At 38.2% G+C, this 72089-nt stretch overlaps 3 protein-coding genes across 5 annotated transcripts; 2 read left to right on the forward strand and 1 right to left on the reverse strand.

Moving 5' to 3' along the window:
• Positions 1-7205: 7205 nt before the first annotated feature.
• On the reverse strand, positions 7206-29145 carry LOC121857726 (2',5'-phosphodiesterase 12-like). 2 transcript variants are annotated; one of them, XM_042353834.1, is made up of 9 exons: positions 28141-29144; positions 25897-26036; positions 19467-19606; positions 18540-18702; positions 14463-14595; positions 13922-14077; positions 12913-13033; positions 9514-9665; positions 7206-7363 (listed from the first exon to the last, which is right to left on the reverse strand). In XM_042353834.1, exons 1-9 carry the CDS (start codon positions 28843-28845, stop codon positions 7235-7237), a joined length of 1839 nt encoding a protein of 612 aa, XP_042209768.1. In that variant the 5' UTR covers positions 28846-29144; the 3' UTR covers positions 7206-7234. The 2 variants fall into 2 exon arrangements, with proteins under 2 accessions (XP_042209768.1, XP_042209769.1); XM_042353835.1 differs by lacking the exons at positions 18540-18702; positions 19467-19606 and having other exon boundaries at positions 28141-29145.
• Positions 29146-29983: 838 nt separating this feature from the next.
• Positions 29984-53913, forward strand: LOC121857727 (DNA repair protein XRCC3-like). 2 transcript variants are annotated; one of them, XM_042353836.1, is made up of 6 exons: positions 30147-30446; positions 32463-32597; positions 38931-39134; positions 41570-41706; positions 48526-48732; positions 51224-53913. In XM_042353836.1, exons 1-6 carry the CDS (start codon positions 30383-30385, stop codon positions 51494-51496), a joined length of 1020 nt encoding a protein of 339 aa, XP_042209770.1. In that variant the 5' UTR covers positions 30147-30382; the 3' UTR covers positions 51497-53913. The 2 variants fall into 2 exon arrangements, with proteins under 2 accessions (XP_042209771.1, XP_042209770.1); XM_042353837.1 differs by lacking the exon at positions 48526-48732 and having other exon boundaries at positions 29984-30446.
• A 1744-nt stretch (positions 53914-55657) lies between these two features.
• On the forward strand, positions 55658-56329 carry LOC121857671. Its single transcript, XM_042353731.1, has one exon. The coding sequence runs from the start codon at positions 55658-55660 to the stop codon at positions 56327-56329; it is 672 nt and encodes a 223-aa protein (XP_042209665.1).
• The last annotated feature ends 15760 nt before the right edge of the window (positions 56330-72089 follow it).

The following is a 72089-nucleotide window of genomic DNA, read 5'->3' on the forward strand; positions in this document are numbered from 1 at the left end:
CTTCCCCACAACCATACCTACCCTCCTTCCTTCCCTCCCCCCCTTCCTCTCCCTCCTTCCCCCCCACAACCCATATCTCCCCTCCTTCCTTGCCCCAACCATATCTCCCCTCCTCTTCCTTCCCCCACAACCATATCTCCCCTCCTTCCCCCCATAACCATATCCCCTCCTTCCTTCCCCACAACCATATCTCCCCTCCTTCCTTCCTTCCCCCACAACCATATCTCCCCTCCTTCCTTCCTTCCTCCATAACCATATCTCCCCTCCCTCCCTGCCCCTCGACACTCACCCCAATACACCTGGCAACACTCCCTCGCTTCCTTCACAGAATCACTTTCAAAGCACCTCCTCGCTCTACGCCAGTCTCGTTGTTGTTGTTGTTGTTGGAGATGGGTTGGGTGTGACGTCAGAGAACATTACGTAAAATTGTCCCTTTAACTTTGTTCTTTAAAGTTGATTACGAAAATCAATTATAGATCTCAAGAGTTTATGAATTAAATAATGAATTCTGAACGCCTTATATTCTTACATATTTAGTTACGGATGTTATTTTGATCGGAGGTAGTAATAAGATCTCAATCATATATTATATTTTTGACGCTACCAAACTCCTTTATACTTTCATTATTTGTCCCATAAAAACTTTGATTATTACTGAGGGAGAATTTATACATGCCCGGGTAAGCCACGTCAGATATTGCTTACTAAATTCAGACATTCAAAGCTTTACACAAGTACATTCCTACATAATTCAACTAACTAAACTTATCTCTATATAATAAACTAACCTAGCTTATCTGGCTTATAAACCACTGCAGACTATTTTTTTTTAATTCCTAAGCGTAATAAAGTTGAATCTACTGCGTAAATAACAGCTTTAAAAATGTGATGAGAGAAAAAGCGCACTCCGCCTCACACAATGTAAACAAACCCGTTATTGTTTATCATATTACCGCCATTTGTCAGCTTATTAAAGGCTCGTGTGGTCCCTAATCTTTGATGCAGCCTTCATTGTCAAGTATTAGTACAAGAGGAAAACAAAAATAAGATATTTGGTAATTATCGTAATGTTACACTGAATTAAAAAAAAAAGGTATACTGTACCCTTCTCACATCTGACCCTGCTGGGATTTGAACCCGGGACATGGTTGCGAGAGGCATGATTGTGACCTTCACTTTAATCCCCTTGTGTGTGCAGCAAACTCGAATTATTATTATTATTATTATGAGTAGTAGTAGTAATAGTAGTATTGTTGTACTGATAAATGTAAAAAAAAAAATTTGAACTGACTCACACGCTCTCAACTAAAATTTTCATCCAATTGTGATATGCCACAAAAAACATCATCTACTTTTGATAATTTTCCCTTCCTAAAAGATAAAAAAAATAAATCCAAGGCACTTAATTTGAGACACTCAGAAGACGACACCCAGATACAGGAAAATGACTTACGGCACTCAGAAAACAATCAGATACGACAAATGACATCAGACATTCAGAAGAAAACAATCAGATAGAAAAAGTTACATCAGACACTCAGACAACACACAACACTCAATCACACTCATAAGTCAGCACATCCTTCCTTCACCCCTAGCCTCTGGACAGGTCAGATGCCCCCCACCCCCCTTCTATCTGTCTGTCCTGTCCGGGTCACTCAGAAGGTCCTCATAATGCTCACATGCTCATTTTAACCTTACTGTGTGTGTGTGTGTGTGTGTGTGTGCGCGCGCGCGCGCGCGTGTTTTCAGTATTTGTGCGTGTTTATTGTGGATGCGTGCACATGTTTGAGTTATTCTTCACCTGTGAGTATGTTGATGTATGTATGTATGTCTGTCAGTGTATGTGTTTAGTGTGCACATAATTTTATTTATGCTGATAAATTTATCTTATGTGTATATGCGTTTGTATGTGTGTGTGTGGTGTGTGTGCGTGTGGGAATGTGTGCCTATCTAGATCCACACATGTTTTGCTTAATGTGTACGAATATGTATACACAAATAAATGTTTGTGTATGTATGTGTGTATATAAATAGATCTCTAGGCGTATGTATTGTGTTCATGGTTAAAGTCACGAATGTATGTGTACGTATGTGCGTGTAATTATATATGTATATCTGTTTGTGTACGTTATATTGTTGTTTTCTACTTAATCACAATGTGTACATATCTGTGTAACCACGTGTACAAAATAACAATAAAAATAATAATCAGAAACAATGTATTTGTTGACCCTTCAGTACTGACAGTAAGATAATTTACTTTTACTACTACTACTACTTACCGCTATTCCTACTTCTATGTATGAAACAAGAAACAAATCGTTTAATACAGAAGAATCACTTAAGATTCTATCAAATGTTTTCTAATACACAGGAGAACATTATGTACACACAACTGCTGGTATTTGAGTTTTGCATCTCTCTCACTCGGGTCCTGTTATCAGCTGGGGACGGGCCGCCGCTTGAGCGAACATCACAACAACAATCTCACGCTGGAGCGGACACCAGCTGGCCCATCACGTGACCCCCTCCCCCCCCTGCCTGTATTTAGAGTACATTTCTACAGTTATCCAGGGAATATATTTACAATACATAAATAATTTTTCAAATAAACTGTTTATCAAGTGTTGGCTTTCACTGAAAAACGTGGTCTGATTATATCTTGGTAAGAATTGTCCTCTGAATCCGTCACTCAATGATAAATTTGGTATTAGTTAAAATCACTATTTTGGCCATTTCCGTTAATTTAAAACAATTTACCAATTTACCTTGGGTAAGTTAAACTGGAAATTATATATATATATATATATATATATATATATATATATATATATATATATATATATATATATATATATATATATATATATATGAATTGATTGAAACTCCCCATTATAATTATGAATACTATACAGCACTCGCACTGTAGCAATTTCAGTTCACCATTCTTAGCAACAGTTCACAATAATTTTTTCTCGAGCTGATTTTCCACTAAATTTCTTTCTCGTTCAACGAAGGAAGTTCCTTGTGCTCTTAAGAATGTAAGACCCTACACTGAAATAAGACTGTATCTCCCAGGGTCAAGGATACATTGTTTATTTATTATCTTTTTGTTTCTCATTTCAGTACTTACTAGCCCTTCGGGAGTCGGTCTATTTTGTATTTGTTATGTTCTTCAATGTTGTGTGTTACTGCAGGAAAAAACCGGAATACTTGAAGAAAACCTGTCAGGTTCAGTCGTGTCACACTGGATAACATCCTTCTCATCTCACTCAGGCTGGGGACTGAACCCAAGGACACATTAATGAGATTTACGCACGTTACCACTGCACCACTGACATTTAATGACGCCGTCCTCACACTTTACCTAACATTATATTTAAGTCTGATTCCCACGCTTCCTAGGGTCATGTTTACTTTATACATGATCACTTTTAACCAACTAGCAGCTTAGTTTTTAGATTTTTTTGGTAACAGTTTCTTAATACAGTATACCTCAAGGTATAAGTGTGCTTTTAATCAGGTCACAGTGAACTACTGTAATATGCTTGATTGATACTACATATTAATTCCTAAAGATGTTTCCATAGCTACTATCAATAATGTACTGTACTGTACCAGCAATAAACTCATCAGAGCCATTTTAAGCAGAACCTGATTAGTATAGCGTCATGAGGTTCTATTTCCACCAAGATAAAAAATAAATAAATAAAATATAGTTATACATGGAAGTACTGTTGTATTAGACGTATTTCATCATGCAGTCTCATCTCTTGGAGCACTTTCACACTGCACCCCACCTGGTAGTCTGACATTCAGTCACACCTTACGTTATCATTCTTCAAGCCCATACCGTACTGTAGTGTCATTCTCAAAACAAACACACACATACTACTACTACTACTTTTCTGTCAGTGAGTTCGAGGTGAATCAAGATCTGCAGGGTCGTCCACAGATGTTGCACGTGTGGAGGGCTACATCTAGTTCAGAAGGGACGGCGGCAGCGTCTTTCCGGCGCTGGTCTGCCTACGGTTTGCAGTCAGGCTAACTCGAAAGTACTGTATTGACACCTTCTCGTGTGATGTTCCTCCAAGTATTACGGCGTGGAGCGAATGTCTCCCAGGTGAGGGGATCGATTTGGCACTTTTTCAGGTTTGTCTATTCATTAAGTGACTTTAAAGTGGCTGCTTTGATAGTCTACTGTCATCCATGTGAGTAACATGGCCAGCCTAGCGAGAATACTGGCATTTGTTCTCTTGTCTTCCCAGTGAACTTGGTGGATGGAACGTAGACTAAGGTGGTGAAAGTTTTCAAGTGCCTTGAGATGCCTCCTGTATGTGGCCCATGTCTCGCTGCCATATAGCAGGGTGAGGAGAACCACTGTTCGATGTATGTGCAGCTTTATAGATAATTTCAGCTCCCTACAGCTGAAGACATGAGTAAGTAGTCTGCCAAAGGCTGGAGATACACATCTGATCCGATGTTGAATCTCTTCATCGATGTCTGTGATGCTGGACAGGTGGGAGCCGAGATACTGAAAGTGGGTAACATTAATGAGGGCAGTACCATTAACCTGAATAGATGTTGGAGGTGTGGCTGAACCAGGGGCAGGCTGAAAGAGAATCTGAGTCATACATACATTCACCTCAAGGATGGCATTCACATCTGCCCCAGATCTGGTCGATTCGTGGAGTAACAGAGGGGTCGTTTGCATACCGAAGTTCTATAATGAAAGCTGCCAACACCTTTCCTCCAGCCTGGAGTCGTCTTATGTTGAAAAGTCCCTTCATCCAGTATACTGGATGCTCACCCGGCCTGCTAAATTGACATTGGCACGAGTAAGGAAGGCTGCCAAGAAAATGGAAAAGAGTGTTGGTGTATTTCCCCCGTTTGGATGAGGAAGAACTCAGACTGGGTGCCATTGTGTAGGACACTGCTATTCATGCCATCGGGGAGTTGCCTCACAATGGCAATGAATTTTGGTGGGCAGCCACAACAACTGAGGATCCGCCAGAGGGCTTCCCAGTTGACCGAGTCGAAGGCCTTGGTAAGGTCGATGAAAGCCATGTACAGGTCACGAAGCTGTACTCTTCATTTTTCCTGTATCTGGCGGGCAGCAAGGATTCTGTCAGTGGTGCCACACAATGGTCTAAACTCTAGAGCCACATTGAGATTATGGGAGGAAGATGTCTGCCTCAGGTACAAGTCTGTTTAGGAAGACTCAAGGCTAGTTCGTCGAGAGGAAGTGAGATCCTGCAGAGCTAATGCCACAGTCTTACCATTCTTGTTTTAAAGGAGTTTCCACACATTCTCCAGGAGAGAGTGGAGATGGCTGGTGTTGAGTGTCCCCTGCTGCAGACAAGAGATCACAGGCTGGGAATTCATCAGGCCTGATGATGCCAAGGAATTTCACTGGGATGCAGGAGGTGATGCTGAGGTGGCCTACTTGGTGGAAGTGAGGGACTCTGTGTAGTCATGATCCAATAAAGCTGAAGGAGCAGAATGGCAGCGTTTCTTTCCACCAGCAGGCTCAATTAGGGAGTTAACAAGTATATGAGCCATAATGAAACCAGAGGATTGGCCCATAAAATATTTTAGCGGAATTGAAAAATTTGGGCATCTTGCATTGATCATTTCACATGCTTTATTTTTCAACCGTTCGTTCTTTAGATTTCAAAGTTCACACTGGGCCGCCGTTTTCTTCTTGTGGAAGGTACAGTTTCCCAGTCAGGTTGTTTTTTTAGGCAGGCTATGTTTAGGGCACCTTTTCTAGCCCCCTCCCCATGTGGGGTGAGCAGTGACTCCTCAAAAGGGCTGTTCAGTCACACAGACAGGACCAGATTGCACTGCTGCCTAGATCCCAGTGCATAAACGACCATCTTACTGTATCTATGCCATCCATGTGCAGAGTTGTGACTAGAGACTCCCAGCAGTCATCTCTGCCTGTTCCCATCACCATTTGTTCAATGCCATAGGACTTTTGGGGTACAGTATAAGGGTTATAAGGGTTTTGATGTTGGTCACCTCTTCCACCATTGAGGTCTTACTGGAGCTCTGTAAGCAAGTTTGCCTGATGCAGGGCTCCACTGCAGATTTTTTGTTTGGGGTTTACTCCCGTAGCCTTGTACCTACCAAGGCTAATCTGCAAGACAGCGTGGCATTAGTTGGTAGGCGCCAGGATGTGTCCAAATGCCAGTGGGCCTATGCGTCGTTCCTCTGGGGCCCACTGCTGCTCCAAGATCCCCCGTTGATCTAGCCTGGGCCCATGAGGTACCCAGTTACCGTGTGTTGCCACAAGGAGGCACAGAAGGAGTCTCACACACGCACGCATGCACACACATTATTATCATCCTCAAACCACACACTATTACTCTCAAACCATACATAATCATATTCAATCCCCATACTATTATTCTCAAACCTCACACTATCATTCTCAATCAACACACACAATCATTCTCAAACCCATACTATTATTATCAATCTCCAGGCTATCATTATCATTCTAAGAGCACACACACTGTCATTCTCAACCATATATGCATATTATCGTTCTCAAACCTCACTACAGTACTACTAATTATCTGAAACTCTACACGATCTATTTTCCAATTTCTACATTAAAAAAAGGATTAAAAAACCTGCACTTTCATTAGTCATTCATACCCAACAGTGTTATTCATTAAAAAATATATACTACAAAGTACGTACTGTAATTTCACTTTTCCATCTTCTATGCTTCTCTAACTTCTACTTACCTCAATTCATTTTTCAATATTCTACTTTTCTACTTGTGTATGGATGTAGATAATGATCGTTCTATCTTTTAATATTCTCCGTGTAAGTGTAATTCAACTATCTCAATTCCTAAATTCCCAAACCAACATTAGAAATTATTTTGCAAGTGCTTAAAATGTTACAATGGGTCTTAGGAATTTCTTAGATATGAAATTGATAAGCTGACAAATACTACATGATGACTTGGATTACCTGAAGAATCTCAATCCTAAGTTAATTTCACCTAAAGATTAACATCCCTAATGCTAACCTAACTTCACCTGATTCCCCAAAATAGCATTAGGGTGGTTAATCTTTAGGTGAAATAAGGTGGAGGGAGAGATTCTTCAGATGATCCAGTGACTTTACTCTACTCTACTCTACCTATACGAGAAAAGGACAAGACATGGGCAGAAAAAGATAAATTTCAGTAAATTAATATATCACACACGTTTTATTCTGTAGACTTTCCACTCTTTCTGAATTCAAGGTCAACAATAAGAGGTATGTGGTCTGATGGAAATGTGATGCTTGGCAGAGCACCATGCTGGGTCACCTCCTCAAGGGTTGGCATGGGTACCACCTGAAAAGAATGAAAGAGAATGTTTTAATGCTTCATAATACACAAAATTAGAATATGATACTATGGGATTATTTTTGTAAATATGACTACCGAAATAATAATGATGGAAGAAACCTACTCAGTACACCAGGAAAAGTGTTTGGTAAATATTACTGAGAAAACTGTAGTCAACACAAGGAGTGTATTAGCAGTGTGGGCTCAGAAAAGGAAGAGGATGTACGGTACATGTCACGAGTTTGCACCTTAGAACAAGAGTAAAACCTTCTAGAAAAAGGAAAGAGTAGAGTAGAGATAAAGGCAATGAAGGAAGTATTGCATCTATATGTAATACCGGTAAATGGGAAATTACAGAATACTGTCCAGAGATTTACAAGGAAAGTGCAATTTGAGTTATTCGACAGGGAGAGAGAAATTGGTTCCTCAGTGAAGGTAGGAACACCGTAAGGTTGTGTAATATTGTCCAGATTTTTCAATGTATTCATGAAAGGAGTACTAAGAGAGGTGAAAGCAAAGGTAATGAGAAATGGTACAAGTACAATATGCTGGGTGAACAGGGCATAAAGATTAAGATTTAAAGAGATATGGAGATGTGGAAGATAATTGCATGTTGTGTAGAAAATGGATGCTTAAGTGTTCTGGTCATATTGAGAGAATGGGAAGTGAAAGATTGATAAAAAATAGCACTGTATATAATTCAAAGGTGGATGGTGTGAAGGAGAGGGGAACACCAACAAAGATAAAGAAGGGTGGATTGAGGTGTGGGCTATAAGTGCAGGGGCTGGACATTCAGGAAGCATCACTGTGTGTGAATGAATCGTGTATGTCTGTAAGTGATGTTTGGGGAAGAACACACTGCTGAAGGCTGCTACTGGATTGCAAAAATAAACAGGGGAAACCAGATAGATTATTAGAACCTGGTCATGGAAAGAGAGAATCATAGCAGAACACCATTATCACAGCAGTAAGTGTGAATGAATTGTTTTGAATGACAGGAGAAAGTATTGTATGTACTTTTGTTTTTGATTACAGCCATCCTGCATTATAGCAGAAAAAGCATGAAAGAGTGGAAAATAAACTTTACTGTTAAGTTAACTTATTTTCACTACAAACAGTTGTCACTCAGTGATGTGGGAGGGAGACAGTTTACTGGTTCTGAGTCAGATTAAAGATTTACCCGGTACGGACTGCATCCATTCTAATGCCCAGAAATATTAAGTTTTCTCTTTACATTATTTCTTTTGAACCCAACCCTTGTCTACCTGGAGGAACTCATAAATGAGAGAGAATCAACTTCATTACTGCAACTTAAAATGTTCATAATTTTTTTGTTTTAATTCTGCACTGAAAGCTGACCATTTCATCCACATAATAATTAGTATTGTGATGATAAGTGATATTCTTCAGGAAATGCTTCAAGCATTATTATTTGGTCTCTGATAAAGTCATCTTCCATGGGTGGTGTCAAATATTTGCACAAGATTATACATGGATATCCTAGATTGGTTCTGTACGGTACTAGAAAATAACTAACGGCATTTGATAAGACAGGTAGGAAAGAGTTTGAATAAAATATATAAGAAAAAGCTGAAGGAACAGTTTGAGAGGGTAAATTTGAGGAGATATGAACTACTCAAATATAATACTGTATTCTTAAACAAGAGCCTTCATGCATCATCTTACTGTATATACAGAAAACAAAGTAAATATCATTTACCGGTATACTGTATACAGAAAACGAAGTACAGTTAACCAAAGATGCACTGACCCCACCCTGGGTCTTGTACTCACAATTTTACCTGGCAATACTTGGTAAGGTAAGGCAGTAATCCCCTGTATGTAATGGTGATAGTGATTGATGGATCTATTTTCGGTTTTATTGCCACGTAAAATTGCGAGTACGAGACCCAGGGTGGGGTCAGTGTACCTTTGGTTAACTGTACATACAGTATACAGAAATCAAAGTATCATATGTACTGCATAAGCACTTGTTATAAAACTTTTTGACATATACATTCTTTTAATAGAATTGTAAGTTAACATTCATGAGGTAGGTCAACAGAACAATTTACAGTGTGCATAATTTAGAAGTTACATAATACAAAAGATTATACAGTATTATATTTCAACCAAACTTTGAGACAGACACACACCTGTTTTACAGTGAACTCTTTTGTTTGATAAAATATATAATCTAAACAACCGTGGAAGGATGAGGTATAGGTGGTATACGGAGGACACCCGCAGGCACTGGCCAGCTCAAGCTCATGTCTTAAGCACATACCCTCAACACACTCTCCAAATTCTGAAAATAAAGCATACAGTACAATGTCGATTTAAAGCGACACCCACGATTAAGGACAATGTTTTAATTTAAAGCGAATCTTTCCTATTTTGTGCGAGTCAATCTGGCGCATCAAATTAAAAAATTAGCGCCTAATGTTTCTCTGGGCACGTTACACTGTCCTACGGGCAAAGCTGTACTGTACATGTACTCAAAATAATGTACTAAATGATTACTAAAATTTTTGTCGAGTGCAAACTGTAGCATGATTATATTCAAATTAATCACAATCTTAAAAGAATTCCAGCAATGTAAATTATATTCTCCCAGGGCACTTCTGTGACATTTTATAAACAAAAGACAAAAACTCAATCTAAAGGACATAAATAAACAAATAAATACTTCACTAGACCTTCACGGCCAACTGTAAAACATGTCACTGTCTCCTCCCCTTCCTCCTTCCTCCCTGCCCCCCTCCCAGCCAGGGTTTGATGACTTTTAAGCTTTTATCTATATAATATCAAAGATTAAAGTTAGGAGAATATAATTTGCATTGCTAGAATCTTTGCAAGACAGCAAATAATTTATATATAAACGTTATATATTTTGCACGAGATAAAAATTTTAGCCCTTTGTAGATAGAACTAAAATTTGTATGTCTAATGCGAACTATATCATATTTGTATTCAAATTAATCACTATCTTATAAGAATTCCAGCAATGTAAATTATATTCTTCCAGGTCAGTTTAGTGACATTTTATAAACAAAAAACAAAAACTCAATCTATAGGACATAAATAAACAAATAAATGTTTCACTCGACCTTTGGCCCCAACTGTCAAACATGTCACTGTCACCTCTATCTTTCCAGCCAAGGTTGGGTGGTTATAGGCTTACAGCTTTTATCTTATATATTATCACAGTCTAAAGTTAGGAGAATATAATTTGCATTGCTAGAATCCTTGCAAGACAGCGAATAATTTGAATATAAACGTCATATATTTTGCACAAGAGATAAAAATTTTAGCCCTTTGTAATAAAATTAGTTAGAACTAAAATTTCTATGTCTAATGTGAGCTATAGCATGTTTAAATTCAAACTAATCACTATCTTATAAGAATTCCAGCAATGCTAAATATATTCTTCCAGGTCAGTTTAGTGACATTTTATAAGAGAAAAACTTAGTCACCCCCCCCCCATCTAACAATCAGCTGATTGCTAGTAAACAGACCATTTCACGTCCCATAATTTTAGCTGTGTTGATTTATGAGCATTTCTTTTAACATAATACTACAAAAAACAATGTTTTGTTTATTCTAGGAGATGGGCTGAGGTGCATCTGGGTAGACTCTCAGTCAGTTTAGTATTTTGTGTTTCTCTCAAGTACCAAACTAAATTATTCCATTAAAACACTTTGATTTAGTGCGAATTCGGTTTAAAGCGACCTCTCTTGGAACGTATGTATCTCGTGTTATATCGACGTTCTACTGTATTAACCAATTCATTTTAATGGAGTCTTGTATAGGGGGTCCCCGACTTACGAACGTCCCGAACGTCCGACTTATGAACGCCCGCCAATACTAACGAGGTTAAACTTGAAATTTACCTGATGACTTATTTTTTACCATCATTTACTGTATTTTGTCATTCTATTTCTTCTTTTGTCTTAAATTAAGTGATTATATATATATATATATATACATATACATATACATATATATATATATACATATACATATATATATATATATACATATACATATATATATATATACATATACATATATATATATATATACATATACATATATATATATATACATATACATATATATATATACATATACATATATATATATACATATATACATATATATATATATATATATATATATATATATATATATATATATATATATATATATATATATATATATATATATATATATATATATATATATATATATACAGTATAAGGACTTAGGGTATGATATACAGGTAGTAGGATTTTAAACATTGTTTTGTAAATACGGTATACATATAGCATGTTTTCTGACCTACGTACAAATCCAACTTAAGAATGTCCTCAGGAACACCCGTCCGTAATCCAGGGACCCCCTGTACTTGAAAGATTTTGCTTAATGTGAAAAATCCTCTTGGTAAAAAGATATAGAAACGTAATACAGGCAGTCTACTGGGGACATTCTTAAGTAAAGAAAGGTCAAAACACTTACAGAACAATGTTTACTATATCATAGCCTACATCCTTATATACTGTACATCTAAAATCACTTAATTTAAGACAAAGGAAGAAATAAAATAACAAAATACAGTAAATGTAAGTAAAACATAAGTCATCAGGTAAATAAATACTGTAAATTTAAAGTTTAACTTCATGGGAACTCGTTCGTATCGGCAGATGTTCGTAAGTCAGACGTACGTAACCTGAGGACCTCCTTACAATACTCTGATGCAATGATACATAATTGTTCCTTATATTATTAGTACTGTACTTCACTATCAATTAATGGGAATAAATAAATACAGCTGCTCCCGACTTACGACGGGGGTTAGGAACCGACATCCAGGTCGTAAGTCGAAATGGTCGTAAGTCGGAAATGCTTAAATAATACATAGAAAATCTAAAATGGGGGTCTCTTTTCTTCTCAGCACCACAAAACACTCACTTTTAAGCTTGCCAGCCATTTTAAAGTGAATTACAGATGAAAATTTTGTCTGTGTACCGACTTTGGGACTCGAAAATGCGTAATTTGACCAAATTTTGGTACGACTGAGGCAGGTCGTAAGTGCGGGTGGTCGTAAGTCGAGTAGGTCATAAGTCGGGGAGGAGCTGTACTGTACTTAAAGCTAAACTTATGGAGTAATTTCATTTTACTAAAGTACAAATACATTTTTACACATTTTCTCCTCTAGAAAAGTGATGACACCATAAGTTTTGGAATGCAGTATCTAAGTCAATACGTAAAAATTTTCACTAAAAATTTTGATTGCTGTGCAGTATCCTGTATTTCAAGTAATGTTGTAGCCTTTACAAGTTACTGCAGTCTTCTAAGTATTGTTGCAGTCTGTAAGAATTACTGCATTCTTAATTATTTTCGTAGTCTTTAAGTGTTGCTCCACTCGTTAAAAGTGACCCAAGAGTTTTGACAATGCTCTATATGCAATGAATTCCTTGCCAAAAATGTGGGACATTGGATAATCAATAAAAAAATTTACTATTTCATATACTGCACTGAATAGTACTTACTACTCTTCCAGACAACATTACCACTATCAACATGTTGTGTGGTCATGAACTGGTAGAGAGCAGATTCTGGTGTGCTATTGAAGTCCCCACAAAAGAGTAGTGAAACCTCTTTGTCTGGATGCTGTAATAAAACAAGCATGTCACACAGCATATTTATCACAAAGAAAAAATGGCTAATTTCTACTTTTTTAAATCTAACTGCAGCAATCTAAAACTGACAAAAGCATTTTACACAATCTGTGTTTCTGTGTTTGTAAATATGTGCAAGTGTAAGCTAAAATGAGCAAATGTGTGTTTATATGCACAAAAAATGTACAGTCCTCCTTACTTATAGTAAGCCACACACACTAGCAGCTTCGAAATTCCTAACCATCAACTTCACTGAGTCCATCCCTCCTCCACCTCCCAAAACATACAAACTAGTCAATTAATTGGTGGTCAGCCAAGGTATGAAGTCAATGTTTACCCCTGAACACGTTAGTATTCTTAGGTTTTAGAAACAGAAAGAAAATTAATTTCTCTGATTAATTTTAGCTTTTGGGGGTTGAAAATTTGCTTTAAACTTCAATGTAGGCCGTCCTTGATGCACAGATTAAGAATCCACGTAAAGTCAATGCTTACCTCCGAACATGTTAGCCTGGATAAATAACTTTAAAAATGTATTATCTGTCTGTTCCTAAAACCTCTCCAAACAAAAGTGTTCAGAGGTAAGCATTGACTTTACACCTTGGCTGACCACTGATTAATTGCCTGATTTGTATGTTATGGGAGGTGGGGTGGGGGGATGGACTCAGTGAAGTTGATGGTTAGTTATTTCGGAGCTGCTAGTGTGTGTGGCTTATAAGTAAAGTGGACTGTACATACAGGTGCGTCATTTTGTATAAGTCTATAAAGCCAAAGAATTTTTCTAATTTTTGTTTTGAAAACTCTGAAATTATGGTACAGTAATGTGTTTCCATTACTGTATAAATTCAAGAACAAACAGAATGAAACCCTTTTCATCACCCACCTTCATCTGATACTGGGTAATGACATGCTGCAAGATCTTAAGGCACATCCCTGCCTGTAGTATACGAATGTGACTGGCATCTGGGTGAAAGTATAAGTGAGTGGCACCAACCACCAATAATCTGGAGGGGTCACAGACACTCTCAAACACATTCACCTGAAAGAAAAAAAAATTATAAATTAAAATAAATTAAAATTATTAATGCTCAATTTCAGATACTGTATTTATTATGTAACATTGAGCGTCAACATCAAGTGGACTGGACACAAAGATCAATACAGTCTATGGTATCAATGTAACAAAGTCTATACAATAAAAAATTTGATCCAAAAGAGCCCCAGATCTTGTTAGGATTATGTTCCTATACAATGCTGTGTTGTAGATAATAACATTGTGTAGACATTTTAGTACCTGTATATAGTAAAGGAATAAGTGACATATTTTTCTGATGACACTATCCTATGTTCCCCTCCAGATAAAATGAACATTCCTTTCTGTAATCATTTTAATTGACAAAACTAAAATATACAATGCCTTTTACCTGTAAGATTGTGCGTACATGCAGAAAATTTTTCAACAAGTCTGGACTCCTCTGTATATTTTGCCAGATATCAGCAAACAACACCTCGTTCTGTAGATCCTCGCTCAGGACTACACGTCTTCGCTCTAGCATTCTATCAAATTACAAAATGAAAATTGTATGTGAAAATTCATACAGAAAAGATTATTATAATTCTAATAGTACCAAGTAATCTTATATCCCTGAAAACTAAAGCTCTTACAAGTACAGTAAACCGTCATTTAACCGACCTATTGGGGGAGGAAGGGGAAGGGGGAGGGGGGGGGGACGAAAAAGCCGATAAGTTGGATAAACAAGGTACTGTACCAAAAATACATTACTGCACATAAGATAATCACTTGACTTAGGTAATAATTATATATGAGCATACAGGGTACCAATATATGTAAATACAGGTACAATATACAGTATAATTTAATACAGAAATAATAATACTTACAGTATGCTATGTTGCCACGTTTAACAACTGCTTACACAGTAAACAGCTGACCGGACTCGTCCCATGGGGGGTGGGTTGGTTATTGCAGAGGTCGGTTATACAAGGGTTTACTGTATGGACAAACACAATAAATATGCCATAACTGATTACTTAATCCCTTGTATTCAAAGTTCTCTTTGAGCTGAATAAAATTGTCTGGTCTTAACCACATAAAATACGAAAAGTGGCATCCCCATAGTGCAAGGGTTAACACAGGCATCCCCCGGGTGATGGAAGGGTTCCGTTCCTGAAAATCTTTCGGTAGTGCAAAATTCCGTAACACGAAACCATTTTCCCATTGATTCCCATTATATAAGTTGAGATGTGTTCCCAAGGAAAATACTTTCAGCCCAGAAATGCAATACTGTACAAGCACATACAATGATTCATTCATGATGTTCCATGACAATTAATGCACACACTTGAATTTAACTCACTAGAAATGATGTTGAGTGCTACATGAGGTGGTGAGGCGAGGTGGTGCAATCGGAGTTACTTGGAGTTACCTCCTTAAAACTTCATATTTAATGTCCAACGTAATTCCTTTGTGGAATCTTTTAGCACCACTGCTTTCACTTAAACTTGATGGCCTTTTTCCACTCATCTTGAATAAGGGTACACAGTAACACAGATGTATAACTGAACACAAACTTAGCAGCATCATTGTTGTTAAGCTGGCCACTGGGTAGTCTTGTAGCTCTCATCAGAATCCACACGAAATAAATTGTATAATTTTGGTGAATTTTTTTGGTTTATATCACGATTTTTTCTTTTGAAAAACTTAATAAATTAACCAAAATTCCATAATGGGCGAATACCCGGTATAGTCCTGAACACAAGCTGGGGAAAGAATTCTAACTGAGCTGTTTGTTGTGGTTCTTAGGAGGCAAGCCGCCCTCCAACTCTCTTGTAGCTACCTGTACCACCAAGAAGTCATACAAAATAAATTGTATAATTTTGTGAATTTTGTGTTAGAAAAAATTTGAAATTTACCCAAATCCTGTAAGCGCTAGTTTCCATAACCCAGGTTCCCATATCACGGGGAAAGCTTGTACAGTAGAGGACTAGGATTGCCTCCATATCCCTCAGGTCTTTATATAAAGAGATACCTTACAGGGACAACTTAATTAGCTTACACAGTACAGTGGTCCCTCGGTTAACTAACGGTTCAATTAACCAAATTTCGGTTAACGAATTACCTCCCATAAGGATCTTCAATTCGGTTAACAAACAAAACTTTAATTAACGAAATCCTTACAAACAACACGTTTTGTTGTGAGCATCAGCTGATCAGCTGATGGACTAGTCTGCCAATTCAGTAATCTGTTCTATGTTTACATTCGTTACTAGTGGAGTATATATCAAGAAAGTTGTGCTCTTTAATATTTTTGCATTTTTTATATTAAAATTATTAGTCATTTTAAAATTTAGTTAACATATTGATAATATATGCAGTGCAGGGAACTATTTTTTTGTGCGCCACAGGCAGCTTGACTCAGCCACCAGGCGTCAGTTTGGCTTTGTTGACAGTGGGGAGAACATCTATTTTGTTGGTGTCTTGAATATTTTTGTATTTTTACATTCAAATTATTGGTCATTCTGAAATTTAGTTAACATATTGATAATATATAGCACAGTGCAGTGTTGACTTAAATAAAATAATCTTGAATTACACCTAGTGAACTTAAAATTTTATTGGTGAAATGACTGCATCAAGCTTGGGTCCCCTTAAAAGTGATTTCTCCTCCATCCCCACTTCCTTCTCTTCTCCCTTCTCCTCCACCCCCACTTCTAATTCCCATCATCATCATCAACCAGGAACCTTCTACATACACACCTCAAAGTAAGTGTACTTTACTTGATTTTTTTTTTACTTTGTATGTACTTTTCGGTGAGTTGGAACCAATTACCCAATATCCCATTGAAACAATGGATTCGGTTAACGAATGACCTCTGGAACGAATTGTGTTCGTTAACCGAGGGACCACTGTATTTCATTATATAATATTTTTAAACTAACTGGAGTTTCAAAGTACTGTACTATACTGTACTGTATAAACTTTTTTTTACTCTTACAAGGATCTTCCCTAATACAGCACCTACTGGCCCAAATAAAGAGCAACACGGATTCTTCATGTGACCTTAAGACTCTCTACCCCAGCTTATTTCACCTGAAGATTAACCACCCTAAAGCCTAAAGGTAATACTAACCTAACCTCATCCTCCCAAATAGTTTTAATGTGGTTAATCATTAGGTGAAATAAGCTGGGATGGAGATTCTTCAGGTAATGAAATTCTTCCTTCACCCTCATGATAACCATTTGGTTATCCCTGTTACTTTAGACAACCAAATATCACAAACTGGCAACATGTTCATCACCATAGACCTAACCAATGTGTTCACATTAAATTTGACCAAAAATTCCATTTTCAGAGTATTTAATTAGAATATATGAGGGGTAAAAAAAAAAAAAAATTCTAAAACTTAGCAATACCTGTACATTCCACCTGTCATTCTAGAGCAAAACAACTCAGATAGAAGTTCCTCCACAGACCACAATTTCTAAGGGATCTTCTATCTAACCAGCCACTTCTCACATCTAGTTCACTGTATTCTCATACATCTGATCCCACTTAACTCATTCACAGGTACAGTACAGTCAGCTCTCTACCTTTCTGTGACTGTTGTTTCATGAGTCAGTGATATTTCAGGATTATCTCTGCCTTTACATTACCTTTATTACATTTTATGATTCTGGACTTACCTCTGAAATACATATTTTTACTGATTGATTATTTTAAACAAACACAGCTAACCTTAATTCACATAGGTACTCTTCTACTTAAGAACGTTCAACTTACAAACTTTCAGAGATACAAACATCATCACTGAGGGGGTTACCTGCCAGAACAGGTGTTTAATGTGGATGAGACTGGATTATTTCGAAGAAAAATCCAGATAGAACAAACATTACTTAAGAGGAGAAGAGTGAGCCAGGTTTTAAGGCTGTATTAAAGGGTATAGGTGTACAGCTCCTCCCCGACTTACAACCTACTCGACTTACGACCACCCGCACTTACGACCTGCCTCAGTCGTACCAAAATTTTGTCAAATTACGTATTTTTCGAGTCCCAACGTCAGTACACAGAGAAAATTTTCGTTTGTAATTCACTTTAAAATGGCTGGCAAGCTTAAAAGTGAGAGTTTTGTGGTGCTGAGAAAAAAAGAGACACCCATTTTAGATTTTTTATGTATTATTTAAGCATTTTTGACTTACGACCATTTCAACTTACGACCTGGATTTGGGTCCCTAACCCCATCGTAAGTCGGGGAGGAGCTGTACTAAATATCCGTAATCTTTTAATTTTTTACAATATGTTTGGTACCTACAAGAGTAAAGTTGGACTTACAAACAAGCCTCAGGAACGTAACTCGTTCGTAAGTAGAGGAGCACCTGTATACTGTACTGTACATATCGGGTATCTCTCTAAACAAAATATAAAATGTATAGGATATAAAGGACAACCTTGTACAATAAAAAACATCGCACAAATATTACCTTAGTTTACTGCGTCGAAAGAAAATAGCAAGACCTTCTGTAATTTCCCCTCCTTTTGCATCATAGAAACCATCAAAGCCTCTATCCATTAGAATTGGCCTAATATCACGTAAAAACACTTTCTCGTCTACTTCTTGCAAGCATATTAGATCACCATTGTAACCTGTAAATGTGAATATTAAAGAAGATTAGAAATAGAAAAATTATAATTGACGGAAGACATTGTATTAGTAGGAAGCATTACAGCTATTACCTTGGTTATTCCCAGAGCTGTTATAACAGCTGTTGAAATATGGAAGAGAGTCACTTGTTCATCTGATGCTATCAAACCACCTCTGTATTGCATATAAGAGGTGTAAAGAGCAAGAGACATGCCTTGGCACCTAATAGATACTCAATACCTCCCTCACCACCACAGTAGCCACCTATGTATGAAGGGAAGGCCAGAGAGGTAGTCTAGTCTGAGCATCATAGTGGATAATTACAAAGTTTAATTAATCAAACCCAAATTCCCACCGACAGAAGATGTCTCATCAGTTCACAACAGAACTCCTGATGTGATACCTGAGGATAGTAACATCTGACAACATTCAAATTACAGATTGAATTTTTAGTGTAGCCAAACTTCTTAATCAGCATAAATATCAAGGGGCCTACTGCACACCCTGTACACACTTAGTTTTTATGGTAAAACTTAAGGTTAAACAACTTCAAGCAATCCTAATCTCTACAACAAAATAAAAGACAGCAACACAGATGATAAGATAACTTAATAATGTATCCAGAACGTGCATCAATAGGTGCTCATGAATCATGCATATTAAAGAGAAGAAAAAAAAAAAAAAAACACCTAAAGAATGCTGTAATGTACTAAAATTCACCTTAAATGTTAAAATAGCTTTCAATGGAAAAGAATAAAGTCCTTACCAATGATTTCTTTAATAAGTAACAGCTTGCGATAGTCCATATTAAGTGCATGCTTTGGACACGATGGGAATAATTCTTCCCGAGCATAATTTGAATTTGTATAGACCTCAGCTAAGATATTGTATGAGATCACACGAAGGCTGTAAAAGAAATGAAAACAGTGTAAGAGGTTGTGAATATCAAAAAGAATATTAAATTAGTGATGGTAAAAGCCACTACACTACAGAAGGGAACATCCTACCCGTGTGCTAAAATATGTGCATAAAACTAAATCTGTGTAATATATTGTACAGTACAGTGCAGTACTGTACTGTATGATGAGTGTAAGAAACAGAGCGATGATGAGAAAAATAATACTGTAGAAGAAACAATGTAGAATGATAATAATTGAATGATAACTATTAATTTAAACTTCCATACCCTAAAAGTGAAATTTTTACTTTACTACAAATTTCTTTAGTAACCCTGGATTGTTAAAATAGCATGTGACATTGAATCTGAAAGATAAATATCATAAAATATTTACAATTACCCGTAAATGTTTCTCACCACATGCATGCACGCACACACACACACACACACACACAATTTTCTTTTACACTTTCTTCAGTTTGCCATCTATCACAACCCCAGTGTCTCCCTTAACCTTACCCTAAAAGACATAGAGCTGGACAACAGTGATACTGTACTGTATACTGCTATGGCTAGCTTTAAGTAGGTTAGACTTCATGAAATACTCTTTAGGTGTTCCCAAATACTCAGTCATGGCTGAAGAACAAAATCCTGGGCGAAAGGGACCAACAGAAACACTTAGGTAAATCTACCTTATTTACATATGATTTACAAAAAAAAAAAAGTACAAGACATAATACAAATGTACTTCCTACCTATTTGGGAGATCAGCATAAGAACCACTGACTCCCCAGCTAAGATTCCCTAGGACAGGAAGGACAAACCTTAGCCACATGGTTCAGACAGAAGAGAGAAGTAGAGACAGACATGTCTACAGGCCAGGGTCAGGAGAAAGACAGAGTGTCCTGGTATAGAACTGAGGCAGGAGGAGGTTCCTTGGCTACGACCTAGCTGCTCAGTAAGCTCCGCCCATCAGCGCATGCTAGTTAAACATATACTACAAGGCAAGGTTTTAAGGAGGAGCAACTGGCTTTTACTTAGAATGGTGATTGCATATTTGTCCGATTTGTCATTTTTTTTTTTATGTGGGGTTATCTAACTAAGAGATTCTGCAAGTTTGACTAACATTCATCAACAAGTTTTTGAGAAAAAATAAAATGTTATGAAAAAATAAAAAATATTACCTATCTCTGTTTATGATTTTTGCCAGATATTCTTGAAAATTGGTCACTGTAATAACCAAACCCATAGCTACAATTAGTGCCATCAACATTTGTAATACTGTACATGTATCTTAATTTTTTGCTCTGTAAACAAATTGGCAAAATTGCAAAAATGAGTTTGGGTCAAACTGTGGAAATAGTTTTTTTTATTCCATTATCCATCATTATATGACAGTTTTAACCCTCTCACACATGAGATAAGTTTTAAGTTTTCCAGTTCCAAGATCACATCTCTGAGGTCCCTAGGGCAGGCGATACAGCACAAGGGGAATATTGTTTTTATTTATCAATTTCCCCAAAACTTGTTTTTAATGGCATAAACCATATATCTTTGGCTTCGTAACTGATTGCTCTCCAACATAAGCAAAATAAAACAATGAATAATACAAGTACAGTACAGTACAGTACAGTGGTCCCTCGGTTAACAAACGGTTCAATTAACGAAATTTCGGTTAACGAATTACCTCCCTTAAGGATCTTCAATTCGGTTAACGAACAAACCTTCGGTTAACAAACAAACCTTCGATTAACAAAATCCTTACGACAAACACGTTTTGTTGTGAGCATCAGCTGATCAGCTGATGAGCTAGTCTGCCAATACAGTAATCTGTTCTATGATCACATTTGTTTCCAGTGGAGTAATATCAAGAAAGTTGTGCTCTTTAATATTTTTGCATTTTTTATATTAAAATTATTAGTCATTTTAAAATTTAGTTAACATATTGATAATATATGCAGTACAGGGAACTAGTTTTTTGTGCGCCCATCAGCCGCTTGACTCACCCACCAAGTGTCAGTTTGGCTTTGTTTACAATGGAGTGAACATCGATTTTGTTGGTGTCTTGAATATTTTTGCATTTTACATTAAAATTATTGGTCATTCTGTAATTTAGTTAACATATTTATAATATATAGCGCAGTGCAGTGTTGATTTAAATGAAATAATCTTGAATTACACCTAGTGAACTTTAAATTTTATTGGTGAAATGACTGCATCAAGCAAGGGGCCCACTGAAAGGTGATTTCTCCTCCATCCCCACTTCCTTCTCTTATCCCTTCTCCTCCATCCCCACTTCTAATTCCCACCATCATCATCAACCAGGAACCTTCTACATACACACCTCAAAGTAAGTGTACTTTACCGCATCTTTTTATTACTTTGTATGTACTTTTCTGTGAGCTGGAACCAATTACCCAATATTCCATTGAAACAATGGATTTGGTTTAAAAAAATTTCGGTTAACGAACGACTCTGTGGAACGAATTGTGTTCGTTAACCGAGAGACCACTGTATAGTTATTTTTCGTCACTTCTAATAAGCATGAGAAAACAATACAGTACACACCAATACGTTCTCAGCCTCCTACCTAAAAAGTGTCTGAGCCAACTATGCACTGCTAGAAGCAGAATTTTATGACCTTTCCAATTCAGTAATCAGATTTTTTATACGACCAATAGTTTATGAAAAAATAGCAAAAAAATACGATTATCAAATGGTGATTTTTTTTTTTTGTGCCTATGTTTCATATCGATATAAAGTACATTGTACCTTATAACCAACACTATAACAAAGAGAATGGTACTGAAAAAATTCATGTATGTCTAGAAAATCATCCTCTTTCAGAGACTTTTTTTGAGACATTGTCACTATAACGAGGTTGTATAGCCTGATATGGTAACAGCTTTTGAACACTAAACACTTTCCCTGTAAGTATGAAAAAAATATTACATTACACAACCACACTTTACTTCTCTAACACTAAAAAAATTATTTCAGGGAGTAGGGTAAGCGCTGTAATCCAGGAGTTGAGGCAGCCTGCACAGAGTTCTGGAAATTTAAATAGACGCGGCTCACACTGACGGTCTGACTGCTGAGATAATACTGTGTATTTATCATTAGTTTTCCCTTCTTATGGGCCTCAAGAGTTGCCAATTAATTTATTTGTTAGAACTTACTTGCTATGACAAATCAAAATTTGACACAATTCTGTTGAAAACTTAATTTTTGGCAAATTTTTTAAAGTTTGGTCACTCAATTTGCATAACTGCGAAGTTGGACTCATCATGAATATGACGCAAATCGCGTCAACATTCGCGAGAGGGTTAATGGTATGAAATTCTCCCCTATTATCCTTCTTTATGTACATATGCTTATGTTTCAAATTGGTTGATAAATAAGGGTGGAGATAATTTTCAAATGATCATAACTTAGGTTTTGAGATATGGACCGTTTTCTGTGGCAGCAGCAAGGCAGCACACGTCCACTTAGGAGTAGCTATGGAATATTATTAGTGTCACCATCTAACATTCTGGCTGGTGTCTGCACGTGCATAAATACAGTCATTTCTTATGAATTTTAAAAAAAATAAAAAAATAAATCGTCTATGTATGTGTATAGTAATGTATATAATAATACCTAAACAGAAAACGGAGGGGGAGGGGCAAGGAGCATACTGTATACAGTAGAACGTCGATATAACACGAGATATGTTCCAAGAGATATCGCTTTAAACCGAATTCACACTAAATCGAAGTGTTGTTTCAATGGAATAATTTAGTTTGGTACTTGAGAAAAACATAAAATACTAAAAAGACTGACAATCTACCCAGATGCACCTCAACCCATCTCCTAGAATTTTTTTTTTTTTGAAGTATTATGTTAAAACAAACACTCAAAAATCAACACAGCTAAAATTAAGGGAAGCGAAATGGTCTGTTTACTGGCTGAGAAGATGGGAGGGAGGGAGGGAGGTGAGGTGATATGTTTGACAGTTGATGCCAAGGTCTAGTGCTTATTTATTTATCTGTCCTTAAGAGTGACTTTAAGTTTTTCTCTTATAAAATGTCACTAAACTGACATGGGAGAATATAATCAACATTGCTGGAATTCTTAAAAGATGGTGATTAATTTGAATGTAAATATGCCATAGCTCGCATTAGACACAAATTTTAGTTCTAATTTAAGAATTTTATTACAAAGAGCAAAAAATTTTTCTCTTGTGCAAATTATATGACGTTTATATTCAAATTATTCGCTGTCTTGCAAGGATTCTAGCAATAAAAATTATATTCTAACTTTAGTCTGTGACATTTTATAAGATAAAAACTTTGAGCCTCAAACACCAAACCCTGGCTGGGAAGATGGGGGGAGGGGGGAAAGTGACAGTGACATGTTTGACAGTTGGGGCCGAAGGTCTAGTGAAACATTTATTTGTTTATTTATGTCCTTTAGATTGAGTTTATGTTTTTTGCTTATAAAATGTCACAGAAGTGACTGGGGAGAATATAATTTACATTGCTGGAATTCTTATAAGATAGTGATTAATTTGAATATAAACATGCTATAGTTTGCACTAGACAAAAATTTTAGTAATCATTTAGTACATTATTTTGAGTACATGTACAGTACAGCTTTACCCTTAGGACAGTGTAGCGTGCCCAGAGAAACATTAGGCGCAAAATTTTAAATATGACGCGCCAGATTGACTCGTGCAAAATAGGAAAGATTCGTTTTAAATTAAAACATTGTCCTTAATTGTGGGTGTCGCTTTAAATCAATAATCTTAAATTGAATCACTTTAAATCGACGTTCTACTGTATATCTTATTTTTAATGATTATTTTGACTAGGTAAAAATCATCAGATAACATTCATCTATTGACAGAAAACAGAAAAGATGTCAAGGTATACTCTGGTATTTTTATCTCATATTGTGAAAAATTTAATATTTTTGTTATTCTCAAGTGTCGTCCAACCTGAATGGGAGAAGGCAGGACTATCTATGAAAGCGCAATAAGTAATTAAATATGAGCTAAAATACATGGTATAAAAATTACTATGCAAGTAACAACAAATGGGCAGAACACAAAATGGCTACCTGGCAACTCAAGCGGCCGCACCCATGACTTAGAAACAAGGTCCGCACCTTTGACATCCGGTGGATGACGAAATCAACCACGTAGTCTGAAGCACAGTGGGCCACACGGTATGACGCAATAATACGTATAGGAAAACTCCCATAGTCTGAATAGAGAGGAAGCTTGGCTCATAGATAATACAGATATATAAATATGAATAATAAGCACAATACCATGACACATATTTTAAAACACTTTCTTTTATTCTCTGATTTTCTTTTGCCACAATATTTCTGTTCACCACTTTTCTTACCTACACCAAACACAGTAATGATCACACACACACACTACAGTATATGTAGCTCCCCTTATTGAATGTACATCTGTGTCAAATGTTAATTTTTTTCCACCAACAAATAGTTTAACAACCCTTTATCTTCATCAATGTCAAGCTTCCATACAAAACTGCACAGTATACTAACAATTTTCATAATTTTAAACCATGTATATATCTCCTACAATCAATCCTGCCTTAGAACACAATTTCATCAGTTTCTCCCCATATCCATTCAATCCTAGCACTCCTATTTACCTAAAATCTCATCTATTTCTATGTAACTTTCTCTCACTTTAAATCTACTATATATTACTATCAAGCTATCTCTCACACTGGAGCTTTCAATGTAGTTATTCAGGCTTTCCTAACCTCTTCTTGCCTACCCATATTAATACAATACAATACAGCACAATAAGTAAAAATCACATTCCAAATTTCTCTCCAACAATTATATGCTTAAAATACAGTACGTACATAAAATTATAATACAGTACAGTATACATATAAAACCCAATACTGTACTGTACATGTACAGTATTATAAATTTGAATTCTGTTTATTGACCAATACGACAGTATATTCAGGAGACAAAACAGGTCTTACAGTGTCGGGGTCAACAACACCACCAATGACACATGACAAGAAGGCAAATACTGTACTGTATAGTTAGTACATACATAAGGTGGACATGCAAGGTAATTCTTAAAATATTATGCATAAAATGAATACCCAGTATGTATAGTAATTTAGATCAGAAGGACTTTTATTTCCATATTATTCAAACAGTTCCTGAAGAAAAAAATTCAGTCTATGCTCATACTTAGAAAAAGTGTTATAATGTAAAATGAAAACTAATGTCACCCCGAGTTATTGAGCTTCACCTGTTGTCTCCAACTATTTCCTTTGTAAACTGTTGTCTCTTTTGGAAGGGACATTCTTCAGGGCCAGCAGACACCACCACCGGGGACACCACCTCTATGTCCTCCCCCCTGCGCTCTCCCACACAGGGAGTCACAACAACCTGTTAAGGTGTGAGAAAAGAATAAAAAGCTTTTTAGGGGTTACTATTCATTCTTACAGTTTCTAATTATAATCTTTATTCCATTGCTTTATCCAGTATCACAATGTCGTATTCAATATCTATGATTGGCGTAAAGTGTTTCCTCTTCAAGCTGTAATATTTATGCTATAAAATTAAATATTGATTCACAAGAGACACATACACCAGAGAACAAGTGATACAATGTACAGTACAGTATTACATACAGCACAGTAAATGAGATCATAGTACTTTAACACATTAACCAAGCAGTCCCACAAATGTTTACAGAAAAAATAGAAATCACAGGATAAGGGAAGATAATTTTGCCACCATTATAATTGTGACTTGGCTATACTACAGGTGTCATGAACAGTACAGTACTGTGTAGTATTAGGATAACCCATGTAAAATAAGATGTATACAGTATAAAGCAATTATTCATTTTATATTTACTTTTTACTGTAATATAAAAGGGTCATACTGGAACACAGTAACACATATTAATCAGCAACATGAGGAAAGTTTTATTACTTCATGAAAAAATAAATAAAAATTGGCAGAAAAAAAATATTCTTCATATTATTTTTACATTTTCTTTCCTGAACATACTGGTAATGCACAACTACGCATTAAATCATCATAGCTCCAATGTTTACATTATAGATGTTTTGTTTTATCCACAGGCTACATGTAGCTACAGTACTGTACTGCAAAATAATGTAACCATGAATAATTGTGTCAAGCAGGAGCATCCCGACATAAAACCATGTTGGCAGTCCTTTACAAGGTTGTTTCATAGTACTATACAATATACAGCCACTCCTCGACTTACGACCACCCGGACATACGACCGCCCCAGTCGTACCAATTTTTTTCAAATTACGTATTTTCGAGTCCCGACGTTAGTGATTGCACTGTGTACTGACAAATTTTTTGTTTGTTATTCCCTTTAAAATGGCTGGCAAGCTTAAAAGTGAGAGTTTTGTGGTGCTGAGAAGAAAAAGAGACACCCATATTAGATTTTCTATGTATTATCTTCGCATTTTCAACTTACGACCTGGAATTGGGTCCCTAACCCCGTCGTAAGTCGAGGAGTGGCTGTATATGTTCCATCATGGTCTCTCTTATAATGCTCTCTATTACTTTACACACTATGCTGGTCAGGCTGACTGGTCTATAATTATTCATAAAGTGACAATCGCCCTTCATGAATATAGTACAGTACTCACATCAGCCATTTTCCAATCACTGGGGACCTCTTGTTAGTGACATATTGTACTATATTTGTAAGGGATCCTTGAGTTTGCTGACCCAATGTTATCAATATTTAATAATGCAGTACAGTAAACTGGAGATAGTTAGCACCAGAAAGGGGTCCAACTAATTACCCAAATGAACCCAAATGTAGCCAAATGTTGCTGCAATGAAGTCAAATAATGGTCCTACATGAATAAATCGGACTGCCAATCACTTCTCGACTAGTATTTGGTGTCACAAAGTCACAAAAAATTGGTAAACTTAATTTAATCTGAGTTAATAGATCGAGCGCATGTACCTAACCTTACCTTACCTAACTTAACCTAACCTAACCTAACCTCGACTAGTATTTGGTGTCACGAAGTCACAAAAAATTGGTAAACTTAATTTAATCTGAGTTAATAGATCAAGTGCATGTACCTAACCTAACCTAACCTAACCTAACCTAACCTAACCTAACCTAACCTAACCTAACACAACACAACACAACTCAGATTAAATTAAGTTTACCAATTTTTTTGACTTTATGACACCAAATAATAATCGAGAAGTGATTCACAGCCCGAATTACGCTTGTACGACCATTATTTGACTTCATTGCGGCTACATTTGGCTACATTTGGGTAATTAGTCGGACAGAAATTACAGAAATTGAACAATTCCTTCTGGTGGTAGTGCTGTTCTCAGACATTACCCCAAATATTCAACGTTTACTGGTATCACTAATGAGATATATATATATATATATATATATATATATATATATATATATATATATATATATATATATATATATATTTGTTTTAAATATTGGTAGTTACTGTACCTTCAATACCCTTCCAACATCTTCTTTTGTTGGGGTGCAGGTGAATCCTTCTCCTAACTCAATCCATTTTAAGTCTTCAATTATACGTTTACTCCGAGATACCTTGTCAGCATCAAACCTTTTTACACTCTTATACCACTTAAAAAAACAATCTTCCTTGTTGGCAAATAGAACCTCAAGTTTTTTCAGGTTAACTAAAAATCCTGCCACAATGACCTTAGGAAACTCTGCCACTTCAACGATGGGAGGATTAACGTCGATACAATAGTGCTCTTCTCCGATAACCAAATTGTGCTTTGAGCCGTTAAGAACAAATGCTTCATGGCAAGTCAGGTCATTCTGGGTACAAGCATTATCATCATAATTAAAGGATATCATTTTTACTGGAAGTTCATCCATAACAAAATTTTCCCTTTTTCTGTTTTTGTAATAAACAGCTCCTTGAATTTTTCCACTAATTTTTTCCAACACATCAGTCAAGTGTTCTTGTGGAGACCGTTGGAGATTGAAGATCTGATCAAGTTTCAATTCATCATTTCTATACCAAAATGATATCCCAATGGGTAATGTTTCACTTTCATGAGTCACTAGAACTTTCTTGGAAGAATCATCACAAATTCTGCTGAACTTTGTCATAAACCTGAAGCGTTGAAACAAACCCCATTTGATCTGACATAATAGTCTCTTCTGGTAAATCATTTTCATAAATTTTGATTTCTTTGATACTTTCTTCGGTGAATTTATAGTATCAAACAGGTCTTTATTTCCACTTGACCTGCACGATCACTTAGTGTGGCGAAGAGGATAAAGGTAGTGTTAAGAGATTGCTAATGGTTTGTCATTTCGGCCAACACCTATAAACTGTAAGTAAATTTTAAAACCCTTAAAACGTTTCTATCAAAAGATATGTTGTTAATTCTTGATGTATAAGTCAAATTTCCTTTTTTCACCTTCAACACCAGTGACAGTCTTGAGGCCACAACTAATTACTCACAGGGCAAGGCTCATCGTCACGCCAAACCCGCCAAAACCTCGCGCCAAAGAAAAATTTTACTCCAATTTCCGGGATTTCCACTTCCATAGATAGTCTAATCATTATCACTATTATTATTATTATTATTTTCATTTGTATTAAGAAATGACACTACTCCAGATAATTGTAACGTCAGAAATTTTTTGAAAAGCACCAGGTGTAAGCTCCCTTTTGTCCAAACATGACCACACTGTTCATGTACTTTGAAGAGACTGTATATGCCACCAGGACTGACCATTACTTGCCAGCAGTGTATAACAGAGAGCAGAATATCCATTTGGTGAGCTGACAAAGGTAAGCAGGTAAAAAATGGTCACCCCCCTACTTCTTTTTAGTTGTCTCATACGGCAAAAAGCTATATATTGACTTTAATAATAATAAAATTAATCAGAATAAAATGACTAGTAAGCTGACAAGTGGCAAAATAATAAATTAATATCTCCAAAATCTATGAAAACCTGGCGGGCTGGCTAGTTAATGTACTTCGCCCTATAGAGAAATAACCATCAACCGGCGGGTCTGTGTTGTGTACAAATAAAAAAAACCTTATGTTATTAGACTAAATATCTTAACAATAAATATAGGTACTGATATATGCATCGTTATTATATCAAAATATCATTGCCAAGTATGAAGGCTGTAAACCGATATTTACTATCCTAAAAAAAATCATAAATATCTCCCTCCGTATTCAGGCCGATCATACATATTACCTAAGTTCCGTTTTCTGTTCTCACAATCATTATATATAAGAAATGACGCAAATTTTACAGTAAATATGATATTTATGAAGAAACGCTGCATCTGCCAACCTCAATCCCCAGAAGTCAGAGCTCCTTAAGGTTAAGAGTGTACTGACAAACTTCAAATAAAGAAACAAAAAAGAAATGCAAGATAATAATAAAAAATCGAAAATAATATCTTCTGTACTTAATTATTTGGAGTTTCGTGGGGAGTCTTGCTTCAATATGTCATACGTGGTAACTACCTGACGTCAATCCAAATGTATCTTTCCAATAAATATAGGTACTAATAGTGGCTGGAAGTGGCGAAAAGTTTTATAAAGAAACGATAATTTTGAGGATCCTGGTAACACTTGGTAAAGGCGGGCCAAGCCAAGAGACAGCCCGGGAGTTACGGTCTTCATGGTGTAGTAGAGGCAGCAGTGGTAGTGAGTTTGGACCCAGCATAAAGCTTACTACGGCTGTCATGACTTCAGCCACCGTCGAGGATCTGTTCATAAACCCGAGAATAATCACACGGGCAAAAATAAGTATGTAGGGCCCAGTATGGGACAAATTTGGCAGGTAGATAAAACTTTTAACTTCTTATCCACTGGTAGACGTGTTAATATATGGGGTTTTGCTGCTATGGAAATTTATTGTCGCCACTTTTATAGTTTATCGAACAGTAATTAATAAGATTTGTGTGGTGAAGTTGGAAGGTTTCAACCTCATATGTACTTGCTAAATATTTGACCCTAAATGTAAATGGTACTAAAAGAATGTGACATTTGGGCCGGATCAGACTGTAAATGGCATACAGCTGGGTATTGTTTTTTTCGACTATATACCTTACCTAATCTAACCAAACGAGCTAGTTTGGATGATAAAATCGCTGTAAAGTTGCTGATTCGGCCAATATGCCTCAGTATTTTAGAAATTAGTTTATCCTTCTGTATTTTGTTATGATTTAATTGAATTTAACATTTATTTCCGGGGAAAGTACCTGTTTTAGAGCCCTCACCCCCCCCCCTCCACACACACACACAAAAAAAAGTATGGAAAACTTTAAAATTCATTTCTGACATTTTTATTCTTTGCCCTTTGGTTGAAATGGGGTTAGAAATACTCCAAATAAGGATATCTAAAGGTTGAGGATGGTTAAAACAGTCGGCCATGTATTGGCCGAAACTGCAATATAATATCAAAATCGTTCAAGGGCTGTTGAGTTGTGCCACCTGGTTCACACACACAGGTGAGCGTCCCTTACCTGTCATTGAGGCATGTCATGTCGCTTCCTGACCTGACTCAAGGTTAGATTAGGTTTGGTTAAATTACGTTAGGTTAGTTTAGGTAAGGTAAGTTATATAGTCGATAAAATCAATAGTATAGTGGATATAGTTACGGCAGCTATATGCCAAAAGGTAATCCTGGGGCAGATGTCTAACACCAGAATGCGTTGTTTGATTTCATTCACATTTTTCACATGTTCTGTGGATGATTGTAAGTACAGTACTGCAATAAAAAGGATCCAACAATGTACAGAACCTAATAGGACCTGACTAACCAACCAAAGAAACCTACCTAACCTTACCTAACTTTGTACCCGGGGGCTCAACCTCCCAGATTCCTGCCATATTAAACAGAAAGTACTTACTTTAATATCTGGTACCAATGAAAGCAACTTTGTTGAAGCATCATGGTGTAATTTTACATTTTTGTGGACATGAGAGTAGACGATAACACTCGCTCAATGGCAGTTTTTTTTAATATTTACAGGAAATAATTAATTTCTTCGTGTACAAAGCATGTAAAGACATCAATTTAGTGTCATAGGATCAGCTTTTCACTGTTTTACCCTGTAATTTCCCCCATCCTTCATGCCCTGCCCACTACAGGTGATTTATGATCGTAGATAGAGAAAATTAAAAAATAAAAAGTTATGAACGAAATTAAAAAGTTGTCATATAATTTTTATTCCTTGCCTATTATCTAAAGAATATTTATGGAAAAAATGAGCTAAATTGAACAACTCCTGTTGGTGTTAGTCATCTGATGCAGTACCGGGTATTACCCACCAAAAATCACACAGGATATAAATACGGCAGCCGTATTGATGGACTGTACTGTTAATTGTATGGTTAGGTTAGGTTAGTCAGAAAGAAGGCCATCTGAGTATAGTACTGGAACTATCATTGTATAGTCTGCCCACTACACGTGTGCATTATGATTAGGCTGCCATACCAATAGACATTGATTTTTCACATACATCTGTATCCTGTGCCAAAAAACAAATAACCCCGATGTATAAAACTGTTGGCTTATTTTACCAGATGACTCAACTCAATAGCCCTTGAGCTATTTTAGTCTCCTAACTGGAGTCCTGTACTGTAATTATTGATTTAATTATGGTACTATATTGTACAGGGCACTTATCAAGTAGAATTTCAGGGAAAATTCTTTGAATAATTTAGCACTTTTTTCCCCTTTTTTTTATGATGCTGTAACGCATTCAACAAAAAACAGAACTTGTTATATGAAGTGATATTGTGTTTATACTTTTCAAGGGGGCTATGTGTCATTGTGCAGTATCTTACGGGCATCACAGAGCGAGCTCCAGCAAAAATTAGCTTTAACGGCTGCAGATGTGGAACAACTGACCACTGCAGCAGCTAACTATATACTTCCCCAAAAATTATCAGGTATGTTTCAGAAATAGTCCTGCATGTCGACTTAATCCTCATGTACAGTTCCATTCAGAAGTTTGTGATACACTGGTGGTGGAGGGTGCATAGCCCGTTACACTATTCCTGGACAGAAGGTCACTACACTAAACTCCCACTAACACACACAGTGGAACTGGCAACGGAGCAGTTTGAAACTTTGATTCTAATGAAGATTCGTCAAAAAGGGATGGAAAGGATATTAGTGTGAAGATCGGACAACGTTACTGTTGATGGATGATGAAGATATGATAATATCCTGCTCACGAGAAGAAGAAAACTATATTGATAGGAGTACCCATTCCAATATCAGAATACAATGGGAAAATTAGTTTCAAATGAACACTATAAGAAGTAGTTAAAAGATGAGGATCATGATGTCAAAAACATTAAGATGATAAACATTTATTATGTCCACCAGAGTACTGTAAGTCGATTGTGGGAGAGGCAGAGGGGAGGAGCTGTGAGTGAGGTGCAGGGCTGGGATTTCCTCCTCCCTACTCAACCCTCCCTACTCAACCAAGCTGTGAGTCGAGTTATTTTTATTTTAGAACTCGTATTTTCAGGTAAATATACTGTACGTAATTTAATTTTAATTTAATTTTATTTTTTACTCCTACATGCACACACACAATTGTCCCCCTTCTGGGCGAAGCTGTGAGTTGCATTACTGTTTTTTTTTCATCTCGTATTTTCATGTACCGGTAGATATATGTAATTATTTTATTTGTTTATTTATATTATTTTTTTTTTTACCGGTTACATGCACACACAATCGTTCATATGGGGTCACATGTGTTACGACATAACAAAATTGTGTCATCGTATCTCGGAATATTGCGAGTTATTGCATGTTACTTTTTTATAATGATAATCCCAGAAAAGCGTTCGGGTCGCAGTCATCGTAAAACTGATCTTTGGCCATAGTATACAGTGAACCCTCGCTTTACACGGTCAATTGAACCCACGGAGGCCCACGTAAAGCGAGAAACGCGTAAAGTGAACAACATAACATATGGGATTAATTGAAATAGAGACCGGGCCGACCATGAAACTCCACTTTTTCAGACACAACACCTACCATACGTTGTAGTAAAAATAACTTCGTAATTTTATGATGGTATGCACACACAATTACTAATTAAGAGAAATATCAATAATATTAGGTTTTTTAACACTTACACTAGTAGAAAAGATGGCTGAGCACACGGGGATGGGGGGTTGGTTCCGAGGCAGAGGGCAGATTATTGGCCCTCACCTGTATCACTTGTATCAATTGTATCACTATCCACCACAGAGGCTTGCAGGGCCTCTTTGTCAAACCCCTCAAAGTCCATATAAGTCCATATCCTCACTATCACTGACTTGGGCCGGCTGTGGTGGGTGGCGGGTGAAGAACTCGGTAATGTTTTGATGACTTGGCGACCTTGTGTGCACCCTGCCCGCGCCGCTCTCCTCGTAAAAGAGTACATGCACTGCGTAAAGTGAGCATTCCGGGTCTGGCAGGGTACCGCGTAAACGTGGAAACGCTTAAAAAAAAAAACTCGTAAAGCGGGGTTATACTGTAGTGGTAAAAGGTGTTCATTTTTTTTTACATCATAAAACTCGTCGAGCATATATTGATCCATCGTATATCAATTTCGCAGGCAAAATGAGCAAGGTGTAATGTGTATGAAAAAGTTAATCCAGGGATGGTAGTTCACGATCTCTTTTAGACAACACTTTATAAACAAATCTATAAATTTTCACTAGTTCCAGAGTGTCAGGTTACTCATTGACAGTCGAGAGTGGTGCTGGAACAGGCCTATTGCTTAGGTATTTGTGTTTCAAACATCAAAATGTAAGCTGTATTCAATTAAATATATACTACATTGTACAGCTTTTATCATTTATTGTGTGTGGATAGGGCAAGAGGTAGTTGTCTTACTATTTCCCTCTGATAATAATTTATTGTTATTAGATACATGAATACAAATAATGGGAATATGTTCTTATGTAATAAACATTTTATATATTATATCATAATCATTATCACCCGTTAATTATTCCTTACAGCGGGAAAGACAAACAAGAAGGTTAGTGTGGGTTAGTGTCCATCATGCAACTCACAATAAGCAAAGAACTACCGGTATACAACCTCCAACAGCCACTCACAATAGCCTGAAAAGATTATAAACATACATTTTCCTCCTCTACATATTGTGTGTATTAATTGTAGTCTGCATATTATTGGTTACCAATGCCTATTTAACATTACTAAACACTCGCACTTTAGGACAAGTGAAATCCATTTTCCAGATCATTAAATACCTCGTCCAGCCTCCCCCCATTCTCAATAACTGCATGCAACCTATCTGGCATAGAAGACACAAGGTCACGAATAATCTCCGGCCCATGCCTGCACAGTTCCCACTGGGTGTGGACGTGGCTCAGTAGTTGATGGCTGGTCCTCTTGTCTGCTGGTTCTCAGGTGTAGCGACCTGCTGTCCAGGAAGGGTGCAACAGGCTAGGCACTCTCTACTGCCAGTGTATCGCAAACTTCTGAATAGAACTGTACATGAGCTTTAGGTTTTTGTAGCTGTGTATGCTTGCAGTATTCACTTTTAACCACTTTCTTAAAACTATACTGTCCCTGTACTGCCAATCGGCATACTCTTACAAATCCATATTCAATTAACTCACTTGTATCGTCCTCTTTTAATTCTTTCCATAGAGGATTGCTGATTTGCCAGTCTTTCAGAACTGTTGTCACTACAGCCACTGCTGTATCCATAATACTGTTACGACCCTTCTCCTTTCACCGCTTACCCAGCTTTCACCACTGGTTACCAGCGGCTAAGGTCGTATGTACAGAGCAGTAGATATCTCGCAAGAGTTGTCGAATTACCACTGGCTGTCCCGCCAGTCTCCGGTAATTTCCCGACAATTGGTGTCGGTGTACAGACAAACAACAGGCAGGTAGATTTCTACCAGGTCACAGAAACACATTTGTGCACTGTAGTCTTCTTTAATACAGTACTGTAAACAGTAATTCTTCACAACACTGTTAACAGGGTAATGTCTTCACAGCTTAACTCCGCACTTCAAATATACAGTGGTCCCTCGGTTAACAAACGGTTCGATTAACGAAATTTCGGTTAACGAATTAGCTCCCATAAGGATCTTCAATTCGGTTAACGAACAAAACTTTGATTAACGAAATCCTTACGACAAACACGTTTTGTTGTGAGTATCAACTGATCGGCTAGTCCGCCAATACAGTAATCTGTTCTATGTTTACATTCGTTTCCAGTGGAGTGTATATCAAGAAGGTTGTGTTCTTGAATATTTTTTTGCATTTTTTATATTAAAATTATTGGTCATTCATAAATTTAGCCACCCAAGCTCTGTCTACATAAAGTTTTTCAACTAATATTTTTGGCTTGATATATGTAACTTTATTCATTTATTGAAACTCATTTACATGCACACACTGTCCTAAGGGCAAAGCTGTACTGTATATGTACTCAAAATAATGTACAAAATGATTACTAAAATTTTTGTCTAGTGCAAATTATATTCTCCCCGGTCACTTCTATGACATTTTATAAGCAAAAAACAAAAACTCAATCTAAAGGACATAAATAAACAAACATGTCACTGTCACCTCCCCTTCCTCCCAGCCAGGGTTTGGTGGTTATACAGTAGGCTTTAAGTTTTTATCTTATATAATATCACAGACTAAAGTTAGGAGAATATAATTTGCATTGCTGGAATCTTTGCAAGACAGTGAATAATTAGAATATAAACGTCATATATTTTGCACAACAGATAAAATTAATCACCTATATCACATTACAGTTGTGACCTTTTTTTTCTTTTTTTTTTCCCAAATGACACGCATTTTCTATACCGAAATGTTTCCAGTTAATGTAGTCTCCATGTATAATTAGAAAATTATGGGGGACCCATGTGCATTCAGCTGACTACATTAAAGGTAAGTGTTCAGTCACACTGTATCCATTCCTCATTACTTATTACTTTTACTGTACTGTATTTCATTGTAGATTTTTTTTTTTTTTATCTACAGTATGTCGGACTTACGACCATTCGGACTTACGACCTGGCTTTGGGTCCCTAACCCCGTCGTAAGTCGGGGTCTAGCTGTATATATATACCTTCAGTTGCCTCTGAAGATGTCTTGAATAAAGACGAAAGCCAAGGTGCTCCGTTGTTTCCCTTTTCCCGTGTGATTTTATCAAGGTTTATCTTATCCACGTTTTCATTGTGGATCTACATGATATATATATATATATATATATATATATATATATATATATATATATATATATATATATATATATATATATATATATATATATATATATATATATATATATATATATATATATATATATATATATATATATATATACACACACACACCTAGACCCCGACTTACGACTACGTGGACTTACGACCGTCGGGACTTACGACCGCCTCAGATATAGATAAAAAAAAAATTTTTTTAAATGACACACGCATTTTCTATACCGAAACGTTTCCAGTTAATGTAGTCTCCATGTATAATTAGAAAATTATGGGGGCCCCATGTGCATTCAGCTGACTACATTAAAGGTTAAGTGCTCAGTCACACTGTATCCATTCCTTATTATTTATTACTTTCACTGTACTGTATCCATTCATCATTATTCATTACTTTTACTGTACTGTATTTCATTGTAGATTTTTTTTTATCTATTTCGGACTTACGACCATGTCGGACTTACGACCTGGATTTGGGTCCCTAACCCCGTCGTAAGTCGGGGTCTAGGTGTATATATATATATATATATATATATATATATATATATATATATATATATATATATATATATATATATATATATATATATATATATATATATATATATATATATATATATATACAGTTGTACCCCACTTAACGCGGTCAATTGAACCCACAGGGTACCGCGTTAAGTGAAAACTGCGTTAAGTGAACAACAGAACATATGGGATTAATTCCAATAGAGACTGGCCCGACCCCCAAACTCCACTTTTTGACGACACACAACTATGTTAGTAAAAATATTGTCTTAACTTTATGATGGTATGCACAGACAATTAATAATTAAGAGAAATATCAATAATATTAGGTTTTTTAACACTTACATTAGTAGAAAAGATGGCTGGGCACACAGGGATGGGTGGTTGGTTCCGAGGCAGAGGGCAGATTATTGGCCCTCATCTGTATCACTTGTATCAATTGTATCACTATCCACCACAGAGGCTTGCAGGGCCTCTTTGTCAAACCCCTGAAAGTCCATATAAGTCCATATCCTCACTATAATTATCACTATCACTGACTTGGGCCGGCTGTGGTGGGTGGCGGGTGAAGAACTCTGTAATGTTTTGATGACTGGGCGACCTTGTGCGCATCGTGCCCGCGCCGCTTCCCGCGTATATGAGTAGATGAACCGCGTTAAGTGAAAGTTCGGTTCTGGCGAGGCACCGCGTATATGAGAAATCGCGTTAAGTGAAACCGCGTTACACGGGGTACAACTGTATATATATAGTGATTTAAGGGCAATTTAGGGGAATTTTAGGGGTTTTTCTGACTTTATGCTTTTTTTGGCTTTACTTTGTTGTACTTTTCTGTGAGCTGGAACCAATTACCCACTATCCCATTGAAATAATGGATTCGGTTAACAAAATTTTTGGTTAACGAACGACTCTATGGAACGAATTGTGTCCCTTTAACCGAGGGACCACTGTATAGTCAGTATACTACCAGTTTACAATTCCCTAGTCTTCTCACTTTATATTAATCACAATTCCACAATACTGTACTTGCACAACAATTGTCTTCAATTATTTGGCCAGGCTTAGTCTTTACACTAGGAACAGAGGCGAGCAACTAACTGAAGGCCGCTAACGGCCGCTTATGTATGGTTCGTCAGACGCCTAGAGCATTCTAGCGTTGTCCAGACGCGAGAGGTTGGCTCAAGACCCGCCTGGAGAATTCTAGAATGATCTCGGCTTTCAATACGAAATAAACCGGAAAAAGAATGATGCAATACATTCTAGAATATCCTTACATAATTAATACATCACTATATACGAGTACACGAAAATTTCACTAAATTTGCCAAAATAACTGCTGCATGGGACAGAAAACAATCAAAACACCTAGTTTACAAAATTATAATACAAAATTATGCCTCGGCATAATACTATATGTTACAGTATCCAGATAAATAAGCTCCAGCAAATGTCCATCTTCTACATTCTTTTAAAAGAAAGATATTTCAGCATGGGAGATGCAAAATACAGACCAAGAAAGATTCCTTCACATTACAACTGGGTGCCATCAGCTAGATGATTTCCTCGGTGGTGGAATTCCCGTCCGAGGCCTGACAGAAGTGACGGGGGAGAGTGGGAGTGGCAAGACCCAACTGGTGCTTCAGCTAGCACTATATGCACAACTCCCTCCAATTAGTGGTGGTCTTGGTAAAGGTAATACACCATTTTATTGTTTAGTATTTTCATTATACAGTACCATGACAGTATTTAATTGTTATTTTATTTGATACATGTAAAAAGAAAAAATTCCTCAGGGTTTTCAGAAGTACTGTATACTGTTGATTATTTTGTTAAAATAATATATACAGTACCAGTAAATGTGAGGAATAAATAACAAACCATAACAGCTCACAGTAGCCTGGTGATGAGTCTAACCTGGCTACAATGCCACAAGCGATGATAACAGACAAATGTGAAAAGTAAGTTATCTGTAAATCTTCATTTGTATCAGTATATATCTCCATTAGCCGGAACAATTGGTGCAGAGCACTTCCAGGTAATGAGACAACTGAAAACCGGAAAAATCCCTCATCCCGGAATTTTCCGGGTAACGGAAATATGTTCTTGGAAGTTCCGGGAATTATACGTTACATTATCTCTCGACCCAGAAAAATGTCCCCCATCCCCGCAATTTTCCAGGTACCGGAAAATTGTTCTCGAAATTTCTGGACAATGTGCCGGATTTTAATTTTTCAAACCTGGAAAAAAATTCCCTCATCACCAGAACTTTCCAGGTACTGGGGAAAATTTCCTCTGAATTTCCAGAAAATGTGCCCCTCAGAAAATCGTCTTTGGGAATGACTTTCCAAGAAAATTTCAATTCCGGCTATTGGAGAGTTCCGGTTGAGAGGGATTCCGGCTAACGGAGATGTTACTTTTATAGATTTAAAAATAAATGTTGCAGATATGGCATTAATAGATTGTAATGCTTGTAAGAATTCAGAAATGGTTTCTGTTTAGCTACCTCTGAAGAGTTGGGTGTCTACCGTACGGATGTTAATCATCTTGGGTAAGGAGGCGTATCATATGCACTATTTGAGACTGAATGTGAGACAGTGAGCTGAAGTTCTCGGGCCATTGCGAAAAGAAGGTAAATCAGGCAAATAAATTATTAGGTCTTATAAGAAGGTCATTCAGATATCTAGACGGTCCGTCCCTTGCAACGATCTTCAAGAGTGAAGTGCTTCCCCATCTGGAGTTATGTCACCCCATCTGGTCCCCGAAATATACTAGAGACTGTCAGTTGGTTGAAAATGTTCAAAGGAGGGCCACCAGACGTGCCTGCACTTCGGCACCTCAGCTACCATGAGAGATTGGAGCAATTAAACTTGCCTAGCTTATACTACAGACAGGCAAGGGGCGACCTAATTGAGGTATAAGCATCTCAATGGGCACTACTCAGTCGAGTGTCCTTACCTGGGGCTGGCGGACGATCACTCCACAAGGGGTCACAGCTCAAGGTTGAAGAAGCCTCAGGTCCAGAAAATTGTGAGGGCAAACTTTTTTGGAGTGAGTTGTGAACTCGTGGAACAATCTGCCAGATAGTATTGTGACGGCACTGAGTGTGAGCTGTTTCTAGACCAGACTTGACCAACACTGGAGCAGGTTCAGATACATTCAGGAGCTGGTGCATGCCCAGTACTCGCCAACAGTGAGTAACAGAGATGTGACCGATCGCCCAAGCGGCTAACGAGCCGATCAGTGGTGAAGAGGATAAAAGGAAGGAAAGGTTATCATCATCAGCACATTGGTTATAAATCGAGCTTTTATATTTACAATTAATAATTTTTTATGATTAAATATAATAATAGTAATGCATTTTGGCACTTGGGGGTCATAATTAGTGTTAATTAATGACCTTTGAAATAGATTACTGTAATTAAAGATATTTAGAATATTTTAAAAGGTAAAGTGCGCTGTGCTCGTAAGTTTAAAATAACCTTTATGTATTTTTTTTTTTTAAATTTAGACTATCTTTACTATATAAACATGTTAGTTTTCACGATCCCCCAAAATGCAGTTTGACATTAAAAATACGCCTGATCTTGCATTTCGGCACTTGGAGATACAGTATACCCTTAAAAGTATTTTCACCCAAGTATGACTATTCTCTCACACTTGAAATTTAATTAGGTTAACTAATTAAGTATGTCCAGAATAACACAAAAACACCAACCAAACACCTCGGAAACCCATAGTTGCCGAGTACAATAATCAGCATTGAGAAAAATTTCATCACAATTTCCAAACATTGAATTGTGGACCATAGATTCAGAATGAGCACACTCAGGAGTACCTATACTGATACTGTATTTTGAACTAAATCCCACAAGTGTCGGTTTTTTGTATTTCAAGTTGTATTTATTTTTGGCCATCTGTGAGATGGGAGTTAAGCTTCCTGGTTAGTTTTGTAGTCAGACTGGATGAGGCATCTGTGACTAGTTGGATGCATTCCTAGTTAACATGACTTCACATTTCATTTAGCAACTTGGACAAGCAGATTTGTACTATTTTATTATTTTTTATTCTCCTCTGTTAGATATTACTGTACTTCTATTTATAGCTTTCTTTTGGCTGTTTTATTTCAGGCGTGGCGTACATCTGCACCGAGTCACAATTCTCATCAAACCGACTCCAGCAGTTGATAAGCCACATACGTAACAAGTATCCAAAAGGTCCCAAGTCTTACACTGATAATATTTTCGTTCATCATGTTCCAGACATGGTAGTGTATTCTTTTCTGCATCAGTTGTTGAGATGGTTTTGTGGAAATTTTTTATTAACCCTTAAGCCCCGGGTTAGGGTGCTGCTTGCAGTACCCCCCACGCTGGGGTAAATCGAGAAAAATAAAAACTTTTCCAAAAATAATTTTCAGCCTTTTTAAATGATAAAACAATAAAAAAAATAAATACCTGTAAGTAAGAAAAACTATACAGTATATTGACCCTCTAGAAACTTCCCTGGCAGCGCTGAGGGAGGGAGGGGGGAGAGATGTAAGGGGACAGTGTTGTTTTGACAGCTGACGCACTTACCAGCTATTTTTAGCTTGCCTTTGTGTCAGAGATGGCCAATAATGCATATATTTACTGATATAATACTTATTTGCTATGAATAATTCATTTAGAATGTTTTATTTGCATTATTTTTCTAAAAATGTGCTTGGCAACACACACAATTGGTCGCCAGGCTGTCTGGCTGTCTTTGTGTTTAGTATAGCAAGTACTAATGAATAAAATAATACGGTAATAATTCTACAAATAAATACATTTACAACATAATCATAGCATTATTTTCCAGTAATACTACGTTACTTTTAGCACTATTACTTGGATACAACATGATAAAATGGACAAACAATGAAAATGAAACAAACAAAAGTAGGTAATTACGTTCAGGAAACTTCCCTGTGGCCAAGCGTGTGGCGAGACAGGCAAATAGTCACACTGGAACCTGATAACCCGCGCTGGGCATTTAAACACTGGCGGGAAATGGTGCGTGTCTTACGTCACCCAGGGCACGCTAGTCGGGCGTCATAGTACTGTACGTCACCCAGGGCACGCTAGTCGGGCGTCTTAGTTCGTCACCCAGGGCGTAAGGGTTAAAGCTACATTTTGTTCAGTGGATTGTATATTTTTTTTTTCTTCTTTTAAGGGGATTAGCCCACCTGGGCACAGGTCACTGAGCCACATCGGGACCTAGGGGGGGCGAAAATTTAATAATAGTAATTCATAGTAAATAAAATTTATAATAAAACGTAAAATAAAATAATAATAATAATAATAACAACATAACAACATAAGAACATAAGAATGGAGGAAACTGCAGCGGGCCTATTGGCCCATACTGGGCAGTCCCGTTTACACCCAACCCCTATTGCTCATATGAGCATCCAACCTATGTTTGCAAGCAATGATCAGCGTGTTTCCAAACTTGTTCATTCATCCACTACTCTGTTTCCAAACCAGTGTTTACCTATTTCACGCCCAAATCTAAATTTGTCTAATTTAAAACCATTGTTACGAGTTCGCTCCTGGTTGGATAGTTTGAGTACCTTTGTAATGTCCCCTTTGTTTAGCCCTGCCTTCCACTTATACACCTCTATCAGGTCACCTGTCTCTCACGCCTATTAGTCTTGTCATTCTCCTCTGAATTCTTTCCATTCTATATCCATTCTGTAATTCGGTGACCAGAACTGAACTGCGTAATCCAGGTGTGGTCTCACAAGAGCAAGATACAGTTTTAGGATGACCTCGCTAGTCTTGTAACTAACACTCCTTTGTATGAACCCAAGTACTTTATTAGCCTTGTTACGAGCAAAAACACATTGTTTACTTGGCTTAAGGTTCCTACTTATCATTACTCCTAAATCTCTCTCGCAGTCGGATTTCTCTATGGCATCGTTGTTCATCTGGTATCTGGTTTCCCTGTTTACATCTCCTATACTGAGTACTTTACATTTGTCCACGTTGAATTTCATCTGCCATTTTTCAGACCATTCGAAAAATTTGTTTAGATCTTCCTGTAGTTTTGCCGAGTCCTCGTCAGATTTATAACACGTCCTATTTTAGTGTCATCAGCAAATTTACTTATGTTGCTGTCATGCCGATATCTATGTCGTTTATGTATATAATAAATAATAATGGTCCAAGTACTGAGCCTTGGGGAACTCCACTTGTGACGTTGCTCCAATGGGACTTAGTGCCGTTAATGCTCACTCGCTGTTTCCTGTCCTGTAACCACGCCCTAATCCATTTAAGGATGTCACCTTTGATGCCATGTGCTTCTACCTTTCTAATTAGTCTTTCGTGGGGGACTCTGTCGAAGGCTTTGCTAAAGTCGAGATATACCACATCATAATTGTGCCCCTCGTCCACACTGGCTGTATGGCTGTGAATTAGCTGATTACCTTGACGTGTGCAGTTAAATGATGTTATCTTTAATAAAATATGGAGTAAACAGAGATAAGACTTCAGATCAAGTATCATGACTATAGTATTTCCACACTAACCTGGCCTGTAAGGTATGCCCCTCATCTATGGCTACAAATAGCTGATTGGTTCATAGAAAATGTTCATGTAGCTGTCCATTTATTCAAACTAAATGTTCACAATTGGTAAGCAGACCTGTTATTATCTAAAATAATGTTAAATAACTGGACTATCAAAATGCAAATGATTTCAAGGCATTAGCACTTCAGAGAGGATGTTAGAAATTTTTAAATATTTAGCATAAAAGGCCGAAGTCAAAGATGAAATTTGCTTTCGAATGAAGTCTTTTCATATTTCTTTGTTTTGTACCAAACATAAAGCGAACAGAAACAAATTATACAAAAAATACAGTGGCCCCTTCGGTTAACGAGCACAATCCGTTCCAGCAGGTTGCTCGTTAACCGAAACCTTTGTTTCAATGGGTAATTGGTTCCAGCTCACCGAAAATTGCCTAAATTTAACAATAAAGGTAGAAAAGTACACTTTCTTTGAGGTGTGTATGTAGAAGGCTCCTGGATGATGATGGTGATGGGAATTAGAATGGGGGTGGAGGAGAAGGGAGAAGAGAAGGCATTGGGGTGGAAGAGAAGTCACCCCATGGTGCCATTTCACCCATAAAATTTTAGTTCTCTTGGTGTAATTCAAGATTATTTTCTTTAAATCAGCACTGCACTGCATTATATATTGTCAATGTGTAAAATAAATTTCAAAATGACCAATAATTTGCTTGCAAACAAAGAAAAAAAGCATTTAGTTGAAGAGAGTCTCAAGCCAGATGTTACCTCCACTGAGAAGACAGAGAGACTAACGCCTGTTTGGTGTGTTGACATGCTGGATGGCGCGCATGAGACTAGTTTCCTTACCTTCAATTATGTTCAATAATTGTTAAAATGACTAAAAAATTTAATATTAAACTTTTAAAATTATTGAATAGTATAAACTCCTTGATATTTACTAAAACACTGTAGTAAGGAATTTAAGCTTTAAAACCGATTGTTGTATTGGCGGACTAATACTACAGCTGGTGGACTGCCAAATGCAAGCGAAAACATGTTGAGGTCGGCTCGTAAAAAACTCGTTAATCGAGGGATTGCTCGTTTACCAAAGTTAATAATCTTATGGAAGGTAACTCGTTAACCGAGGCGCTCGTTAACCAAGGGATAACTGTATAGCACAATAGGTAATGAACTACAGTTCTTATGGCTGTATATATCCCAAATCATTTTTATAACTAATAAAACTTGATTTAAATATGTGCTTGTATACGCGCAGTCCAAGAGAGGTAAAACACTTTGGGAAACAGCCACTGGACTTAGCGGGAATTTCGCTCATCTTCATGCATGGCACAATAGCCAGCAGACATCAACTCTCAACTGTCAACAGGTGTCAGCGCTGTGGTACTTACCCAACAAAAACATTTCTCACACCCACAAGCAGATTATTAAATACCTTATCCACTAACTTGGCATTCTCTTTCTTAAATACTGCGTTGTGACAAGATTTAAGTAATAATATATGCTATGTAATATTAAGAAGCATTGTATAGGTTTTAACATTTTCATCCTCTGTCATGAAGTATTAAGAAATTTGGTGCAAATGAATGAAAATCTCTGCCAATGAATCTGATGGACAAGGTATAGTTAATTTGTGTGTCATAGTATTCTAATGCGAACTCTACTGTACTGGCAGTAAGAGTCAAGTGTCCAACTGATCTGGCCGCGAAGTCTAGGGTCTGTTCCTATGATCGTTTTGCCTCCCCATGGACTGTGCATATATTTTTTATATAGTTTGTTTCTGTTTGCTTTATGTTTGGTACAAAACAAAGAAATATGAAAAGACTTCATTCAAAAGTGAATTTCATCTTTGACTTCAACCTTTTATGCTAAATATTTCAAATTTCTAACATACTCTCTGAAGTGCTAATACTACCTTGAAATCATTTGCACTTTGATAGTCCAGTTATTTAACATTATTTTAGAGAATGACAAGTCTGCTTACCAATTGTGAACATATTTAGTATGAATAAATGGACAGCTACACTAATATACAACATATATTATGAAATATGAAAAAGTTTCTTCACAAAATATACAATACTGTATATACTATGAAAACAATCAAATATATGAGGAAATTTTTTGGACAATGGAAAGTCAAGATAGCATGGTAAGTCATGTATAAATTCCTTAAGAGTGTAAAACTCAGGAACTGCAACAGTAAAAAAAAAAGTCTAAGGGCATTAATTATAATAATAATAATAATAATAATAATAATAATAATAATAATAATAATAATAATAATAATAATAATAATAATATATTGTACTGTAATAATAATAATAGTTTACGTATTAAGAAAAATATCATACAAATTTACAATTGGATTGGTATGTGTAGTATATATATATATATATATACTATGCAGTTTTATAGTTCAGCATGTATATTGACAGTACAGTGAGTTCTGCTATAACGCGTGTTTTGATAACGCGAATTTGCTCTAACGCGATTTATGAATTCGGAACAATATTTGTATAACGCGAACGCTTGTTTGCTATAACGCGATTTTTGCTTACTATTTCTCCAATTTTGTGGTATTAACTGTGAATATGGTAAAGAAGAATATCTCCAAAAGGCGTTCTGATGATAGAATTCCCGGTGATTATCGTAAAAGAAAGGATATAACACTTGAAGAGAAGCTCGATGTTATCAACCTCAAAATCACCCTTCTCCCCCATCAAGTTACATTCATATTTTTTCAAGGTAAAGTGTTAAATTTACTGTATGATTTCATTATTAGATATGAATGTAACATTTATTTAGACTGTGCTATCCTTTGTGTTAGGCTAACTACTAAATTTTTTTGATTTCGAGTAATCTGCACCTAACCCTATTTTCTCCATAAGCCCTGTTATTTCTATTACGCGATTTTCTATAACACGATATTTTACAAGAACACAATTATCGCGTTATAGCAGAACTACCTGTACAGGTATACGGTGTATATAGACCGTGGGAATATTGTATACATAGTTTCCCATGTAAAATCCCAAACATTATTTTTTTAAATTAAACTCATTCTCAGGAAAACTAAAGAGCTAGTACCGTAAACAAATTTTAATAAAAAAGTATCAAAGCAACGTAATTAAATGAGATCCAGTGATGAATAAGATAAAAGATTGATTTTGAAAGTGTATAATTGAGATGGGTATTAATATGTTAAGTGAGCAAACATGCACATTAACCCCATTGGTGAAAGAAGTTCCTCATGTGCCGTCTTACATTTACTAGGTAATGTGTACCAGTGGTGCTCAACCTTTTTGCATGAATGGGCCACATTTGATGGGGACCTGTGTGATGGGGGCTGCACATTGACCTTAAATTGAATAAGCGCAGTAAGTAATACAGTACGTATACCTGTACACATTAATAACATTGATTATTAAGTATTAACCATGTACAGTCGGTCCTCGTTAATTCGGACCCCTTTAATCCGGATTTCGGATAATTCGGATGAAATCTGAACTAAGCGAGGGACTGTCCGTATCAAATTTCTGGTTCTGGGATTGTCCGATAGATGGCGCGCGCGCCAGACCGCCAGTCGTTGTTGACTTAGCGCCATATTCGAGTATCTGTTGTGTTGCCCTGCAATTTTCGTTGATATTTCAGTGATTAGGGATCTTTCAGCCTTGTATTTTACATCATGTCTTCAAGGGGGAGTAATACGCTGAAGAGGAAATATGTGACCATTTCTGTGAACCAGAAACTGGAACTTATAAGGAAGTTAGAGGCTGGTGCTTCTGTGGCTAGAGTTTGTGACGAGTATGGTGTTAAAAAGCAAACAGTTTCGGACATATGCAAGGCTAAGGACAAACTCACTGCATTTTCTTTGAAATATAATGCAATGTTATGCAATATTAACCCCTAAATCGGTTAATTCGGACAATCGGCTAAAACGGACACCCTTCCCCCCCTATTAGTCCGTTTTAATGACTGTATTGTAAATTGAAAGAAGGAATCATAATCAGAAGACCTCTTAAAGAAATCACATACTTTATTACTAAAATAATAATAATTTTGTTCGAGTGAAAAAATCAAATAGATTACTTATGTGTCATCAACTCGACTAATCAGATGTGCAATACTCATCACTGTATCATAATACAGACGTATTTGTATATATTTATTTTCTATAAAATATGCATTAATATTATTTATATTTTTACTGTTTGCCAAGAGCCACATTAAACCTCCCTGAGGGCTGCATGCATCCTTCAGACAATGGGTTGAGCACCCCTGTGATATACCATACATAGTGTTGAAGAAATTGTCTTGCTGTGTTACAAAACACTTAATAATTTTTAATTGAGTGTTTCTTGAGAATGTAATTTTACTGCTTTCTTTATCTTAACCTCTTCACTAACGGGATGCCACTTTTAATATTTTATTTGACTAGTGTGAGACTATTTTATTCAAGACAGAGAAGGACCTTTACAAAAGGCGTTAAAGAACATTTCATTTGTGGATGATTTATGCCTATAATTCGTGTCTTTAAAGGATAACTTGGTAGATTGTGTGCGATACCAGCTTCCCCATCTTATTTCTTCACGGCATGTGGGTTTAGTGGTGATAGATTCTGTAGCTGCTCCATTCAGAGTTGAAGACAGAAGAGAAAGAAACACAACTTTACTACTCCAGACATTGGGCTATAGATTACACCAGCTGACGTCCTCACACAATATTGCTGTTGTGGCCATTAATCAGGTTTGTTGGCTTAAGCTTTCTCTTATCTACTGGGTTTTTCTTCTTGGTATTCATATCCAGAGCACCAGTGTATTTAGATTAGATTAAGATTTTATGTTTTTTATATTTTGTTTAATCTGTACTTTGCCTCTCTCATAAGAAATGTGATGGCCACTTGTACAGTCAAACCGCATTACAGGAAAACCTCGATAAACGATTTCTCGTCAAGCGATATTCCACTTAATGATGGTCATGAATTAAGACCATCTTCCTGTATATGATATATTTTTTTTTTTTACAATATCCATCAATATCCATTAGTTAGATTTTTTCTGCTCTCTTGTAAACTATGGGTTGTATATACTCAAATTAATCACTGTCTTATAAGGATTTTAGCAGTGCAAATTAAATTTTTCTATGTCAAGTCAGTGACATTTTATAAGGAAACAATATTTAACCCTATGCACTATGCCAGTGATTCTCAAACTGGGGTCAGCGAAAAGTTTTTTAGAACTAGTGCGTTTAACGTTTGAGAGAGATTTGGCAATTCCAATTCGCTGGATATTTTGGATTTGGGTTGAAATGAACAAATGATTTATACTATGATTTATTCTTTGATTATTGACAATATTTGTATGTGTCATGGTATATAAGGGGTCCTTGGTTGAGAAAAGTTTGAGAACCCCTGCACTATGCATCTCTTACCTTCACTTGTCAACCCTACCCGCACGCTACCACATGGCCAACCCGCACACTACAAGTCTATGCTTGGTTCTTTGTCGATCGTAAACCTGCCATCGCATTGCTCCACGATTGTCGATCAGCATCGTACATTGTATGTATCATCAGTTTTTTCTCTGTCTCTCTTTTTTCTTTTTTCTTTTCTTAATAGTGAGAGGACAGCATTAGCATTTTGATTGAACTGTGTTATGCTGTAAAGTGATATTTTCTGTTTTTGTGACTGCAAGGGGCTTCCTCTCTTGTTGTGAACATGATGCGAGTAGTGTCGGTCGCTATCATTGTTTGTATGTTATCATCATTCACTCTGTTTTTGTGACTAGTGATTTTGCGCAGTTTTTGTGACTGAAGTGAGCCGGGTAATTTTGAAACTGCCTGGGAAGGCCAAGGCATCCAAGACAACAATGTCTCTGAGGTGAAGCTTGACATTGAAGCAGCGTGAGGCTGTGTGGGAGTCAGAGGTACGTCTCCACTCCACCTTCCAAGACTATCCTTAGGTTTGTTTTCCTGATGTTGTGAGTGTTGTTTAATTGTTTTCTATTGATTTTATAAATGTAGGATTATTTTTTATTTTTTCAGTGGTACAGTCGGCCACATGAATAAGTACAGTATACACCTACAGTTTGTGTTTGAGACAAAATATCTGGTAACACTGTCTTGAACAGAACAGATAAAATTACAAAATTACCTGTAATTTATGTTTTATTCCTACATATATGTTATAAATACATTTGTTGTGAATGTTTTACTCGTGCCTTGTGTTTATATTACAAGTAATATATTGTATCCATTGGTAGTAAACTTGTTGCCGAATGGGATTGCAGTTATCGTACAGCTCCCTCCTCCTCCCCCACTTTTTCTCTTCCCCTACTTTGTTTTTTACTGATGTTTGGTTTAGTAAAGGAAGGAAGAGGAGTAAATTGAAGAATAAAGAAGGGGCAACAGAAAATAGTTAGAGATAACAGGTGGGGGGAACTGAGTTTCATCATGCGTCTGGAGGCGCAGTTTCAACGTTACCAGACCATTTTCGGACCTTATAGCTACAGTGTGTATATTTATTCCTGTGGCCGACTGTACGTGTGTGTTTGGGGACTGGCTGGGGTCGCATCCCATTGAACCCCATGTTATAATGCTCCCTTTCTACGATATTTCACTTAGCGATTGGTTTTCAGGAACCAAACCCCATCGTTTATCGAGGTTCACCTGTACAGTATTTGTACCTCTGACCATCTTTTATCCCTACTTCTTTCATTCAGCCTCAGATGAGTCCAGTCTCCTTTCACTCCTTTTTGTTCCTCATACATTCAAGGCCTCCTCTCCTTTGTAACACCAGTGACACTAGCCTTTTTTTTTTCAACTGTAGAAATAAGTCTGACTGTGTGTGTTTTAATGCATGAGAACAAAACTAGTATGTACAGTAGTGATTCTCCACCAGTTATTTCCATTGTTTCTTCAGTGTTCTACATTAATGGTGTGGAGATGGCCAATGGTAGAAATATTTAGGGGAGATTCTCCATGTGACTGTGCCCCAAGGCTTAAAAGTAAAAAGGCAACAAAGTTTCTGATAGAATAATTGATATGATTATCCTTTTAGACAGAAGATGGTTGTGGCTCTGTGATACACCAAGTCACTTCAGATTTCAAATGACTGTTTTTCAATTGAGACAATATTTTTATTATGGATCATTTATATTGTCATGTACAGTACGTACTTCAAAGTGAAGATCCAATCATTGAATGAAATGTGAATACCTAAGTTTTATTTTCTTTTTAGGTAACTGCTGCCATGGGGAAGCAGAGTCTGTATGGTCTTGAGGGAAATACGGCTCCAGCTCTAGGCTTGTCTTGGGCCAATTTAGTGACAACACGGCTGATGCTCACTCGGACGCACTCTTTTGTCAGGACTCATAAATTATTACCCCAAACCACTGTTGAATTTAATATACGAAAACTAGAAGTGGTATTCTGCCCCTGGCTGAGGAGAAAATCTTTTTCATTTATTGTGACTGAAAAAGGAATTGAGGATATTGCAATGAGTACAGTGTAACTGTAGAAAATTTCCATTGATCCCGTATCCGAAATGTTTGGAGCCGAAAGGGTCTTGGATTGGATTTTGAATATTTTGGGGTTTTGGAATACTGTACCTACAGTATATCCTGTATATAGTACAGTACCTGTATAATGCGGTAGCTCACCCAGCTGGGATGGGGCCAAGTCTATGCACGAAATTAATTTATATTTCATTTACAGCGTATGGATTCATATAGCCTGCAGGTAGTTTTATAAAATGCTTTTAATCATTTGGTGTATGAAATACTTGATAAGATGCACACTGAAGACTCAGAAAGGTAAGCAATCACTACCGTCTGTTTGGCATTGCTGTGACACCTGACTGTTAGGTGCTAAGCGGCCTGTATCTTACCTTTGTTCATTACACATACCGGTACATACTTACTCAAAATCTATTTCTGTAATGCCCTATAAATGATCAAATTACTCTGAAATATTGTTAAATATCTGAAATGGTATAAACTTTTTCACTGTGTTCTTTGCCAATAATCCATTAATAATTTTATATAAGGTCACTCTCAACAGCTCCCCAGGACATGCCAGATATTTCCACAATCTCCAAATCATCAGAGAAAAGCACTGTAATGACAACTCAAATGCTTTCTAGCTGATTCTTCAGGATAATAACCTGATCAATTTTTTTTTACCATATACCCTGTAGTATTACAGGGGATTCCTGGGTTACTAACGGGTTCTGTTCCTGAGGATGTTCTTAGGTCAGAACACATGCTATGTGCGTACAGAACAATTTTAAAATCCCACTATATCATAGCCTAAGTCCTTTTATGCATCTAAAACCACTCAATTTAAAACAAAAGATGAAATAGAATGACAAAATACAGCAAATGAAAGTAAAAAATAAGTCATCAGGTAAATAAAATACTGTAAATTTCAAGTTTAACCTCGTTCGTTTCGGCGGATGTTCATAAGTCGGGGACCCCCTGTACTATATTGATGTTTTGCATATACAAATAACTATTACTATAACTGCCTAAATACTGTACGTGGAAAAATAAGCCAACCAACTATGTGGTTCCGAAAAGTCGATTATTATTATAGGAAAATATTATGAAATAGATTAAGATGAATAAATTAATGGAATAGAATGTGAATTATAATAAGATGCTGTATAAAACTATGTTTGGGTGCATAGTCGAGGAGAGGAGGTGGCGGAGTAGGAGAGAATAACTAACCTCCCACACTCGTCACCCCGCAATCCCTTTCTAACTACAGTATGCAGTTTCACCATAATTCCCATGTTATTTAGGTTCATTTGGTGCCGGGTTAATAAAACATCAAGAATTAATTAATTTTTCCAAAAATTTCTCTCTCAATGCTAGATTAGCTATTATGTGTTTAGTATATTCCCGGGCCCAGCACGAACAGCTTATCGGTCTGCTCTCCCTGACAATATTGCCAGTGCTCACCATCTCAAGCACTGGATTTTTCGGTAATTCGTGTGACCCAGAGCTCCTTTTTTGTTGAATTAATGAGGGTATAGTGTACTTAAAAGTATTATAAATACCAGTCTGAGGACATTCCTTAAAAGGGAGAGCACATCCTAGTAATGTAATACAAGTAAACATACTTTTCCGTATTAATGGGAGACTTACCTAGGTTGTATAGAAGTGGAGTTGTTATAATAAATTAAGAAACGGCCAGTCAGTCCAATATCAAATTACTTTAACATTCACTTTCGTACTACTACAGAGTAATTACCCTAAAATATGAGTAAAATATTCCAAGAAATCGTTGAATACTTTAGATTTTGCAAAATTTTTGCTTATCCGGTACCCCAAATTTCACCCTAAAGAAGATCTGATTATCCAAAAATGGGGTATCGCTCCAAAAACTTTTGGATTTAGGAATTCTAGATAAGTGATGCCCAACCTGTATTCCTCTTTTGTAAGGGAGTTACATAGCCTTTTAGGAAGTTATAGTTACAGAATATACTGTATGTGTTATAAGGAAAATATTTTTTATTCCATTCATAGGAATGTAGTCATACAGACTTACTCTAATGTTTTATTGCAGTATTCTTTTCATATGGAGTATAGTTAAGGACCCTACTGGAAATGGCTTTGTCAGCTGGTCTTGGCAAACTCCCTTACTGTTTGCTGATGTTGTTTGCCTGCTGTGTCTAAGATACATTTGGAAACTGTATGTGTGCATGGTCTGTGTACACCATATACAGTAACTTTGTTGTCTATGCACATGCTGAGCTCTGTAATATACAGTACAGTAACTGTGCTTTTCCTTTTCCTTTTATTCTCTTCGCAACTGATCGGCTCGTTAGCCGTTTGGGTGGTTGGTCACTTTTCTGTTTATAGACAGTAAACACTAAGCCAATTGTAAACTTGTATTACAATTTTATTGAATAAATATTTATTTTTATTACTGTATTATTATTATTATTACTTAAAACATTATAGAAATATTACAGACTCTCAATTTTTTTTAATGTGCCTCTAACAACAGTGCTCTTGGGATAGCTTCTTCTCCATGTACAGTATTGGAGCTCTTGGGACTAGTTATACATCTTTCCTTTCATATCCCATATATTGTAAGTCTTGGTGAAGCTGAAACCGTTTTATGATGTTAAAGTTTAAGTCGCTCCTTATTGGTATATCAGGAATTTGTGTCCCCTCCCAATTCAATTTTATCCCGACCCTTTTCAGTACTGTAGTTTTCTGTTCTTTCCCTCAGTTGTATAATCATCATATTTGGATCATTTAAGCCCTAACTGAGTCCCTAAGTCCCTAGTTTTAGGTTGTTTAAGATATTATTAGTTTTGTAGTACTTTACTTGGGTTTCTTGGTTATGTACACTACAGTACACATCCATTCTCTAGTTGTACTTCGTCATCCTGCTCTAATGTGGGAGTTTATTTGCCTTGCATGGAGAGTTCAATGTGGCACTCTTACCTTCTGTCTTCATTTCTTTATATCCTGATCTACTCGGTTCGTTCTGGTACAGGAGAAATTGAGGACAGCTTCACCATGACCCATCACTAGAATATGTATGGTGTCTTCAGTTATGGAGCTTAGGATACTAATGGGTGTTTACATTACTGGTAGTTATATAGAATATAACTGATGAACTTGATTGTGGTGTAGATGAATTGTTTATACAGTACTGTACAGTGTTACTGGTATTTGTGAAAGCTTTAGATGGTGCCTCATTTGCATGTTCTTTTAGTATTAACATTATGTGTTTTGTAAAGTGTGTGTGTGTGTATGTATAGTATAGTGTGATGCCAAGGAAGTTATGGGTGAAATAATATGAAGTATAGTTGAAATTGGGACTTGGTTTTCTCTTAGGTGAAGAGCTTCATGGTAGATGTTAATGATAATACACTATACTGTCATGCAGCTTTGAGTCACTATTCTGGTCCATCTATGTACTGTTGAGATGAGTTAGTTGCCTGTGCAGTTTTAGTATTTTGAGAGACTATTGCAAGGACAACTTGAATTATAGCATTATGGAAGAAAGTCTTTAATACTTCAATTATACAACATTCCAAACCCCAAATAATTCTGCCACCTGCAGACTTACAGTATATCCCCCTTTTTTACGTAATCCAAATTCCATGAATCACACTCAAAAACATTAACCCATACTCTCCTTAAGCTCCCTCCCATCTTGCCTTCTGCACCCATATTCTACCTCAACTCATCCAATATGATTTTAGTAAAGTACAACCCTCACATAGTACAGTTCTTGCTGCGTTGGATGTCACTATCATTGATGCTGTACCACACTACATACTAACAAAATAATTAATGCAACAATGCCCAATAGCAACAAAATATGATTAGTCAAATAGTCCAGGGCCAGCTCGAGGCATAAGCAGGCTAGGCAGCCGCCTAGGGAACCCAGCCCATAAGGGGGCCCCTGATTCTTCCTTCAGGAATTAGTTAAAAATCTCTGAGGCTGTGCATTATCAAACTAAAGAAGTAAGGGAGGCCCTGCTGGATATGAGGAGCAAAGTCACAGACCCTGTGACAAGGATAGAGGCACAGTCACTGGCGGAGGAAGCTGGATCTTACCATTTTTTATATGCACCGTGGTATGGTATGATATTCTGCAACAAGTGAACAAACTCTTGCAGTCTTCTACCATGTAGCTTGATGTGGTTATGAGTTTACTGAAGAACACTAAAGCCTCCCTGGTGAGCTACCGTGAGAATGTATTTGTCTTGGCACAAGCAACAGCTAAGGACATGTGCGAGGAAATGAATGTGGAGGCTGCGTTAAAGAAAAAGAGACTTCAAATGGTGAAAAGATACTTTGTATATGAAGCTCCAGATGAGCCAATTTCTGATGCTTTGAGAAGATTAGAAGTGTCTTTTTCCGATACAGTGGTAGACTCTGATATCACATCACTCAATGAAAGGTTTCAGAGCCTGGGAGAAGTTAGAGACAAATTTGGAGTTCTCTTTCACTTCAAAGAGCTGTCCATTGATTCACTCACAACACAATGTCAGGAGCTGAGTGACACCCGGAGCTATGGTGGAGAGTCGGATATTGATGGAAAAGAACTGGCCTTTGAGATGAGAAATCTACCAGACTTACCCTCTGATAATATGACAGCATTGGAACTTCTTAAATACAGGTATATACATGAAAAGCAGATTAAGGAGCTTTATCCAAACATGTGGACAGCCCTGAGGATAGCAGTCACTTTGCCTGTAACTGTAGCTTCAGCAGAGAGGAGCTTCTCAAAGCTTAAGCTTCTCATAACATACCAAAGGTCTACAATGGCTCAGGGTAGGCTTACTGGGCTTGCTGCCAGGAAGCAAAAATTCTAGATCATTGGTTTTAGAAATATTAATATGTAAATTACTGACGTACATAATAAAAAATTGCAGCAACAACAAATGGTTCGTACTGATTTGCTTTCCTTTTGAGGAGGGGGGGGGGAGCAGGATGGGGACGCTTTTCCGTGAGATAAGAGGAGGGGGCACAAATCATGTCTTGCCTAGGGCTTCTAAAAGCCTAGAGTCGGCTCTGCGATATTAAGTGACCAAGCCGCCAGTTACATATCAGAAATAAATTCAGATGCAGAAACCCTGCTGAACAGAGATTCCTGGGAGGTTAATAGAAGACCCCAAGGCTAACTCTACAACAATGAATTTGTCCTTTGATCTTAAAATCAATAGAGAATAACCTTTCACAGGGAATAAGATACCTATACAATATCATGTTAGCAGTGTATGAAAACTCATGTTACCGTGTGGAAACCAAAATTCTTCTTATAGCAACAATGACTTCAGACCCAGTGACTTCTGAAATAGATTAGGTGCTGTAAGATGTGTCTGTAAACTATCTTATTTCAATTTAAAGGTAAACTACCCTAACAATACCTGGGAGTTAAGGGTAGCATTAGAGTGGTTAATTTTCATGTGAAATAAGCTAGAATAGGTTAGTATTAGCATGGTTAATCTTCAGGTGAAATAAGTTAGCATTAGGATGCTTAATCTTAATATGAAATAAGCTAGGTTCAACAGTAGGGTGGTTAATCTCCAGGTGAAATAAGCTATGATAGATTAACATTAGGGTGGTTAATCTTAATGTGAAATAAGCTAGGTTATGTTAAGTTAGCATTAGGGTGGTTAATCTTCAGTTGATTTAAGCTGGAGGGAGACAATTCTTTATGTGATCACTGTAAAGTCCAACAACAACTAAAAGTGGATTTACACGGGGTGACAACAACAACTTGGACTCCATCTGGTTATGAAGTTAAAAGTAAGATAAGAAGAAGATGCTGATCTCTTAAGACTCGCAAGAATATTTTACTCATGGAAATAGAAAAGAGAATGATTATATTTTTTGAGATATATACCACACACAAATCTGGCACGATATTTAGGGGTCCAGGAAGGAGTTGTGGGGTAATGGGTGTTTGTTCTCTCTCAGGATGGGATGGAGAAAGGAAACTCACAATGTGCTCTCTGCATACATGTTGTATTGGATGTACAATGCAGCTTGGTGCTGGGAAGTGACAGTGTGGTTACAAGTGTGATGTGGAGAGAGCTGGTTGGTGAGGATGCTCAGAGGAGGACAGCTTGTGGGTCGCCATGCTCGCCGGCGGGAGCGAGGGCCGCCAGGCAGCGGCGGAGGAGGAGGAGGAGGTGTTGCTTGCTGGTTGGTGTAGGTAGAAAAGAGGCAGGTCACCACAAGGTCATGTCTTTTATAGCGGAGGTAGGCATAGGTAGATAGTTGACCTCCGCTCCGTGGGCGGCGCTGGTTGACCTAGACCACGAGGCATACACTGGGGAATTCGCGGGGTCGGCTACTCAGCGACAAACAGCGTTTGTAGGGGAGAAATCCACTACAATACTCCCTCCTTCCCTCCAGGCGGTACAGAGTCGTCAGATGCACCTGCTGGGGTGTGTGGGCTTGTGTCAGGAGCAGGGGCTGCTTCAGCAGAAGCGGATGAGGGCTCGTGACAGCAGCTGGGTCCACGACAGCAGCAGGGTGCAGGACAGTAGCAGGGGGTACCTGAGGGAGAAAAGAGGGGTGTATGGGTCCGCACTCAGGCGCATGGGGCGCGTCGGGAGCAGGGGCAGCGTCAGGAGGAGCGGCAGGGGGTACTGCTGGGCCGGGGGCGGCGTCTGAGGCAGGACGGGTGTGCTGGGCACGGTAGGATGTGGTGCTTGGGGCAGGAAGAGGAGCTGGTGTCTGCTGAGAGAAACAGTGTTGCTCTAGGGTGTCTAACCTGCGGTTTAGAGACAGTAGCTGTAGAGCCGATGAGAGCTGCTTCTGGGTGGATAAGCCAGTCTTCCATGTTGCTTGAAGACTGGGAGCGTGATCTGTTTCTCCTCTATCCTGTGTGAGTGCGAACCTCCGGGGGTCACCATTTGTGGGGTAATGGGTGTTTGTTCTCTCTCAGGATGGGATGGAGAAAGGAAACTCACAATGTGCTCTCTGTATACATGTTGTATTGGATGTACAATGCAGCTTGGTGCTGGGAAGTGTGGTTACAAGCGTGATGTAGGAGAGCTGGTTGGTGAGGGTGCTCAGAGGAGGATTGTGGGTCGCCATGCTCGCCGGCGGGAGCGAGGGCCGCCAGGCAGCGGCGGAGGAGGAGGAGGAGGTGTTGCTTGCTGGTTGGTGTAGGTAGAAAAGAGGCAGGTCACCACAAGGTCAGGTCTTTTATAGCGGAGGTAGGCATAGGTAGATAGTTGACCTCCGCTCCGTGGGCGGCGCTGGTTGACCTAGACCACGAGGCATACACTGGGGAATTCGCGGGGTCGGCTACTCAGCGACAAACAGCGTTTGTAGGGGAGAAATCCACTACAATACTCCCTCCTTCCCTCCAGGCGGTACAGAGTCGTCAGATGCACCTGCTGGGGTGTGTGGGCCTGTGTCAGGAGCAGGGGCTGCTTCAGCAGAAGCGGATGAGGGCTCGTGACAGCAGCTGGGTCCACGACAGCAGCAGGGTGCAGGACAGTAGCAGGGGGTACCTGAGGGAGAAAAGAGGGGTGTATGGGTCCGCACTCAGGCGCATGGGGCGCGTCGGGAGCAGGGGCAGCGTCAGGAGGAGCGGCAGGGGGTACTGCTGGGCCGGGGGCGGCGTCTGAGGCAGGACGGGTGTGCTGGGCACGGTAGGATGTGGTGCTTGGGGCAGGAAGAGGAGCTGGTGTCTGCTGAGAGAAGCAGTGTTGCTCTAGGGTGTCTAACCTGCGGTTTAGAGACAGTAGCTGTAGAGCCGATGAGAGCTGCTTCTGGGTGGATAAGCCAGTCTTCCATGTTGCTTGAAGACTGGGAGCGTGATCTGTTTCTCCTCCATCCTGTGTGAGTGCGAATCTCCGGGGGTCACCATTTGTGGGGTATGGGTGTTTGTTCTCTCAGGATGGGATGGAGAAAGGAAACTCACAATGTGCTCTCTGTATACATGTTGTATTGGATGTACAATGCAGCTTGGTGCTGGGAAGTGGCAGCGTGGTTACAAGCGTGATGTAGAGAGAGCTGGTTGGTGAGGATGCTCAGAGGAGGACAGCTTGTGGGTCGCCATGCTCGCCGGCGGGAGCGAGGGCTGCCAGGCAGCGGCGGAGGAGGAGGAGGTGTTGCTTGCTGGTTGGTGTAGGTAGAAAAGAGGCAGGTCACCACGAGGTCAGGTCTTTTATAGCGGAGGTAGGCGTGGGTAGATAGTTGACCTCCGCTCCGTGGGTGGCGCTGGTTGACCTAGACCACGAGGCATACACTGGGGAATTCGCGGGGTCGGCTACTCAGCGACAAACATCGTTTGTAGGGGAGAAATCCACTACAGAGTAATGTGAATGAATGATGATGGGAAAGTTACCGGGGTATTTAATTTGTGTGTGTGTGTGATCTTTAGTGCTTGATGTGTGACTGATAGGTGGTGTACTGTAATGAGTCTAGTGACAGGAAAACCAGGTAAATGGTTGGTACTTTCTTGAACATAAGAACATAAGAAAATAAGGAGTCTGCAATAGGCCGGTTGGCCTGTGCATGGCAGCTCCTGTCGAGAGTTACTACCACTCTATCATCCATGAATCTATCTAGCCTCCTTTTGAAACTTTCCAGAGTTCCCGCACTTACTACAAAGTTGCTAAGCTTGTTCCACTCGTCCACCACTCTATTTGTGAACCAGTTTCTTCCTATCTCCCTCCTAAACCTAAACTTATCCAACTTGAATCCGTTGCTCCGAGTCCTATCCTGCTCGGATATTATAAGAACTTTATCTATATCCCCTTTATTGATTCCTTTCACCCACTTAAATACTTCTATCATATCTCCCTGCACTCTTCGTCTTTCTAGGGAATGCAAGTTAAGTTTCTTTAACCTATCCTGATATGGAAGGTTTCTAAGTCCCGGAATCATTTTTGTCATTCTTCGCTGCACCGACTCTAGTGAATTTATATCCATTCTATAATAGGGGCACCAGAACTGAACTGCATAATCGAGGTGCGGCCTGACTAGCGCAAGATATAGTTGCAATAAGACCTCTGCATTCTTGTTACTTACACTTCTAGATATAAAACCCAATACTCTGTTTGCCTTATTTCGAACATTAACGCACTATTTTCTAGGCCGTAGGTCCGGGCTTACAAGTACCCCTAGGTCTCTTTCATAAGTCGACTTCTCTAGGTTGATGTTGTTAAGGCTGTATACATTATAAGTATTTGTTCTTCCAATATTAAGTACGCTGCACTTGCTGGTGTTGAATTTCATTTGCCATTTTTCAGACCACCCCTGCAGTTTATTTAGATCCTCTTGTAATGCATTTGCATCCTGCCCTGAATTAATTTGCCGCCCTATTTTGGTGTCATCCGCAAACTTGCTTATGTCACTGCTGATCCCAGTATCTAGATCGTTTATGTAGATTATGAACAAGAGTGGGCCTAGTACTGACCCCTGGGGAACCCCACTGGTTACACGGCCCCACTCAGATTTACCACCATCTACGCTGACCCTCTGCGTTCTATCGGTGAGCCATGATTTTATCCAATTTAAAACTTTCCCCTCGATACCATGAGCCTTAATTTTTCTCAGAAGCCTCTGATGAGGTACTCTGTCAAATGCTTTGCTAAAGTCTAAGTAAATAACATCGTAATTTTCGTCATTATCTACTACCTCGAAGACTTTCCTAAAAAACGTAAGCAGATTTGTTAGACAAGATTTTCCCTTTGTAAACCCATGTTGAGAGTCGTAGATTAATTTGCTTTTCTCTAGATGCGATCGGATGCTATCTGCTATAATTGATTCAAGAAATTTCCCCACTACTGACGTCAAACTGATCGGCCGGTAATTTGAGTACTGTACCGTATAATACGTCTGATGCAAGAGTATGAATGGCAGTGAATAAAGATAATATAAATGAGTAGCAGGGACTGAAGAGAATTTGAATGAATGGCAGTGAATAAAAAAGTGAATGGCAGTGAATGAAGATACTGTAGTGTGAATGTAGGCAGAATGAATGCGTGACAATGAAAAAAAAAATATGGGTGGTGTGGCAGTGAATGAAAATAGAATGAATGATAATGACTGAAGTGAGAGTTTTCCATGTGGTTGTACTTTTACTTTTTTACTTTTATCCTCTTCGCCACTGATCGGCTTGTTAGCCGCTTGGGCGATCGGTCACGTCTCTGTCACGCACTGTTGGCAAGTACTGGGCATGCACCGGCTCCTGAATGTACCTGAATCCGCTCCAGTGATCTTTAATTGTGCCACCCTATATTAAAGCAGAAAAATATTTGTGTTGTGTTTATGTTCCTGATATAAATCTAGCACATTTCACAATACGACGTGCCATTATCTGCATCACCATCACGTAACGCAGCGTGACTGACGACCCAATTGGTTCAGGCCGATCAGTGGCGAAGAGGATGAAGTGTCACAACCAACGTCAGTCACCACCATTTATCATCAACGTCACCAACTGTTCCTCACTCCTGCCACCATCATCCCTCTACCACCCCTCACTCCTACCACCATCACCCCCTCTACCACCCCTCACTCCTACCACCATCACCCCTATACCACCCCTCACTCCTACCACCATCACCCCCTCTACCACCCCTCACTCCTACCACCATCACCCCTCTACCACCCCTCACTCCTACCACCATCACCCTCTCTACCACCCCTCACTCTTAACACCATCACCCCTCTACCACCCCTCCTCCTAACACCATCACCCTCTCCACCACCATCACCCTTATACCACCCCTCACTCCTACCACCATCACCCCCTCTACCACCCCTCACTCCTAACACCATCACTCCCTATACCACCCCTCACTCCTACCACCATCACTCTCTTCTACCACCATCACCCCCTCTACCACCCTCACTCCCTATACCACCCCTCACTCCTACCACAATGCTCTCTGGAGGGGTTAGATATGTAATAAGGTGTAATAAGCTTGGGTGCCTAATCTTCACGTGTCCCTTGTCTGGATAAAAGTCAAAACAAAAACAAAAGTTGATATGGTTTTGTGTGGATTCTCTCTGTACCAGGTAGAGATATCGCCACAAGGAACCAGCAGTTATCCCCTGCGGGTGGGTCTCCTCTCTTACCACCATCACCGCCACCACTCCTCCATACTGGTCTCGCTATCATGTGCAGTAACGGTACATTGAGACTACCAACACCCATGGTCTGGCAGTTCTAGGCAGAGACACAGTTACAATGATGATAGTACCGTATTTATAATAATGTAAAGTCTGATTGATAGTAATAAGAGTGGTCTGTAGACTTTATTTAGATCATCACAGTATATACGAATAGATATCTCCGCTTGTTACAATAATACAGTACCATAATTCATATTCAAACGAACAAAACAAACGAAACTAGCTAGACACATCGACGAGGCAGAGGGATACATCAACAAGGCAGAGGGATACATCGACAAGGCAGAGGGATACAACGACTAGGCAGGGGACACAACGACTATGCAGGACATATCGACTGGACCTTGGGGGGAGGGGGCATCGCCAGGATAACACAAACAAGGACTCTGAAACAAAGGAAAGACTTATCTCTTGCATATATGAGGGCGTTCTGGCACACCTGTGATCGTATCTGTAAACAGGATAAAAAAAAAGTGGAAGGATTTTATGGTACGTGTGTTTGTTTGTTTTAGTGTGGATGTGTGGTTGAGTGTGAGAGACTGTTGAGAGAGATCGTACTTGAGACTGGCAAGAGACCATGGGTGAGAGAGATCATGTGAGACCATGAGAAAGATACTTGGCTGAGGGAGATGATAGCTATCCCAGATATACATAACCAGATCGTGACCATGAGACTCAGCCCTTATCACGATGCAAACAGAGACCTCAGCCTTGATGTTTGTTCGGTACACACACACAAAAAACACAAAAAAAAAGTTTGATTTGTTTACTTATCTCTGCCAGAAAGTGTCTGTGTGTTTATCTTTCAATCATAGCTATTAATGTTAAATGAGAGAAAGACATAATGATAGAGATACACAGACAGACAGACAGAGAGAGAGAGAGAGAGAGAATGTCTACGTAAGGAATTGCAGTCCAGTGACGTCTACCCTTAACCATCACATTCTGCTGTGGTGTAATGACGCATGCGCTTAATTAATCATATTCTGGGGTCCAATGGCATTTATACTCAGTTCTCAAATAGATGCGGTATATTACACTCCTTTAAATGCATTTTAAACCCGCCTCACACTGATTATACCTAATTGGTATTATCTCAAGGGCAGTACAGTATATCGTCATGGAGTTGGTGTTTAGTCATCTGTGTCTTTCTTTTTTCCTAGTCATGGTATATTGCCTTGTCTCTAATGGCGGAGAATAATCAGAATATATTTACAATGATAACATATTATCAGTATTTAAATACAATGGTCGTCATCAAATATTTACATTGGTAGACTATTGTCATTGTTTACACACGACGGTACCATATCATCATATATACAGTATTTACAATGGTACCATATTATCGGCTTATATTTACAATTGTAGCATATTATACTGCTATCCTTTTCGCCATTGATCGGCTCGTTAGCGGCTTGGGCGGTCAGTCACGTCTATTATGCACTGTTGGCAAGTACTAGGCATGGTCTGGCTCTTGAATGTGCGCCAGTGTTGGTGAAGTCTGGTCTTGAGGGAGCTCACATTCGGTGCCGTCACAACACTCACTGGCAGATTGTTCCAAGAGTTCACAATTATCACATTTGCAATGGTGGCGTATTATTGACTTATATTTACAATGCTAGCATATTATCAGCTCATATTTATAATCCTAGCATATGGTCAGCTCAAATTTACTATGCTAACATATGGGCAGCTGAAATTTACATTGGTAGCATATTATCAGCTCATATTTACAGTGATAGCATATTATCAGCTCATATTTACAGTGATAGCATATTATCAGCTCATATTTACAGTGATAGCATATTATCAGCTCATATTTACAGTGATAGCATATTATCAGCTCATATTTACAGTGATAGCATATTATCAGCTCATATTTACAGTGATAGCATATTATCAGCTCATATTTACAGTGATAGCATATTATCAGCTCATATTTACAGTGATAGCATATTATCAGCTCATATTTACAGTGATAGCATATTATCAGCTCATATTTACAGTGATAGCATATTATCAGCTCATATTTACAGTGATAGCATAGTATCAGCTCATATTTACAGTGATAGCATATTATCAGCTCATATTTACAGTGATAGCATATTATCAGCTCATATTTACAGTGATAGCATATTATCGTTCCGTACATATTTGGTTACTAGGCTAAGGGACGCTTGAAGGTCAGAAGGGCTGAGCCGAGTACCTCACTCAACGGTTCCGGTCTATCAACAGGGAGGCGTCTCGAGTCACTGTGACCCACTGTCTAGAATCTAGATAGATAGATATTTATTCACTAAAATCTTCGTACGAGTAAACGATGTTCAGAATGTACATTGACAGCGCAGTTAAACAAACAATGTAACAGTACAGTATGTAAACAATGTAACAGTGCAGCATGTAAACAATAAAACAGTACAGTATGTAAACAATGTAACGGTGCAGGTATATAAACAATGTAAATGAACAGTGCAGGTATACAATGTCCATATACAGTATAGTGCAAGTACACAAACAATGTACATAGTTTGTGCAGGTATACACACAATGTGAATAAACAGTGCGGGTATACAAACAATATACAGTACATAGACGATACAAAACAATAAAATGATTCACCCAAGATAGTCCAACAAAGCCTCACAGCCAGCCTTCCTGATGTGACTCCCAGCGGTCAACTCACTCCCCCTCACTTACTAAGTTCACACACAAAGTATGTCAAGCAGGTCAACCGGGTTCACGGTTTTGTAGAGACGGGTTTGGGCTGGTCTCGTGACGTCATCTCATCAACTGCCCTCACTTGTTTCTTGTATGGCTGTGTTGTTTTGTTAGTATATGCAAGGACTATAAACAGTATATGATCCTTGAGTATATGTACATACAATAAACCATTTGTGTTTTATTGCTAGTCTCCTGTTGGTATAATTCAACTTTTTTATCGAAGTTTTATTCTCATTAGGTTTTCTCGTAAGTAAAATATTAACATAAATTAAAACAAAGCACACGAAGAATGTGCATCTTTTATCGGTCGGATTCCTAAAACTCTCGAGGATTCCAAAGGACTCGTGGATATATTATCTCAAGGGTCCTGAGCTCTCTAATATCATAAGCTACAGAGGGTCGCGATTTCAATAACAAACATAAACAAACACTAACTATAGATACAGATACAAGTAATAGCACAGAGGCCTCCATCACTAATCTGAAATCACTGTATCACATCATTTTCAAATAGATTAAAATTTACATATTAAATTCACATGCTTTTTTACTTCCTTTTATCCTCTTCACCACTGATTGTCTCGTTAGCCGCTTGGGCGATCGGTCACGTCTCTGTTACTTTTCCTTTTCTTTTACCCTCTTCACCAAATGATCGGCTCGTTAATGTCATAAAAAATCTTAGGCATTATTAAGAGTCTTGTCTAAGTGGTTTTCAGGGTAGTATCGTCGAAGCAGACTACACAGCCGCTATGGGAACCGGTTAGGGTAATGATGGAGAAGGATGCCGTACGTTTTTGTCCTTCCCATCATGACCTTCCCCCCCCCTCTTTCTCCCTCCTTGTCTGCCCCACTATGCCCTTCACTTCCCTGCTTGTCTAGCCCACCTCTCGGGAAAAGATCGATGCTCTCTTGTCCCAGAAAAAAATCTATAAATGTGTCCCCTTTAAGTCAATTAGATTACCCTCTGCACCTCTCCTCAGCTCACTATACTCGCAGGCAGTCGGCCAGTTCCCTGTTAAACACTGTTGGCAAGTATTGGGTATATTCGGGCTCTGTTATACACTGTTGGTAAGTACTGGTCATATTCGGGCTCTCTGTTATACTACACGCTGTTGGCAGGTACTGGATAATTATGTTCGGGCTCTTGAATGTAAGTGAACCTGTGCCAGTGTTGGTCAAGTCTGGACTTGAGGGAGCTCACCCTCGGTACAGTCACAACATTCTCCGGTACATTGTTCCAAGAGTTCACAACTTTTATTCTAAGAGAAGTTAGCTCTGTCAGCTTCTCTAACTTGAGGCTGTGACCTTTAGTTGGGCGGCCAGGCGCTAACTCTGGATATGCACATTTGACCCAGTAATGCCCTATGATGTGTTTATAAATTTCAATTAAATCGCCTCTCGCCCTCCTGTAGTATGAACTAGGTAGGTGTAGACGTTCTAGTCCTTTGGTAAGTGAGGTGAGTGAGTGCCAGCAACAGTTTGGTGGCTCACCTGTGGAATTCTCAATAATTGGCGACTTATAAAGTGCCGCCTTATATGTACGAATGATATGAAAATTTAGCACCATTATTGTTTTTGCCCACTAGTTGAACATACGTGAAAAATTTTGTTCAGGTTTCTGTCGTAAACTGCGGTAGTTACAGCACTGAACATACATGGGCTCCTGAATATACTGAACATATATATGCCAGTGTTGGTAATGTGTTTTTAAACAGTTCACTTCGGGGCTGCCTCGACACTCGCTGGTAGGTTGTTCCCTGACCTTAAAACTTTTTACTTGCCCCAGTACGAGACTGTGACCTCAAGGTGTAACGGTTGTGAGTTAGTTCCTTATGTATCGAGGAATATTCAGTCCCTGCTGAAGTGTTCTCACAAATGAAGTCGCCCCTTGCTCTTGTGAACTACAAACGGGGTAACAGAAAAGTATAAACTCAGTGAGGTGAGTGTCGGCACCAGTCTGACAGCCCTTCCTTTGATTTTTTATATAGTTTAACAAATTTATTGACAAAGCTTGGAGTACAGTTTGCCTAATCCGAGTAATTCAGTCAGGTCTTGACACTGAGGGTGGTATCACTTCTCACTGCCACGCAGGACAGAGGTTCATACACAAAGAAATACATCATATTCATGACACTAAAATAGGACGTGCTATCAAATCTGACGAGGACTCGGCAAAACTACAGGAAGATCTAAACAAATTTTTCGAATGGTCTGAAAAATGGCAGATGAAATTCAACGTCGACAAATGTAAAGTACTCAGTATAGGAGATGTAAACAGGGAAACCAGATACCAGATGAACAACGATGCCATAGAGAAATCCGACTGCGAGAGAGATTTAGGAGTAATGATAAGTAGGAACCTTAAGCCAAGTAAACAATGTGTTTTTGCTTGTAACAAGGCTAATAAAGTACTTGGGTTCATACAAAGGAGTGTTAGTTACAAGACTAGCGAGGTCATCCTAAAACTGTATCTTGCTCTTGTGAGACCACACCTGGATTACGCAGTTCAGTTCTGGTCACCGTATTACAGAAAGAATTCAGAGGAGAATGACAAGACTAATCCCGGGCATTAGGAACCTTGAGTATAGAGACAGGTTAAAGCATCTTAATTTGCACTCCCTTGAGAGACGTAGAACGAGGGGCGACCTGATAGAGGTGTATAAGTGGAAGGCAGGGCTAAACAAAGGGGACATTATAAAGGTACTCAAACTATCCAACCAGGAACGAACTCGTAACAATGGTTTTAAATTAGACAAATTTAGATTTAGGCGTGAAATAGGTAAACACTGGTTTGGAAACAGAGTAGTGGATGAATGGAACAAGTTACCAAATATCATCATTAACTCGAATACGCTGAATTGCTTCAAACATAGGTTGGATGCTCATATGAGCAATAGGGGTTGGGTGTAAACGGGACTGCCCAGTATGGGCCAATAGGCCCGCTGCAGTTTCCTCCATTCTTATGTTCTTATGTTAACAGTATATATAGGTCAGAGTCATGTGGGTGATGTCACTGTTCGCTGCCATGCAAGACAGTGGTTCATATACAGTGGACGTCATATTCTAATTGAAGACAAATCAGTGTGGGCTAGCAAATTTGGGATAAACAGCAAGAATGTCCTCAAGCACCCTTCCTTTGATGCTCTCATTCAAGTGGCGGTCTTTGGCATATCTCAGAGACCAACCAGAATTACGGTACTCAGAGCGCGGGAACAAAACACCCTAGAAGAGTCATACAGATGAACCTTCTTCATTAAAAAAAAACACTTCACGGTAATCAAACTAAACAGATAAGTGATAAACTAATAGATTAAAACTACCTTATAAGATAGATTCAACATAGCTTCACCTTGTCCGGAAGTATATTGGTTAACTGTCTAACTGGTATTGTGGCCAAGATCTGTGCTTTAACCTGTGTCCTCAATTTACTGGGAGGAATTAGTATTAAACCCCTCCACCCCTATCTCTCCCTCCTCCCTTACCTCCTCCTACCTCTACAGATTTACCCCCTTTCCTCCATCCTTCCTCCTCGTCGTCTTCCCTTTCCTCCATCTTGTTGTTTTTATTGTTGTAGTTGTTATTGTTGTTATTGATCTTCTTCTTCTGCATGCTAGGATCATCTTAATCTTCTCGTTCCTGACTTAATATTGAGAACCATAAGAGAGAGAGAGAGAGAGAGAGGGAGATCGACAGAGAGACAGAGAGAAAAAGAGGGAGGTGTTGTTACATAAGAGTTGTCGGTTACTTTCTCAGGAGGGTGTCAGAGACCTCTATTGGGGGAAAGGCGTGACAATATTTTCCAGAGCTCAGACTAACACTTATTTACGTACAATACATTACTCTCTCTCTCTCTCTCTCTCTCTCTCTCTCTCTCTCTCTCTCATGTTTATTTAGTTTATATAGTTAAATAGAAATGTGACTGACAAGTAAGAATTAGATGAGTCAACAGGTGTGTGTGTGTGTGTGTGTGTGTGTCCCGGAGGTGTGATGCCACGCAGGTATTAGCTAGGGAGGGAGGGGAGGGGAGGGAGCAAGGTAGGAGGAGAAGGGAGAGAACAGACAAGAGAGGGAAGAATGAATATGTACGTATGTATGTGGACGAGTGGTGGACGAGTGGAACAAGCTTAGCAACTTTGTAGTAAGTGCTGAAACGCTGGGAAGTTTTAAAAGGAGGCTAGATAGATTCATGGATGATAGAGAGTGGTAGTAACTCTCGACAGGAGCTGCCATGCACAGGCCAACCGGCCTATTGCAGACTCCTTATTTTCTTATGTTCTTATGTCTGTATGTAATGATCAGCATTCTCGCCTCGCAAGCGAGCGGACCCGAGTTCGATCCTCGGGCAGGGTGGAACTATGGGCAAGTTTCTTTACGCCATTTGCCTCTGTCTACCCAGCAGTAATTGGGAACCTGGATGTTAATCGATTTGCGGATCGTATTCCGGGGTAATGGTTAGCCAGTGCAATTAGCGAGTTGTCTGGTCTTCTCGTACTATTCCTTGACACTGGTCATGCAACTCGTTAACTCAGGGTGGCGACAGCTTCTACACCTTAAAGTTTACGGTGTAGGCTAAAACAAATTCACTCCTAGGTGGCCCTTGGGCCGGCTATCCTCGTTACACGAGGGGCAACCATTATTATGTATGTATGTATGTATGTATGTATGTATGTATGTATGTATGTATGTATGTACATTATGTATGTATGTATGTATGTATGTATGTATGTATGTATGTATGTATGTACATTATGTATGTATGTATGTATGTATGTATGTATGTATGTACATTATGTATGTATGTATGTATGTATGTATGTATGTATGTATGTATGTATGTATGTATGTATGTATTTAAGTATGTTGCAGGTACGTTACCAAACTAATAAACACACTCGCGTCATTCTCCTCACAGGGCAGTAATAGGTGTTGGAGCTTCTAATTAACACGTAAGATCGGGTGGGGGTCGTGGGAGAGGTGAGCCCGTCCAGGTTCTTATAATATCCGAGCAGGATAGGTCTCGGAGCAACGGATTCAAGTTGGATAAGTTTAGGTTTGGGAGGGAGATAGGAAGAAACTGGTTCACAAATAGGGTGGTGGACGAGTGGAACAAGCTTAGCAACTTTGTAGTAAGTGCGGGAACTCTGGAAAGTTTCAAAAGGAGGCTAGATAGATTCATGGATGATAGAGAGTGGTAGTAACTCTTGACAGGAGCTGCCATGCACAGGCCAACCGGCCTATTGCAGACTCCTTATTTTCTTATGTTCTTATGTTCTTCTTAGGTGACCATTAGGAGGACAGGTAATGGATATTCTGCCCAGGTATAAGGACCCTTTTATGGTGTTCTACCGGTAGAAACCCGGTATCACCTGTAGATTAGGCTACCTGAGCTTATTTCATTTGATGATGAAACACCCTCACGCTAACCTAACTTAACATATTGTAACATAGATATAACCTAACCAAACCTAACTTAACTTAATTTAACCTAATTTAACAGAAAAATAACCAGACCCAACTAAACTTAACCTTAACGCAACTTATCTGATATTAAAATTAAATAAAAAAAAATCAGTCAGTGTTATAGATACAAGAGTATGTATGACGGTATAGTGTGTGTGTGTGTGTGTGTGTGTGTGTCATGCTTGGCCCACTGAACACACTAGAGTAGGGTGTTGTCCCTCACTACCAAACATATTAGGGTTTCCCGGAGTCTGATTTCCTCCTGTACTAACACTGGATAGACCAACTGTCCGAACGGTTAGTAAGCTGATAACTGGTTAGGTGAATAAAAAACAAACGTGAGGGAGGTAGTGATGGAGGAATGAGAGAGCGAGTGAGTTCACTAGTTCATTCAGCTGCGCCATCAATACGCAATTATATATCAAATCACACTGTCTCGTGTGTGTGTGTAATAATAATAATAATAATAATAATAATAATAATAATAATAATAATAAACGGTTTATTAATAGAGTTGCAGCTGGTGGCTTAAAATATACAAGTATGTGTGTGGGTGTGTGTGTGTGTGTGTGAGTGTGTGTGTGTGTGTGAGTGTGTATGTGAATGTGCGTATGTGTGTAATAATAATGATAATACTACTACTACTACTACTACTAATAATAATAATAATAATAATAATAAACGGTTTATTAATAGAGTTGCAGCCGGTGGCTAAAAATATACAAGTATGTGTGTGGGTGTGTGATTATGAAACTCGAGATGACGTGACTGCAGATATATTCGAAATGAAATAAAATAATTTCTCTGGCTGATAGAAAACACCAGATTAGAGTCATTTAACGAAGTGACGGGTTAGGTAGTGGCCGGAGGGAGGTGGAGTTGGGTAACGAGGGAAGATGATGCTAAAATATATCAGAAAGTATTCACGTTTGTAAATAAGTAGATATATAGAGTTAATAGATTGATTTAATCATTTATTTATGCTTGTATATACGAAAAATGAGAGATTTGGTGTATTTGTCACAATTATGCATTTTATTCCAGATTTTTATTCTTGATACCCTATTTTGACCATCCTTTTATCCTCGCTCTCCTCATCTTTTGCTACCTTCCTCCCTTACAGTCATACACCATGCACCTGGTGAACGTAGGCAGCGCGGGTTGCCAGAGTTGTAACGAACTCAGTTGAAGGTCACAGCTGTGGCCTGATTAAACCTGTCATCTTTGTTTGCTACTAAGGATATGGATTATCCACACATCCTTCGTGGATATATTCATATT

The sequence above is a fragment of the Homarus americanus genome, unplaced genomic scaffold (genome assembly GCF_018991925.1).
Source record: "Homarus americanus isolate GMGI-L3 unplaced genomic scaffold, GMGI_Hamer_2.0 scaffold16712, whole genome shotgun sequence".
NCBI lineage: Eukaryota > Metazoa > Arthropoda > Malacostraca > Decapoda > Nephropidae > Homarus > Homarus americanus.

Bases quoted from the DNA above. Each gene is read 5' to 3' on its own strand.
- LOC121857727 (XM_042353836.1), top strand. From the start codon at position 30,383: ATGACTTCAGCCACCGTCGAGGATCTGTTCATAAACCCGAGAATAATC. The intron at 30,447-32,462 runs GTATGTAGGGCC...ATACTTTTCAAG, and splicing joins AATCACACGGGCAAAAATAA to GGGGCTATGTGTCATTGTGC. The intron at 48,733-51,223 runs GTTTGTTGGCTT...TTTTCTTTTTAG, and splicing joins CTGTTGTGGCCATTAATCAG to GTAACTGCTGCCATGGGGAA.
- LOC121857726 (XM_042353834.1), bottom strand. From the start codon at position 28,845: ATGAAAATGATTTACCAGAAGAGACTATTATGTCAGATCAAATGGGGT. The intron at 14,078-14,462 runs GTAAAAGGCATT...TTTTTCTTTCAG, and splicing joins ATGTACGCACAATCTTACAG to GTGAATGTGTTTGAGAGTGT. The intron at 9,666-12,912 runs GTAAGTACTATT...CTTTATTTTCAG, and splicing joins TAATGTTGTCTGGAAGAGTA to AATTTGGAGAGTGTGTTGAG.
- LOC121857671 (XM_042353731.1), top strand. From the start codon at position 55,658: ATGAGTTTACTGAAGAACACTAAAGCCTCCCTGGTGAGCTACCGTGAG.